The sequence below is a fragment of the Scyliorhinus canicula genome, chromosome 18 (assembly GCF_902713615.1).
Source record: "Scyliorhinus canicula chromosome 18, sScyCan1.1, whole genome shotgun sequence".
NCBI lineage: Eukaryota > Metazoa > Chordata > Chondrichthyes > Carcharhiniformes > Scyliorhinidae > Scyliorhinus > Scyliorhinus canicula.
Genome location: NC_052163.1, coordinates 115,540,088 through 115,612,176, shown reverse-complemented (window position 1 = coordinate 115,612,176; position 72,089 = coordinate 115,540,088).

Genomic DNA, 72,089 nt, shown 5'->3' with positions numbered 1-72,089 from the left:
GATAACGCTCCTGGTAAATTTTACTGTTAAAGATAAGTAGTTATTATTGAGCTGTTCTTTTAACTTGCTGACAAGGCTGGAACTTATTGCTCCCTCCATTAGCCTGAGAGGTGGTGGGGGATCATTTCAGATGCTGTTTGTAGTGACGGTGTTATTCTTTGCCGCAGTATTTTAGTTATTCTTTTACGGGATGTGGCTGTTACTGGGCCAACAATTCTTGCCCATCCCTAATTGCCCTTTGGAAGATGGTGGTGAGCTGCTCTCTTGAACCCCTACAGACCCTGTGGCTGCGGTACATCCACAGTGCTGTTATGGACGGAGTTCCATGATTTTGACCCAGCGACAGTGAAGGAACGGCTATATATTTCCAAGTCAGGATAATGAGTGATTTGGAGGGGAACTTACAGGTGATGGTGTTCCCGGATATCTGTTGCTCTTGTCCTTTGGGTTTGTGGGGGTGAGACCCACGCACACACGGGGAAGATGTGCAAACTCCACATGGACAGTGAATGAGGGCCGGGATCGTACTTGGGTCCTCAGCGCCTGTGAGGCAGCAGTGCTAACCACTGCGCTACTGTGCCGCCCCTTGCCTGAGGAACCTTGGTGAGTTCCTGCAGTGCATCTTGCAGATGGTACACATGGCTGCCTCTGTTTGTCGGTGGTGGAGGGAATGAATTTTTGTCAATCAAGCAGCAAGCTTTATCCTGGATGGTTTCAAGCTTATTGAGTGTTGTTGAAGCTGCTTTCATCCAGGCAAGTGTAGAGTATTCCATCACACTCTTGACTTGCCCTTTGGAGATGATGGACAAGCTTTGAAGAGTCAAGAGATGACTTACTCCCTAGAGCAGGGGTGGGCAAACTTTTCCGTGCAAGGGCCGCATTCAGAAATTCACAATTCACAAAGGGCCGCATAGTATATTAAGTAAAATAATTACTTCACCCGATTATGATTCTGGGCGCCTCATATAGAACATAGAACAGTACAGCACAGAACAGGCCCTTCGGCCCTCGACGTTGTGCCAAGCAATGATCACCCTACTCAAGTCAACGTATCCACCCTATACCAGTAAGTAACCCAACAGCCCCCCCACCCATTAACCTTTAAACAAAAATTAAAAAAAAAAAAAATCTTTTTTTAAAAAAAAAATTTTTTTTTTTTTTTAATGACTTGGTGGGCCGCAGAAATACCTTTGGCAGGCCGCATGCGGCCCGCAGGCCGTAGTTTGCCCACCCCTGCCCTAGAGGGTTCCTCGCCTCTGACCTCTTTAACCACAGTATTTATATGTCTTTTCCAGTTCAGTTTCTGGACTGATAATTCCTCAGATAGTGGAGGATTCAGTGATGGTAGTGCCATTGAATGTCAAGGGGCTGTGGTTAGATTCTCTCTTGTAGGAGATGGTCATTGCCTGGCACGTGTGTGTGGAACCTGCCACTTGTCAGCCCAAACCTGGGTATTTTCCAGGTCTTGCTGCATTTGGACATGGACTGAATCAGTATCTGAGGATCTGATTCGGTTACGGGTATAGGGTGGATACGTGGGTTTGAGTAGGGTGATCATTGCTCGGCACAACATCGAGGGCCGAAGGGCCTGTTCTGTGCTGCACTGTTCTATGTTCTATGTTCTATGTTCTGTCCATGTTTGAACCAAGGCTGTATTGAGGTCAAGACTGAGTGACCCTGGCAGGAGCCAAACGGAGCCCCCGTGAGCAGGTCATCACTAAGCAACTGCTGCTTGATAGCAGTGTTGATGACCCAGAATAGACTGATAGGGTTGTAATTGGCTGGCTTGGATTTGTCTTGCCTTTTATTTACAGGACATACAGAGGCAATTTTCCACATTTCCGGGTAAATGCTAGTTTTGTAGCTGTCCTGGAAGAGCTTGGCTAGTGGCAGGTTATGGAGCACAAATCTTCAGCACTGTTGTCGGAATATTAGGGGCCACAGCATTTGCAGTATTCAGCCGTTTCCTCATATCATGTGGGATGAATCAAATTGGCTGAAGACAGTCATCTGTAATGTTGGGGACCTACGAAGAAGGTTGAGATGGATCATCCACTCGGCACAAGTGTTGTCAAATGAGCTCTGATGAGTGTCTGAGGTACATCTTGTAGATGGTACATACTGTGTTCACTGTGATGGTGGCAGTGATAGAGACAGTGGCTGTTGAAGATGGTGGATAGGGTGTCAATCATGCAGGCTGCTTTGTTCTTGATGGTGTTGAACATTTTTCTAATTCATTCAGGAGGTGTGGGCTTTGCTGGCTAGGCCAGAATTTATTGTCCATCCCTAATTGCCCTTAAAATGGTGACGATCAGCTGCCTTCTTGAACCGTTGCAGTCCATGTGGTGTAGCTACACCCATAGTGCTGTTAGGGAGGGAATTCCAGGATTTCGATCCAACGACAGTGAAGGAAAGGTTGATATATTTCCAATTCAGGATGGTGAGGGGCTTGGAGGTGGTGCTGTTTACATCTCTCTTCTGTCCTTGTTCTTCTAGATGATAAAGGTTATGGTTTGGTAGTTGCTGGCTGAAGAGTCTTAGTGAGTTCCTTCGGCGCATCTTATCAACAGTACACATGGCTGCCATAGTGTGTTGCTGGTGGAGGGAGTGAATGTTTCTGAATGGGGTGCCAATCCAGTGGGCTGCTTTGTCCTGAATTGTGTCAAATTTCTTGACTTGGTGAAGCTTTACTCATCCAGGCAAGTGTAGAGTATTCGGGTGGTACAGTAGAGGACTGAGCACACATCCTTGCAGGGCCCCGGTGTTGAGGACTATTGTGGAGGAGGTGCTGTTGCCTATCTGTTTTTTTATAAATTTAGAGTACCCAATTCATTTTTTCCAATTGAGGGGCAATTCAGCGTGGCCAATCCACCTACCCTGCACATCTTTAGGATTGTGGGGGCGAAACCCTCGCAAACACGGGAAGAATGTGCAAACTCCACACGGGCAGTGACCCAGAGCCGGGATTGAACCTGGGACCTCAGCGCCGTGAGGCAGCAGGGCTAACCCACTGTGCCACCCGTGCTGCCTGCTGCTGCCTATCCTGACAGGTTGCCGTCTGTTGGTGAGGAAATCGAGGATCCGGCTGCACAGGGAGGGGTTAAGTCCAAGATTGCAGAGTTTAGTTATTAGTCTTGTCGGGGTAATGGTGTTGATGGTGGAACTGTAGTCTTACATAGTCCTTGTTGTCATGGTGTTTGAGTGTTGATTGTAGAGCCTAGGAGATAGCATCTGTTGTGGACCAGTTGCGGTGAAAGGCAAACTGCAGTGGATCGAGCCCGTCTGGGAGGCTGGCAGTGATCCGTCGCATGACTAGGTGCTTGAAGCATTTCATGATAACAGACGTCAGGGCCACTGCTCGTAGTCGCTGAGACAGGCTACCTTGTTCTTCTTTGATACTGGTATTATGGTGGTCTTCCTGAAGGAGGTGGGGACCTCAGAGCGGAGGAGTGAGGTGGTGAAAATATCTGCGAATACACACGGCAGCTGGTCGAACAGGTTTGGATGGGCCTGGGAGGTGTGAAAAGCAGGGGGATGGGATCGACATTGGGAGAGGTGTTTTCGAGAGGAAGTGGATGGGGGGATTCTGGGGGGTTTGATGGCAACAAAGGGACGGGACGGGTCAGGACCAGTGGGCAAGGCCTGAAGATATGATGATGGCAGACAGGAGAGGTGGGAAAGGGCATTGAGAGACCCCCAGTCAGAATAGTAACATTGGAATGTGAGGGGTTGGGGGGGGGGGATAGACCTGAAGGTGAAAGGCCAAGTGAGGCTCAGGAAGGGTCGGGTGAGCCAGGCATTTCATTCGGCGTTCCATAGAAGGGCTCGGGGGTAGTGGTGTTGGTGAGCAAGAGAGTGAGGTTCCAGATGGAGATGGGGTTAGATATGTGATTGTAGCAGGGGCGTTGAAGGGGAAGTTGGTGGCACTGGCGAGTGTATATGGTGCTAACTAGATTGATGCAGGATGTGTGAGGAACGTGCTCAGTGCCATTCCTGACTTGGACTCACATGAGCTAATAGTGGGAGGGGATTGGAATATGTTGCAAGAGCCGAGGGTGGGCAGGTTGCAGCCGCGCTCGCTGGCGCAATCGGGGAGGGAGCGTGAGTATTCGTTCTTATCCCCAGTTCACAAAGTATATTCGAGGATAGACTTTTTCATGTTATGGAAGACGATATTGGCTGGGATTAGGGGATCAGAGTATTCGGCGATAGCAATTTCAGACCATGCATCGCACTGGGTGGATGTGGTCCTGGAGAGGGGGGTTAGCCTAGAGGCCGGGGTGGTGAATGGATGCGGGTTGCTGGGGGACCGAAGCTTCTGTGATAAGATTGGGAAGCTGATTGAGGAGTACGTAAGATTTAACTGTACAGGGGAAGTATCGCAGGCGGCGGTATGGGAGGCTCTGAAGGCAGTAGTGACTGGGGAGGTGATATCGTCTAAGACCAAGATGGATAAAGAAAGGGAGGAGCGTCAAAATTGGTAGAGATGTGGGAGGTGGACGGGAGGTACGCGGCGGATGCAGATCCGACCCTTCTGGACAGGAGGAAGGAGCTCCAGGCTAGTTTTGACCGGTTGTCTACGGGGAAGGCGGTGCGCCGACTGAGGCGGGTGAGGCGAGCGGTTTATGTTGGCTCGCCAGCTCTGGAGTGAGGCAGCGGCAAGGGAGATAGTCAGGTGTGGGATAGGATGGGGAAATTGGTGGTGGCTCTGGAGCAGATTAATAAGGTGTTTTGAGGAGTTTTATGAAAAGCTGTTTAGGCCGGAGCCACTGGGAGAGGAGCGAGGGATGAGGGAGTTCTTAGAAGGGTTGGAGTATCCGACGCTGGGTGAGGAAGATAGGGGCAGGTTAGAGGGGTCGGTGGGGGAACAAGAGGTGAAGCAGGCAATTGGGATTACGCAATCGGGGAAGGTGGCAGGGCCAGATGGGTTCTCAGTGAAGTATTATAAGAAGTTCAAAGACGAATTGGCGCCACTGATGGTGGGGATGTTTGAGGAGGCAATAGGGAGGGGGGTACTACCACAAACGATGGGACCAGCTTTGTTGTCCCAGTTGTTAAAGAAGGACAAGGACCTGATGGACTGTACATCGTATTGGCCCATATCCTTATTGAATGTGGATGCCAAGATACTGGCCAAGGTGCTGCCGGCTAGGCTGAAGGGGTGCCTCCCGAAGGTGACAGGGGAAGACAGACAGGTTTGTGAAAGGAACGCAGCTATTCTCGAATGTCAGAAGGTTAGTAAACTTGCTCATGATGCCGGCTGAGAGAAAGGAGACAGAGGTGATGGTGGCACTAGTTGCAGAAGACGTGCGACTGGGTAGAGTGGGAGTACTTGATGGTGGTTCTAGAGAGATTCGAGATTGGGCCAAGTTTTACGGAATGGGTACAGCTTTATAAAGGGAACCGATGGCGAGTGTCTGCACAAATAACTTGAGTTTGGGGTACTTTGCTCTGCACTGGGATACCAAGCAGGGGTGGCCTATGCCACCCCTGCTATTGTTTGCAGCAAACTACCCAGCCTTCAGAACAGCAACCACGACTGCACACAATCAGCCATGGCAACCTCTGCAAGACGTGCCAGATCATCGACATGGGTACCACCATTACACGTGAGGCTACCACCCACCAGCTACGCAGTACATACCCGTGCAACTCGGCCAACGTTGTCTACCTCATACGCTACAGGAAAGGATGTCTCGACACATGGTACATTGGCGAGACCATGCAGACGCTGCAACAACAGATGAACGGACATCGCGCGACAATCGCCATGCAGGAATGTTCCCTTCCAGTCGGGGAACACTTCAGGAGTCAAGGGCATTCAGCCTCTGATCTTCTCCAAGGCGGCCTTCAGGACGCGCGACAACGCAGAATGGCCGCGCAGAAACTGATAGTCAAGTTCCGCACACATGAGTACGGCCTTAACCGGGACCTTGGATTCATGTCGCATTACACTCACCCACCACCATCTGGCCTGGGCTTGCGAAATCCTACCAACTGTCCTGGCTTGAGACAATTCACACCTCTTTAACCTGTAATTATCCCTCTCTCCAGTTGCACCGTATGGACCTGTAAAGACTTAATTACCTGCAAAGACTCGCATTCGAAGTATCATCCTGCATCATTGACTTTGTATAGGTTTGTGGAACCCACCTCTTCACTCACCTAATGAAGGAGCTGCGCTCTGAAAGCTAGTGATTCGAAACAAACCTGGTGTTGCAAGGCTTCTTACTATAATCATTACTAACCACTGCACTGCCATACCAGCTCTCGCAAAGGGAATATTATCAGGCATGTTTCTAATGATTACTATATTATAAGGACAGCTCCAGACTAAATAGATTGAGAGTAATATTTCACCAATTTACTACCTTGTTTCAGCACAGTATTTTTGGGAATTACCCCCTTCCCTCTTGTTCCCCTCTGTCACCCTCTCCTGCCCCTCTGCCCTCTTGCATGTACAATGTTCCCAGTCTGACTCAGACTTCACTGTGTTAAACTTTCTCCTCATGTGGTTTGATGGCTAACACTGAGGCAGGAACCATTTCCACTTCCTTCACAGCACCAAAACTCACAAGGTGTTGATTATCTGACACTATGAGGTGTAAAGATGTATTTAAAAATTCAAATTGTAATCATTTGTCACTTTTTTATATTCCTGTGCAAATCACCTGAATGAATAACTGTCATCAGCAGCTTTCTCCCCGGAATCCAATTTGTCTTTGTGACACGAGACCTGTATCCCCGCTATCCCAGGTCTGGCCTTCGGCACCTCATGCACTATTTTACATTACTTTCTATTAATGGCCAACTAGACAAAGCCTAAATGTTTGTAAGGGAAACCCTTCATTGCAAATATACTATATTTTTAAATCTCCGATCTTATAGATTAATGATTAGCTATTGAGTTCCAGCTCATGACTTGCTAGAACGTTAATAGAAACTCGATTCTAATTTGTTGGGTAAAAGGAGAACAAGAACTTGCATTTATATGGAGCCTTTCACTTTTTTTAGGATGTGCTTTACAGCCAATGAAGTACATTTGAGATATGGGGCTGGATTCTTCCGCCCCGCCTGCCACAAGATCGCCACGGACGGGTGGCGGACAATGGAAAAGTCCATTCGCCTCGGGCGGGATTCTCCCGTCGCTCGGCGGGCGTGGTTGGAGATTCCCGCCCATAGTAACTATTGCAGTGTCGGAAACACAGCAGCCAATTTTTACACAGCAAACTCCCACCCAACAGTAATGACCAGATAATCTGATTTTAGGTATTGGTTGCAGAATAACTATAGACTTGGACACCAGGTAAAAACCACCCGACTACTTTCCTTAGAAAAATTATTGTCAGAGCTTTAACATCCACCTGAGAGGACAGACAGGGTTTTGATTTTGCACCTCATCTACAAGATGCAACTACTGACTGTGCAGCATTCCCTTAGTACTGGACTGGGTGCACCTTAGAATTTGTGGTCAAGTCTTTGGAGTGAGACAATTGTCTGAGCCATTATCAGTACGGATTTGCATCAAGCTGAGCATTATGGAAACATCAGCAGGTAGCTCCTCATGGTGTACAGGTCAATGGTGGGGCACAATTTTGAAGCATGGGATATAGTTTTGGTCATCTTGTCACAAAGAAGGAAATAGATGCATTGGAAAGGTTTCACAAGAAAGTGATAATAATAATATTTTATTGTCACAAGTATGAAGTTACTGTGAAAAGCCTCTAGTCGCCACATTCCAGCGCCTGTTTGGATAAGCTGGTATAGGAATTAAACCCACGCTGCTGGCCTTGTTCTACATTACAAACCAGCTGTCTAGCTAAACCATCCCTGTGTAGTTCCTGCCCTTGTTGTGCCTCGGTTATAAAGAAAGATTCAAGGGATTGAACCACAGGACATCCCGCCTTATAGAATCAAAGAATAATACTGCAGAGAAACATGCCACTCAGCCCTTCAAATCTGTGCCAGCTCTTTCAGAGAGCAGTTAAAACCATAGAAAGGTTACCGCACAGAAAGAGGCCCTTCAGCCCACCAAATCTGTGCCAGCTCTTTCAGAGAGCAATCCAGTTAGAACCATAGAAAGGTTACAGCAGAGAAAGAGGCCATTCAGCCCATCGTGTCTGCACCGGTCAAAAAGAAACTAGCGGCCCATTGCAATCCCAGCTTCCAGCACCTGGTCATAGTCTTGCAGGTTACAGCAATTTAGGTGCAGATCCAGGTACTTTTTAAATGAGTTTTTAAAAATAAATTTAGTGTACCCAATTAGTTTCTTTCCCAATTAAGGGGCAATTTAGCATGACCAATCCACCTAACCTGCACATCTTTGGGTTGTGGGGTTTAGGTTGTTGGCAGACATGGGGGAGAATGTGCAAACTCCACACGGACAGTGACCCAGGGCCAGGATTCGAACCCTGGGTTCTCAGCGCCACAGTTCCAGTGCTAACCACTGCGCCACATGCCGCCCTCCTTTTAAATGAGTTGAGAGTTTCTGATTCAACCACCAAACCAGGCAGCGAATTCCAAACCTCCACCACCCTCTGGGTGAAAACGCTTTTCCTCATGGACCCTCTACTCATTCTATCAATCACCTTAAATCAGTGCCCCCTGGTAAATGACCCCTCATTTAGGGTAACAATTCTTTCCTGCCTCCCCTGTCCAGGCCACTCATAATTTTGTACACCTCAATTAGGTCACCATTTATCCTTGTCTGTTTGAGGGACTACAACCCTAGCCTATCCAATCTCTCCTCATCCCTGCAATTTTTCAGCTTCGGCAACATTCTTGTAAATCCCCTCTGCACACCCTCCAGAGCAATTTTGCCCTTCCTGTTATGCTGACCAGAACTGCACACAAACCTCTAGTGGTGGCCTAACCAGTGTTTTATACAGTTCCATCACTACATCCCTGCTTTTGTATTCAATACTTTGCCCCAATAAAGGAAAATATTCCAAATGCTTTCTTAACCGCATTATCTACCTGCCCTGCCACCGTTACTCATTCCCCATAACACTGAAATATTTTCTCAGCATTCCATTTCTATTTGAGGACAATGATTAAAACTGTACCCCTCATCTCATCAGGCAGCACATTCCAAACCCTTACCATTTGTTATGTAGAAAATTCATGTGTGGTCCGTCTGCCAATCACCTTAAATCTGGTTATTGACCAGTTTGCCATCGGAAAGTTTCTTCTTATTTACTTCTTTCAGTTGAGACATTGAACTGAGGCTCCTTCTGCCACCTGGGGTTGAATGTAAAAGATCCCATTGACACTATTTCAAAGAAGAGCAGTGGGTTTATCTCCAATATCCTGGCCAATACTTATCATTCAAAGAACAACAAAGAACAAAGAAAAGTACAGCACAGGAACAGGCCCTTCGGCCCTCCAAGCCCATGCCGACCATGCTGCCCGATTAAACTACAATCTTCTACACTTCCTGGGTCCGTATCCCTCTATTCCCTTCTTTATCATGTATTTATCAAGATGCCCCTTAAATGTCACTATCGTCCCTACTTCCACCACTTCCTCCAGCAGCGAGTTCCAGGCACCCATTACCCTCTGTGTAAAATACTTGCCTTGTGCATCTACTCTAAACCTTGCCCCTTCCACCTTAAACCTATGCCCCCTAATAATTGACCCCTCTACCCTGGGGAAAAGCCTCTGACGATCCACTCTGTCTATGCCCCTCATAATTTTGTGGACCTCTATCAGGTCGCCCCTCAACCTCTGTCGTTCCAGTGAGAAAAAACTGAGTTTATTCAACTGCTCCTCATAGCTAATGCCCTCCATTCCAGGCAACATCCTGGTAAATCTCTTCTGCACCCTCTCTAAATCCTCCACGTCCTTCTAGTAGTGTGGCGACCAGAATTGAACACTATACTCCAAGTGTGGCCTAACTAAGGTTCTATACAGCTGCAACATGACTTGCCAAATCTTATACTCAATGCCCCGAACAATGAAGGCAAGCATGACGTATGCCTTCTTGAACACCTTCTCCTCCTGTGTTGCCCCTTTCAGTGACCTGTGGGCCTGTACACCTAGATCTCTCCGACTTTCAATACTCTTGAGGGTTGTACCATTCACTGTATATTCCCTACCTGCATTAGACCTTCCAAAATGCATTACTCACATTTGTCCGGATTAAACTCCATCTGCCATCTCTCCACCCAAGTCTCCAAATGATCTAAATCCTGCTGTATCCTCTGACAGTCCTCATCGCTATCCACAATTCCACCAACCTTTGGGTCGTCTGCAAACTTACTAGTCAGACCAGTTACATTTTCCTCCAAATCATTTATATATACTACGAACAGCAAAGGTCCCAGCCCTGATCCCTGCGGAACACCACTAGTCACAGCCCTCCAATTAGAAAAGCACCCTTCCATTGCTGCTCTCTGCCTTCTATGACCTAGCCAGTTCTGTATCCACCTTGCCAGCTCACCCCTGATTCCGTGTGACTTCACCCTTTGTGCCATTCTACCATGAGGGACCTTGTCAAAGTCCTTACTGAAGTCCGTATAGACAACATCCACTGCCCTACCTGCCTCAATCATCTTTGTGACCTCTTCGAAAAACTCTATCAAGTTAGTGAGACACAACCTCCCCTTCACAAAACCATGCTGCCTCTCACGAATACGTCCATTTGCTTCCAAATGGGAGTAGATCCTGTCTCAAAGTATTCTCTCCTGTAATTCCCTGGATTGTCCTTGCTACCCTTCTTAAACAAAGGAACAACATTGGCTATTCTCCAGTCCTCTGGGACATCACCTGAAGACAGTGAGGATCCAAAGATTTTTGTCAAGGCCTCAGCAATTTCCTCTCTAGCCTCCTTCAGTATTCTGGGGCAGATCCCATCAGGCCCTGGGGACTTATCTACCTTAATATTTTTCAAGACGCCCAACAACTCGTCTTTTTGGATCTCAATGTGACCCAGGCTATCTACACACCCTTCTCCAGACTCAACATCCACCAATTCCTTCTCTTTGATGAATACTGATGCAAAGTATTCATTTAGTACCTCACCCATTTCCTCTGGCTCCACACAGAGATTCCCTTGCCTCTCCTTCAGTGGGCCAACCCTTTCCCTGGGTTTTTATGTGCGTGTAAAAAGCTTTAGGATTTTCCTTAACCCCATTTGCCAATGACTTTCCATGACCCATTCTAGCCCTCCTGACTCCTGGCTTAAGTTCCTTCCTACTTTCCTAATATTCCACACAGGCTTCGTCTGTTCCCAGCCTTCTAGCCCTGACAAATGCCTCCTTTTTCTTTTTGACGAGGCCTACAATATTTCTTGTTATCCAAGGTTCCTGAAATTTGCCGTATTTATCCTTCTTCCTCACAGGAACATGCCGGTCCTGAATTCCTTTCAACTGATACTTGAAAGCTTCCCACATGTCAGATGTTGATTTACCCTCAAACATCCGCCCCCAATCTAGGTTCTTAATTTCCCACCTAATATTGTTATAATTAGCCAATTTAGCGCATCCACCTTAGGACCACTCTTATCCTTGTTCACCAGCACTTTAAAACTTACTGAATTATGGTCACTGTTCCCAAAAGGCTCCCCGACTGAAACTTCTGCCACCTGGCCGGGCTCATTCCCCAATACCAGGTCCAGTACAGCCCCTTCCCTAGTTGGACTGTCTACATATTGTTTTAAGAAGCCCTCCTGGATGCTCCTTACAAACTCTGCCCCGTCTAAGCCCCTCGCACTAAGTGAGTCCCAGTCAGTATTGGGGAAGTTGAAGTCTCCCATCACAACAACCCTGTTGTTTTTACTCTTTTCCAAAATCTGTCTACCTATCTGCTCCTTTATCTCCCACTGGCTGTTGGGAGGCCTGTAGCAAACCCCCAACATTGTGACTGCACCCTTCTTGTTCCTGATTTCTACCCATATAGCCCCACTGTACTCTGAGGTGTCCTCCCGTAGTACAGCTGTGATATTGTCCCCAACCAGTAGCACAACCCCACCACCCCTTTTACATCCCCCTCTATCCCACCTGAAACATCTAAATCCTGGAATGTTCAGCTGCCAATCCTGTCCTTCCCTCAACCAGGTCTCTGAAATGGCAACAACATCATAGTTCCAAGTACTAATCCAAGCTCTAAGTTCATCTGCCCTACCCGTAATACTTCTTGCATTAAAACATATGCACTTCAATCAACATCACAAAAAACGATTATCCGATACAAGTTGTTAATTATGGGATCTTGCTGTGCACAAACTGGCTGCCGTGTTTCCTACATTACAACTTCAAAGAATACTTATAGCCTGTAAAACACATCCAGGTGCCTGCTGCTTGTGGGAAAAAATGCCACATAAATGGATGTCCATCTTTTTAAGACTTTAAATGCCTCTATATGCAAATAACCCCAGTTTCCTCAGTGTATCCATATAACTGGAATGCTTCATCCTGCATTACTTCACACTCCTCTGGATTGAACTCCATTTGCCACTGTTTTGCTCACCTGACTGGTGTTTGATATCTTAAAGGGATATGGGGAACAGTTAGGGAGGTGGGTTTTAGACCAGGAAGAGATCTGATTTAATGGTGGAGCAGACTCGAGGGGCTGAATTGTCTACTTCTTTTTTAAAAAATAATTTTTATTAAGATTTTCACAAAATATAAACAACAAAACAATATTAACAGTACAGTATAACCATTGTAAAAAAAAAACAGGAACACCACCCCCCCCCCACAAAAACAACTACTAACTCGAAAACAAAAACAAAAAAGCAATCAACAGAAAGGAAAGAGATAACACCCGCCACATCCAACAAACCCATGTACACACTTCTCCCTCCCACCCAACCCAATCCCCCCCCCCCACCTCTTCCCCCCCCCCCCCCCCCCCCCCCCACACCCACACCCGGGTTGCTGCTGCTGCCGGCCTACTCCCTACCATTCCGCCAGGAAGTCCAGGAAAGGCTGCCACTGCCTAAAGAACCCCTGTACTGATCCCCTCCGGGCAAATTTCACCTTCTCCAATTTGATGAACCCCACCATATCATTGATCCAGGCCTCCACACTTGGGGGCCTCGCATCCTTCCACTGAAGAAGAATCCTCCGCCGGGCTACTAGGGACGCAAAGGCCAGGAAACCGGCCTCTTTCGCCTCCTGCACTCCCGGCTCCACTGCAACCCCAAAAGTTGCGAGTCCCCAGCCTGGCTTGACCCTGGATCCCACCACCCTCGACACCGTCCTTGCTACCCCCTTCCAAAACTCCCCCAGCACTGGGCACGTCCAAAACATTTGGGCGTGGATCGCTGGGCTCCCCGAGCACCTACCACACCTGTCTTCGCCCCCGAAAAACCTACTCATCCTCGTCCCAGTCATGTGAGCCCTATGCAGCACCTTGAACAGTATGAGGCTAAGCCTCGCACATGAAGAGGAGGAATTCACTCTTTCCATGGCATTCGCCCACGTCCCCTCATCAATCTCCTCACCCAGCTCCTCTTCCCATTTACCCTTCAGCTCCTCCACCGAGGCCTCGTCTACCTCCTGCATTACCCGGTATATGTCCAAAATCCTCCCTCCTCCAACCCACACCCCTGAGAGCACCCTGTCCCATACCCCACGTGGGGGCAGCAAGGGGAACCCCTCCACCTGCCGCCTGGCAAACGCCCTAACCTGCATGCACCTAAACATGTTCCCCGGGGGGGAGCCCAAACTTCCCCTCTAACTCCCCCAAGCTCGCGAACCTCCCATCCACAAACAGGTCCCTCAACCTCCTAACATCTATCCTGTGCCAGCCCAGAAATCCGCCATCAATGCTCCCAGGAACCAACCGATGGTTGAATTGCCTACTTCTGCTTATAATTCCTATGTTCCTGTAATTGACAGCTTTCTTCTTTATTAACAAACATAGAGTCAAGTTCTGCATGGTCTGCAAACTTCTTATTCATCACCCGTCATCACTACAATAAGTCCAAATCATTGATTATATACCACAAAAAGCAAGGGAGCCAGCACTGAGCTCTGCGGGAACCCACTGGAAACAACCTTCCAGTCCCTAAAACACTCATTCACTATTACCCTGTGCTTCCTGCCTCTGAACCAATTTTTCTTTTTTTTTCTTCTTAAATTTAGAGTACCCAATTATTTTTTTTTTCCAATTAAGCAGCAATTTAGCATTGCCAATCCACCTACCCTGCACATATTTGGGTTGTGGGGGCGAAACCCACACAGACACGGGGAGAATGTGCAAACTCCACAGGGACAGTGACCCAGAGCCGGGATTGAACCTGGGACCTCGGCGCCGGGAGGCAGCAGTACTAACCACTGTGCCACCATGCTGCCCCCTCTGAACCCATTTTGAATCCAACATGCAACTTTACCTGAGATCCCATGACCAGTCCGCCATGTTGGATTCCGACTGGAGGGCAGGAGGAACATTTACACACAAAGTTGTGAGGCAATAAAATTTATTTCCGAGGTTAGTGGCCGAGGCAAATATAATGCTTTTTTCCTAAAATTTAGAGTATCCAATTCATTTTTTCCAATTAAGGGGCAATTTAGCGTGGCCATTCCACCTTGCCTGCACATCTTTGGGTTGTGGGGGCGAAACCAACGCAAACACGGGGAGAATGTGCAAACTCCACACTGACAGGAGCTGGGATCGAACCTGGGACCTCGGCGCCGTAAGGCAGCAGGGCTAGCCCACTGTGCCACCATGCTCCCCTGGCAACTGCAATGTTAACATTCAGGATTAGATTGACGAGATGGATAAAGTGAAGTGGGTTGACCGGATATTTGAATTAGGCAAGGCAAGATACACGATCCAATTGAACGATGGAACAGGTTTGAGGGGCTGAATGGCCTACTCCTCTTCCTTAATTATGGGTGCTGGGTGGATAAATGTGACTGAGAGATGGGAAATATTAAGGACCTGGGTTCGATTACCGCCTTGGGTCACTGTCTGTGTGGAGTCTGCACGTTCTCTCCATGCCTGCGTGGGTTTCCTCCGGGTGCTCCGGATTCCTCTCATAAGTTCCAAAAGAAGTGTTTGTTAGGTGAATTGGACATTCGGAATTCTCCCTCCGTGTACCCAAACAGGATCTGGAGTGTGGCGACTAGGAGGGCTTTTCACAGTAACTTGATTGCAGTGTTAATGTAAGGCTACTTGTGACACACTAATAAAGGTTATTCTAATTATTATTATTGGTAGAGCTGAATGATTGGGCTCAAATAAGATTGCAGGCATTTAAAAACAGACACGGTGGACCTCTAAACCTCTCATTTAAATACTTTAAGGTCAAAAAGGTGCGTCAAGAATATGGGACACATAGTTTCCTTAAAGCTCAATACCTTTCAGAAAGCTGATCAGATTTAGTATATGTAGTGTATGAAAAGACAGTGGAAGCAGTTTGATGAAAGGGATCTCAAACTGGCCCGTACGGGCTGAGTTCCACAAATCAGTAACCTGAACATGATAAAGAGACATGTTAGTGTAGACAGGAAGACAACTGCTTCCTCTAGCGACCGAATCCAGAATAAGGGAGGGAGGGGGGGGGGGGGGGAGGCCTTAAAACTTGAGCTAGGCCGTTTAGGGATGATATCAGGAAACATTTCTTCATGTACACGATTGTTGAAATCTGAAACGCACTTCTGCGGGTAGATGGGGATTGAGTGAAATGTTCGAGACCGAGATCGATAGATGTTTGTGAAGTAAGGGTATCAAGGGATACAGATAAAGGACAGGTAAATCGAGATGAGCTGCATATCTAATCGAATGGGTTCGAATGGATAATACCTGTTCCTCGTGATTGCAGACTTAATCTGGAGCCCTATATTGGCATCGATTCCTTAGCGTCTCCACCGCCAAATCCACCTAGAGCTCCGGAACTTCTCGCCTCTGTCCATGTGTTACTGACGCCTTCAGCTCGGCTTTTATTACCTCCAGATTATTCCAGGGTGGCCTCAATCCTCCATCCTCCAGATTTTTCAGCTCACTCCAAGCTCTGGGTCCAACTGGGTCCAGTGCTACATTGGCTCCTGGTTTGACAATACCTCAATCTTAACATTTTTGCACTGGTGTTCATGGACTCAGCTTGCCCTATCGTGTAACATTTTGTCCGGCCCTATATGTCTGCCCCGCCAATTAGGGCCATTTATTTTGTTACCCCAATACCTGTTCTTCGCCATTGGCGCTCCTTCCCCAACCTCCATCCCCTTTCTCACCTGTTTTAAGGCCTCTCCCAAGGTTTTGACCAAGCTGCTGTCTGGTGTTAGCTGGGTGTTCCATTTTTTTTGCTTCATTTCTCTTCTATGCCTCAGAATCCCTCCAGTGCAGAAGGAGGTCATTCGGCCCATCCAGACTGCACTGACCCACTGAATGAGCTTCCTACCCCGGTGTACTCACCCATCCAACCTGCCCTATCCCCGTAACCTAACCATCCATAGAATCCCGGCAGTGCAGAAGGGGGCCATTTGGCCCATCAAGTCTGCACGGACACTCCTGAAGAGCAATATTATTATTAATTACCTATGCCCAATCCTACCACCAAAACTGTATGCATGGTCAAACTAAGGGTAGGGGCAAATTCGGAGTCTAACCTTGATCCCTTGGGATCGGTTTCAGGATTAACCTTGTTCTGGATATAATCCATTGGAAACCTTCCCAAACCCAACTGAATGAACCTGGATAAACCATTGAGTTGGCTGAGATTGCGGCTGCAACCGACAGGTGTCGCTGTACCTCAACTTGATCGTCCCAGAATTACTGACACATCTTTAATTAACCAAATACAGCAGGAGTTTGCCTAACTCACATATGCAGATTTCTTTTAGATATGTTCTTGTTTAGCGGGTAATGTTACCCAAGTAAATTTTGAAAGTTAACATGAAATGCTGTGCCTTCTCAAGACAAGTCATAAATTCCGAGTGAATTTCCAGCCTGTAAACTATTAATTTGATTTTTTTTTTTAAGTGATCACTGTAACTTTTATTTTATTTTTTGCAACCTGGTGTGAATAGGGAATGGCAGAAATGTTCGTTCTATATAATATTTCCTGGGGGTCTTTTTTACAGAATTTATCCACCAACATCGATTCAACACTGCAGCGAAAAAAAATTTGCCCAGCCTTAGTGAGTAAAACTATTTATGTAGTAACTGCTGAAATGTTGAGACATATGATTTTTAAAAATTTTCAAACCTATTTTTCCCCTGCATTGTTTGGTTCATCTGATTTTTTTTCGCGCGAGCGGCGGTTTTAAATCTTTTAGTTTGGAGCTGAAAGTTTACTGGGGAGTTTTTTTTAAGAGTAGCTTTCTAACAAAGATAACGATTCTCGAGATTTAAGGGGACTGGATTCGGGTGGTGGAGAAACAGAACTCAACCTGAGAAAAGAAGAAATATTCCGCCGTTTTCCTACTTTAAACCCACCGTTTCTACAATTCAGATTCCTTGTTTGTTTTGCCGCTTTCATTTCCAGGAAACAGTTGCAAATGCCGCCAGCTACCCCACCTTAATCTCTCCCCCACTTTAGTAAAAAGAAAATGATCCAATCTGTCTCGATTTTGCATCGAATGTTTTTTTTCATATTGTTTGTTTCTTCAAGAAATTAATCCCTCATTCTAAAATTAATCCTGAAAATTATAAAGTGTAAGAATGGCAAATAATTAATAAATATGAAACTCACTTTAACTCTAATGCATTTTTTACTAAAGCTCAAATTATATATAAATCCTCCGATCATTATTCGATATCACCCATTAAACAGCCCTAACGTGAGAACTGGATGCCAACAGTGCCGGAATACACAATGTTTCCGAATTTTGAAAAGAAAGTGTCTTAAATCTGCTTGCAAGATTTTTTTTTAATTGTGTTGGGGAAATGCACCAGGATCGGTGTCCTGTCGCGCGACCGCTACCTGGAGTGCGGTTCCTGGAGATTACATGGACAATATGTCACTGCAAAAGTTAGGAGCCCTAATTCTGCTATCCTCCCCCGCCCTCCTCCCCTGAACACCCCCTCCAGACACAACAACTATGCAATCGTGGTGAAGTCTACCGAAGTAATATGTAACAGAGAATCGGTAGTACCTCCAGTGATCAGAACTTTTACGTCCATATATCAAATATGCCATCGATAAGATTTTAAACTGGGTATAATTTCGATGTTGGGCCGTTTCTCTTTAAGATGAGGTTTTGAGTGCGGTGCCTCGTTTTATGTCTTTTTTTGTCCCCTCCGTGTTGGCATTTTAATCGAAAGTTATAATTCGATTAAATCATTATTTTAAACGCGAATCTTCCCTGAAGAATGTTCTGTTGTGACAGTGCAAAGCTAATGTCAACATGTAAACACTAAAAGCTTTCTTATTTAATTGGGGAAAACAGCAACTGAATACAGAATGACAAATTCGGACCATCTTTAATGTGTCTCCTTCGAACTTGACAAAGGAGATGCAACGGCGGGATTGGAAACCAGTGCAGCGAATTTAAAAGTATATTTAATATAATTTGTTATACAGGATGGGGCTCCGATGTAATCGTTATTAATAACCTTTTTAAAAATATTCCGAAAAACAAATATGAGTTAAACAAATTAACGGAACTTCAAATCACCAGACTGAGCAATTTCTAACTGGAGAATTTATTAGATAAAAACAACTGGTTTTAGAAATAGGACTTTCATTCGATGCTGGGAGCAAATTTAAATCATAAAATAGCTACAAAGATTCATTAGCTTAAAAGAGCGACGTGGCGCGTTTATACGTATCTTCTGTAGCTGAAATCTGTACAAATTAACTTTATTATTCTGCTGGTTTAGCAGTTATTCGGATTTCAGTACCGGTGTGTTTGTGTACCGTCTGCACTTTTGATGTAGATATTTAGCAGGTCTGTTTTGTTTTTGGAAATAACATTTTAAGTCAGTGTTAGAGCGAGTGACAACACACCCAAACAAATAACAAGGGACATTTCACGCAGCCCACTTCTGAAGAACGATTCTCAACCCGGGGACTTCGCCCACTTCCCATTCACTCTCAAGGTCGGAACAACGGAGAGTAACACCGACACTCGGGCAGATTCTAGAGACATAGAGCGAAGAGTCACGTCCAGTGAGGCGACCAGGTAGAAATGCTGTTACTGCACATCCCCTGAAATACAATTTCCCAAGCCTATGCGCTCAGTGCTTGATGTGAATCAAATTGTATAACGTGTGATTGTAGGGGTTTATTTTTAGAATTAGCAGTGAGAAAATGACAGCTAATGTAGGCGATTGTATTTATAAAACATACCACACTGCCGCCTGCATATTATTACGGAGGTAATAAGTTACATCTTGACAGTGTAGGGCAGGCCGTGCGATATGTACCATATATAATGTATCAAATATGTCCGAGCTATAGGCTAGGGTTTTGGCTACAAATTGGTGTATTACATGAGAAGCAACTGAATAAATGCAGTGTGTGTATGTGTGTCCAAAGAGATGGAATCGCAAAGGTGATTCGCACTGGTGAGGAGTGACGGAGCGATATGCTTTGTACCATTTCCTTCGTTGAGGAAAAGTTATAACAATACCTCAAAGTTAAGCGGTGCCTACTGACCAGGACTCTCACCCCCAGGGACTGACCAAGATTGTGCAGGCACTCCCCCCCACCCCCCGAGGCCTCTCGGACCAATTGATTTGACCTCGTCCTTTTACAACCATTTAACATCAAGACATTAAACAAGAAACGGGGCAAGTTAGACGGAGGGGAGGGGAAAGGGGGCAACTCCAGTTACAGATGTGAATGGGAGGTCAAAGGACACAGGATCACAGCGCAGGCAGAGTAGGTCAATAGCAGCACACTTTGGTTTCTTTGTCCAATCATTTGGGAATGTTTATTTGAACAAGAAACACAAAAGTAGCAGGCACGTTTTAAATACTGAAGTTCATGTAAAAAAGACAATTCTTGAATACTGTGATTCCACAACAACAGGAATATCTGCATGCGCTAGGCACAACGTACCAGAGGCTATTCCCATTTTAAAAAAATCAAACTATCTGCTAAACCATGAATGGCCCAAATAATCGTCGTTGCATTTTGATGTCAATTATAATTGGCAAACCCAGAAATATGGAATAGTGCGGGCTTCTCATCGGAGATAAGAGAACCAGGCCAGTTATGTTACTGTACACAGTCAGATAATATTGGAATTTTATTTCGTAAGCGAAGAACAAATATACTTCCCCCCACCCCCCTCCCACCCCAACACAGATTTACCCATACACGATCGGCGTTCCTTAAAATAAATCACAAGGGAAGAGTGAAATGGACAGAAACGCATTTAATGTTCAAACCATCCATCTGTGTTGCCCCCCTCGTGAGTTTGACTGGAGGGGCCATTGTACAAAGTTTCCGACCGGCCCACACTTTGGGCATTCTAAATGTGCATCAAATACATGTGTCCAAGGGCAGCACGGTGGCTGCAGTGGGTTAGTCCTGCAGCCTCAGGGCACTAAGGTCCCAGGTTCGATCCCGGCCCTGGGTCACTGTCCGTGTGGAGTTTGCACATTCTCCCTGTGTTTGCGGTGGGGGTTTCGCCCCCACAACCTAAAGATGTGCAGGGTAGGTGGATTGGCCACGCTAAATTTCCCCTTAATTGGAAAAAATGAATTGGGTACTCGAAATTAAAAAAAAATACATGTGCTAATGTTGCAGCGTTTATATGGATGTTTCAACTCAAGTCTTCAGATTCTGGTTATATCTGCCCTCTTAAAGCGAAAAGATAGGGCAACAAAGTAGATGAAGGAGAGATTATTTTCATCAACAACACCCCCCCCCCCCCCCCACCCCACACACACACACACTCTCTCTCAAATGCCGGTTCTTTCTTGTAAAATTGCAACCTCAAAAAATTTTCTTTTCTGCCCCGTATGTCATGTATAATTAACACATGAAAACTATTTGTTCCGGAATATATTATACAGAGAGAATTCGCCGACATTTTTCTTGCTATCTCCGAGTTAGATAATTCTGGAATTTGGTGGGAGAAAGCACATTATAAAAAAGATGGAAAATTCCAAGCATCTATTTGACGTTTTAAATTAATTTCTGATCATTTCCTTGTATCGTTTCGCCTGTGCGTGTTTGCAATCAAATAAAAATTGTAGATCGGCTTGCGAATGTATTATTGCTGTTCCTGCGAAATTTGAGTTGCAAGGAAGTAAAATAAATAGAGACGAAATCCTATAGAAATGTAGAGATATTTCAGGAGGTACCTATCCCATACACACGTCCTTCATAATACTGTCCATGTTCTCTTGTCTCCCGCCGAAATCTGTTTTAAATATATTTTTATAAATCATGTATAAATTTAAATTATTGCACAGAATTTTGCTTTCTTTTTTTTAAAGAAAAGGACTTAATTATGGTTTTAATTTAAGATTGCAGAACCGAATGTAGTCGGGGGTATTTGTTCGGTAGCTTCATCTTATTTTGGGTTTGTCTTTCAAGCTGCAAAGATGCTGCGCTCTCCTTCCAAAAGAGACCTTCGTCAAGCATCTATCATTTCAAGGTCACTTTACTTTTCAGCATTTAAATGCTTTTGCTGCATATCTTGTCTGCAGCTTATTTCCCCCCGTCTTAAAAACAGACTGTGCCCCCCAAACATTGGGTCCAACTGCCTATCACAGGAAGCAAGTGGTAAAAGGAGCTTGTTTTTAACGGAGGGGTGGGGGGAATAACTTGAATGAAAATGCACTCTTCTCTCATCATGTCACCTTTAAATCACAATATTTAGCTCCAGGGAAAATATCAGGACAACAAATAAATAACGTAAATTCTGCTAAGGATCTCTGCAGTGGGGGAGGTTGTTTGCAATACTCGGTGCCCAGATTAAGCAGCATTTGCATCTTATTTGATGCACTATTTAATTTATACCTGACCCCCAATCTCCATCAGTACATCAGTACGGTTAGAGAAGTGTGCTCTGCATCAAGGTGAGTAGAGATGGGCATTGTCGCATTAGCCCTCTTGTAAGTACTTTGCTCTGTGTGTTACACAAGATGGGAGTTGATTTTAATTTCCTCCCCCACCCCCCGCCTCCCTCCCAGACATTGCATTCATAATTATTTTGCATAATTATTAGGCAATTCCAAGAACTTCAGATCAATCCAAGGTGTGGGGGTGGGGGGGGGGGGGAGGGGGGTGCAAAAGGAACGGAGGGGGGGGGGGGAGAGTTCACTGAAGAGAAGGTGGAATTTTCACAACGAACCTATTCCATTGATAAACCATGTGCGATATTTTAATTTAGCATTGGCTGCACTGGCACGTGTAAGCGTCACTTCTTCAATTCGCTCTTTCCTAACTGAAGCCGTTCACTGGGTTTTGCCGTGTGTATTTCTCAATTAAACATTCCTCCAATGTAACCGGTCTGCTTCATATCTCCCCTCCCCGAAAAAAAAACATTAACGACCACCAGATATTAACACAGTAAAATTGTGAATCCGTTTCAACCACTTCGCGCGCTGACGCAAACGCGTAATGATAAACGTGGCGGATTTTTTTTGGGGGGGGGGGACGACTACCCTCCCTCCATTCCCCCCCCCCCCCCCCCTTCCTCCATTCCCCGCAATGGGTTATTTCATAATTTTTGAATCAAAACGGCTTGCGAGAGGGAGAGAGCAGCGTTCACTGCCCTGAGAGCGGGGCTCTGTGCATGCCACAATGTGCATGGCTTGTTCTTTTGGAAATTGCATGGAAGTCAAATCCAGGATTCCCGGGAAATATGGGAGACGTCTCCACTTAACCTCACGTCGGGCAACGTGACCCAGAGCTGGGCTCCCTCACTGCCGTGTTTGGAGCACCTCAGTCAGATCTGAGCGGCGTTTTCGCGCGCAGTTTACCGGAGCTTTTCTGCTGGAATGCCTGAATCCAATCGCAATCCTGTCCTTTTCAACCCCTCTTTTTTTTTTAAACAGGAGCCAGACAGAGAGGGAGAGGGGGGGGGGGGGGGAGGAGGGGGGGGGGGGGGGGAGACAGAAAGACAAATAAACATTATATATATATATGTGTGTGTATCTTGAGGCTGGCTGGGAAATTAACAAAAAGCGGGTTTGCATCCTTTGGAAACCCGGGTCACTGTGTGAGCTGGAGGAGGCGGAGGGGGAGGGGGTTAATTTGCAGTCTCTGTAGGTCTGCTCTGTGTTCTTTTTTTTAATAAATAACTTGGCACCAGGATAATTCCTAGTTAGGGGGGGGGGGGGGGGGCAGGTAAATTCAGAATAGCAAAGGTGCTTTAGACGGTGGCCGAGAAAGAGTAAATGAAATAGGAATAGGGAGAGAGGGATGAGAGAGAGAGAGAGATGCCTTCAGATGTTCAGCCATGTGCCATGTGCAGCCATTGCTTCATTAATGAACTGCCAAAAGTTGGGATTAATATACAAGAGCAGATTATTCCGAAAGGAGTGAAACTCTCAGCAGTAACCCTCATTCTCAAATCTCGAAGGGGAATATGTACTGCGCGGCGCACTTCCTTTCAAAGCCGGCTCCTTTCCTGCTTTGGGAGGACATGTTGGCCCATATATATATTTTTTTCTCTCTCTGTCTTGGCGGATTGAGTGGGGTGTACAAGACGTGAAGGGGAGTGGAGGGGGGGTGGGGGGGGGGGGGTTGGTAGGAGGTGGTGGTGGTGGCGTGTGGGAGTGGAGGGGGTGTTTGAGAACAGATCCCGCAGAGATTGAACAATGGCTATCAGTTCAGCTGCACAATGAATTGCTGGCTGACTGCTTGGGTTTCTGAACACGTCCACCTCAGGCTGGGCCAGTTTGGATTCCAGTGCGGACTCCCAGACACCCGGCACGAGTTCTGTGAGAAAATTAGTGGGAAATCAGAGCTGGTGGGGGTTGGAGAGGGGAGGGGGTGTTGGAGGGAAGTTAAGGGAAAGAGTTGAGTCCCTTGTCTACTTACCCCCCCCCCCCCCCCCCCCACTCCCGTCCCCGGCCCTCCACAATTTCAGTGTCAAGTCGAGCAAACGTAATACTTTGGGAGTCAAAAAGAACTTAAACAAGATAGCCAATGAAGGATTTCCAATTTTAATTTTAAACGTAAACTTGATGCAATTGCTGACTGGGCAGTGGACGAGAACTAATGGATGCAAATCCATTCTTCCGAAACCATGTAAGTAATGCAAGAGTTTCCTTTATAAAGTCTCGTCTTCTTCAAGTGAGAATCAGGCGGGGTTGAGGACGCAACATGCCTGACATCTTACTGCTAATTATTTGAGGGGTGTTCATTTCTGAGCACGGAGGGATGAGAGAGAAAAAGCATATATTTTTTTAAATATTAAAAGTTTATTAAATTGCTAGCTAATTGCCCACTACCCTGCCTTTTTAACCTGACACTGTCAGTGGATCTTATCCAGCCCTTCCTAGAGAGATCGATATATGAAACATTTTTTAAAAATGTATTTCTACTCAGGCGTTACGGCTCGAAATGGTCCTAAAGTCTGTGTCACTGACGAACCCAGTTGTCTTAATAATCAGCAGGTTCATGGGAAAATCTCACTGAGGGCCTTGCTCTGGCTAGCGTGACACCAGGACCCGTTGTCTGGCCAGATTCTATTCTGAAAGACGCATTATTATGATAATATCTTCCTCTGTGCTGTTGAACTTGATTTTGACTTCCTCTATTGCCTGCGATTTTTTGCGGTCACTTGTTTCTTAAGAAGAGAGAGAGAGAGAAAAGACAAAACAAAATCCCCTCTTCTCCTGGGAGTAGCGTGTGAAATTAAAATATTCTGAATCAGTCCTGTCTTTTTATAATCAAGGGTGCGTGTGTATGTGGAGGGGGGTGGGGGTGGGGGGGGGGGGGGGTGGAGAGGAGAAGGGGAGTTCTGGGTTGGATAAGATTTGAAAAGGCACATCATTGATGGCAGTTCTGTTTTGAGGAGGTACATTCAGATAATCGAGTAAGGGGAACGTCATATTTTTAACTGTCAGTGTGTGTTATCCAGCGATATCTAGTGTGTGTGTGTGTTTGAGAGAGTCTGTAAGGTCTGATAAAGTGACACTGCATTTGGTCAGTGTTTCAGTTGCTTGAATTCCATCACCGCCGTCACATTCTGACTTGCAAGATTTCTCCCCCAACCAAAACACCCGCCAGCTTCCTCCCAGAATGGGATTCTTCGTTACATTCTGCCCAGAAGGTAAGGAAGTGCAATGGCTTTCAGGGATCCTTGATGCACAGATCTGACTGCGGCTATTGCAAATGTGCATAGGTGTGAAATAATAAATGGAATAATAAGGTTCGCGTGTCCTGAGAGTGCCTTTCAACGGTTGCACCTTAGCGTTGGACATATTTCGGGGCTGTCAGACCTGTGGTAGTTGTATTAACTCTCAACCTTCTTAACTGGGCTTGCTACTTAAGCTTGATCTTGTGCAAAACTGTTTACAGTGGATAAATATCAGTGCATCTATCCAACGTTTACCTTTAAATATATATAATGTGTGTATAATATATATGTTATATTTACACGCGTGGGCCTGTGTAAACCTCTTTGGCAATGCTGCAGAACAGAATATTGCTATTGAAACTCCAGGATCCTCCGTTGCAGCGCTCACTGTTGTGGGACATGTGAGGGCCTACAGTGTGTTTATTGCTAAAATTCAATCAATTCTCAAACGCTGTAAAACTTGTTAGGAATTGCGACTTCTCCCTCGATGGCCTCTGTGGGTTTTTTTTTATAGGAATTATAATATTGTGCCCCCCCCCCCCCCCCATCTGTCTGATGTCCATCCGCATCCCGCCCCCATCCCGGGGTGTATCAAACTGCATTTTAGTTAATCAGAAACCTTTCCTTTTGCCTGAGGATGGAAGAGATTGAGCCAGGTCTGATTCTCGATTTCGTGCAGATTTTAAGTGCCAATAAAGGTGTTGGGTTTGGCTTGGCAAAAATTAGGGTCCATCCTTTAAGAGCATATATTTTATATATATATATCGTTTTTTTACGGAGGGTGATAGAGAACCGTCTCATTCTATAAAGCAATAAGAAGCAAGATTTTTTTATTTGTGTGCGTGCGGGGGGGGGGGGGGGTGTTCGTGTGTGTCGGCCTGTGTGTGTTGTGTGGGTGTGTGTGTGGGGGGTGTGTGGGGGGTGTTGTGTGCTGTGTTTGTGTGTGTCTGTGTGTAGGGGGTGTTGTGTGATATGTTTGTGTGGTGTGTGTGTGTGTGTGGGGGGGGGGGGGGGGTGGGTGATGTGTGTCGGTGTGTGTTTTTCGATGATACAGAGATGTGTTCTATTGCTATCTTGTTAAACTGGGACCGCCAGGCCGAGAATCAGTCGTCCTGTTGCATTTTATAATTTACTGTAACTCATTATAAACTCAAACATACGATACACATGCAACACTCGTGTATTTAATACAACTCGGACGTTAGTAAAGAATGTTGCATGCAGCCCTTCTGATGACTATTGTCCAGTTTACATGCCCCTAAATTGCTTCAGTCGGTTCCATTGCGTATTTAAGAATCATCCCCTTTGTAATTGTCCTGCACTATGCCAGGAAAGGTTGATTCAAGGTGTCCCAGTAAAATTCAATTCTGTCCCAAAGTGGGAGAAATTTAACGATATTTGAAAATTACATTTGCCTTGTTTGGGACACCTGGCGATTGGCAGGGAGTCTTCCCGGCGGTGACTCTCTTTGCTTGGCCCCTGCTCACTACCACATTCCTGGCCTGGTGCACAGAACATCAGCCGAACCCCCCCCCCCCCCCCAAAAAAAAACGGAAATCTGTTCTCTCAAAACCTCGCGCAGATTCTGAAAGTTCAGAGTGAAAACAGACAGAGGAGGGACTTACCAGAGACACCTGTCACCTTACAATTCAACGCCCAGAATTATATAAAATTAAGATTCCACAGAAACTGAATTACAGTTGAAATGAATTTATAATAAATCCCTCTTTCGCTTTATTGGCGATGGGGGGGGGGGGGGGGGGGTTGGAAGAGATTTGGAGGGTGGTGTCTGGAATGTGATTATTAAAACTCAGAGTGGAATGTTCCATGCTTTCACTAACGATGATCTAATTCGTGTCTTAAAGTAACATTAATTTTCGACTAATCCTGTATGCATCCCTCTGTCAATAATTTAAGGTTATCAGTGGATGTACCTTTAATCGCAGGGTATCCTTATCAAACGCAGAAGGTTCCCTCCCTTCCCATTGGCGAGTTGCTGATAGTTACAAATTAAACTTGACCGTGAATCGCCCCCCACCCCCACACACACATATACACACACACCTACAAATACACACACATATAGAAACACACACATATTCACACACACATATATGAACACACCTACAAATACACACACATATATAGAAACACACACATATGCACACACATATACATACACATACACATATACACACACACGCACACACACATACATACACATACATACACGAGAGTTCGACCAAATGGGACATCCGGTGCGCAGATGAAAGGTGAAAAAACATCATTTTAAAACATTTTAATGCAACGTATGTGCGAAGTGTCAATATCATCATAGAGATGGATATTAAGCACTAACTATGATCTTAACTCACTCCCATCACCTTCCAGTTCAACCGTTTTTTTTTAAATGAGGGTGAACGTGATGCGTTTGTTTGAGTAAAGGGGGTTCCTGTGCATTTTTCTTCAAAAGACACAAAGGGATAAATTAATTTCTCATAGGGCATCGAAAAAGCGTAACAACGCGGTCATTTAAAAAGCCACTTTATATATTTATTGTACCATTCTAGTGGTGAGTTTTATAAGTCTAGCAGTCACCTGTACAATACTCTCGTTTGTATTACAGGGAGGGAAATTAAGATCCCCCCCCCCCCCCCCCAAACCTGGATACCTTTTAAGTCTGCGAAGTCTTATTTGTGCTGTTCAAAAATGTACAAGAGAAATTGTTCGTAACTTGATGTGATAATAGTTAACCAGGCTGGTACGTGTGTGTAAGTGTGTGTGTGAGAGAGAGCATGTTTGTGTAAGTGTGTGCAAGTGTGTGCGTGTGCGTATAAGTGTGTGAGAGAGTGTATGTGTGTAAGTGTGTGAGAGTGTATGTGTGTAAGTGTGTGAAATAGTATGTGTGTGTATGTAAGTGTGTGTGCGAGTGAGACTATAAATATCTGTGTGTGTGTGTGTAAGAATCTCTGTGTCTGTGTAAGTATGTGTGTGTAAGTATCTGTGTTTGTGAGTGAGAGTGTTTGTGTAAGTGTGTGTGAGTGAGTGAGAGTGTTTGTGTCACTGTGATATTTACAATTTCTGGTTTTATTATGCACTGTTGGTGTACAGTAGAGAAAGTGTTTCTAGTTGACATTATTTATACATTAAATAGATATTTTATAAATCATCCATTTTCTATGTTTAAGTTAAATTACAGCAAGGACGTAATTGTTCTTTTAAACGTTATCTGCAGGTTCTAGATATTTCTTAAGGAGAAAATATTATCATTCGTGGTGCATATTTAAACTAGATTTGAGTGGAGAAGTTTGAAATCTAACCTTCGACATTGAGTGTTGATTATAAAATATATGTTATGTAAGTGAGTTTCTATATAAAACTATGCTTTGTGTATGTATGTGCACAGATAGAGATTTAGCTGTCGATAGATGTATGAATCCGGGTGTAATCGGATGGGTTATCAGGATACGTTCTCTATAGCCAATGTGCGATATCATTGCTAACCTGCTCTAGATTTGGATATAATGGGATTTCCAGCTTGTAACAGCTTGATTTCCTTAAAGGGGTCGCGAGGTCTTTCGGCTTGTATTTAAAATGCAATGGGGGGGGGGGGGGGGGGGTTTGAAAAAAAACTTTCGATTCTAACGTATTCGAGGGTTGAATAAAGTCATTTATTATTGAGAAGTACATGCCATATATCCCATTCTGGCCCAAGTTTTTCAGAACGTGGAACTGCGGTACATAAAACAGGACCTGCAATACTTGACTTGCAAGTCATAATGTCCATTTAAAAAGTTCACTGCTCTGTGTCACAAAAATATAGTCTCCCTTCATCACCCCCCCCCCCCCCCCCCCCCCCCCCCGTGCCCTGCGGAAAGCAGGGAGGGCATCCGAATTATTTCAGAGTGGATTCACACCCTGAGAGGAATCCACTTTAATTTGCGCGCTGAGGAGAGTTGAATCTTCAGATGGGTGGACTGGCTGGAGACATGGTCCCTTTAATTAGTGACATCCTTCTGTCCAATTTGATCCTGCCCTTTTAATCAGATCCAGAAATTCCACCGTCCTTGGAGAGAATCCCGGGGAGGAAGCAGAGAGTTCCTTGGGCCGCCCGGGAACACAGGCAGAGTCAGCCTGTCATCCGACAGGGGGAGAGGAACCCATTGATTGGATTCAGTTTTACCGCTTTAGTTAAACCCTCGCCGTTCGAGGCAGGGAGCTCGGTGATAAGGAGACGTGGTCCCCATGGAACGGGGTTTTGGTTAAGATTGTTTTAAGATAAAGTTCCGCGTAAAATAAGGCAGACAAAAGCCAGCGCCGTTAATGATCTGAATTAACCTTAGTGCTGGTTTGCGTTTGTCAGAAGCACTTGCATTTGACCTCTTTATCCCATCTACCGGAAGCACGAGCAATTTGGAATCAATGGACAACTCTCCAATAACAAACACAGCAATTTGTGCGCAAGAAGATGCCAGAAACGGCAAATGACCAATGCAGAATTAATCTGGGGGTTTCTGAGTGTCATGTTGGTTGGTGCTTGATTGGAATAAGGTCCCACAGGCTGTACGTCACTGGCCCATCCTCAGCATCCACTCCTCAATATCCCTACCACGGAATCTCAGCGAAGGAGGCGAGCCTCCGCCTTCAAACCAAAGCTGCAACGATTAGGAGAGAAGATTAGGCAATCCAAGTCCTAAATATCAAGATCGTCAATAATAAATTCAATTCAGGAGAAGCTTCCTCAGCCAGAGACTGGTGAATGTGGAACTGGTCCCATTGAGGTGAATAGGGTAGATGCATTTTTAGGAAAAGCTACAAAACACACAGGAAGGATAAAGGAATAGAGGGATTTGTTGATGGGCTGGGGTGAAGTAAACTGGCTGGAGGTAAATGTCAAGCTTCAACAGCAGCACAAACCAGTTTCATAGAATTTACAGTGCAGAAGGAGGCCATTCGGCCCATCGAGTCTGCACCGGCTCTTGGAATGAGGGAGGAGAGGACTCTCCTTGATGTTTGGAGAAAGAATGTGTTGAAGTAGGAAAGGTGTCCTTTGAATTAAGTGATCTACAGGGAGTCCTGGGGAAAGGTAGGGAGGCTTGAAATGATGGAACAAGATGGACAAACCTAGCTTGAGAGGGTACAAGATGGAGCCACTGAGATATATATGTCTGCTGTGCTCCACTACAGACCACGGCTGTCTTATATCACACTCCCTGTCTAGGACTGGTAACTAACTGTCCTGCGTGAATCCTTCACGTCAATTGAGATCCGCTCACCTGGAGGCTTTTTGTTAATATACAAAATCCTGGAGCAGTTGGGCTGTCTGAGAACTTTTAAACCACCGGCTTCATGCAGCACTGGAGTCATTCTGTACCCGGCCAAAGTTCATGTGGTGCGTTCGAGGGCCTTTGGCTCCCCGGAAAGTAAAACAATCTGGCTAGGCAGCCAAGTTCATGTAATAGATTTGAATACGTTTTCGCTGATGTTGGTAGCTCCTCAACTGTTGAAACAGCCGTTGTGCATTTCAAATTCTAGTTTCCATGCAATTCTGACACGTTAAAAAATGATTGGAGGAAAAACAATGGATGGAATTGTCATTGTACTCTGGGGTGGTGGTGGTGGAGGGAGCCTTTCGTTGGGTTAGTCAGAAAGTCAGTACACATTGGACACACTGAAGGGCATAGTGGTGGTCTACCATGGAAAGGTAACCGATATTTTCCAGCCATTTGGAGGAGTGTAAATGTGATTTGGGTGTCCCATTGGACAAGGTGTACATTAACAAGGTCGAGGTGATTTGTGTAAAAGTGTTTGAATAGAAATTATTGAAATAAACAAAAACATTGAAAGACTTCCACTTACAAGGCTCTTTTCAGCACGCTAGACAGCCCAAAAGCGCTTTGCAACCTTTGCAATTAGGCATGGGCGCAATGTAGGAATGGTAGCAACCAACTTGTGCACAGTACAATCCCACAAACAGCAATGCAATCAGATAATCTGTTGTTATGATATAGGGCGGGGTATAAACATTGGCCCAGGTCACTGGGGAGAGTTCTGTGGTGATTGCCCCTTTAAGAGCCACATAGCCCAAAAGGGTCATCTGGTTTGGGTGACCAATTGGGACCCAGGGTGGGTTATCGCCCCCAGGGGGTGGAGTCTTCTTAGGCAGGAGGCGCGCAGGGAGCTCGGTGCCGCCATGAGGATGCTGAACAATCCTTATTCAGAAATCCTCTATCTGTTCATGAACGAAGCGTCTGCAAATTCGTCTTTAGAAGCTTCTTTATGGTCTTCTTTAACTAAATAGGGACTGGGTTTAACATTGCATCCGAAATGCGACAACTCCGACACTGCAGGACTCTCTCAGTCAGCCTGGAGTTTGTGTTCAAGTCTCTGGGAGTGGGACTTGAAGCCACGATCTTCTGATGCCGAGGCCAGAGAAATTCCTCTGAACACTGAGGGAAGCTGAAGGGGCCATTGTACTGGACAGCGCCAAATGGGTGATAATAAAACAACAACAACTTGCATTTGTATGCCACCTTTTCAGTCGTCAAACGTGGTCGGGGGCTTTGAAGCTGAATTCTCAAAAATGTGACGCTGATCCACAAAAATGAGATTTTAGGGCAGGTGGTCAAGTATTTAGTCAAAGGGGTGAGTTTCAAGGCGGGATAATACGGGAAGAGGTGATGGTGGAGAGGTTTGGACAGGGAATTCCAACGTGTAGCGCCAGGTCAGCTGACAGAGCCATAGGATCCCCACAGTGCAGAAGGAAGCCATTCGGCCCATCGTGTCTGCACGACCGTTTGGATTAGAGTTATTTTTCAGAGCCAATCGGCCCATTGAGTCCACGCCAGATCCTGAAATAAGATCAGAAATGAATAATGCCGGGAAGGATGCCAGAGTGCCAAGTGTATATCACTTGCCTCCATTGAGATTTTGGTCCGCTCCACTGGGAGGAGGGAGTTGCTCCTAGTCTGTCCCTACCAAATGTTACTTGATGTCAACAACAACAATGTGCATTTACATGGCGCCTTTAAGATAGTAAATGTCCCGCAATTGAAACGCACAAAGGAAATTCGGGGTCGACGCCAGAATATCGCTTAAAGAGGTAGAATAATGGAATGTCTTAAACATGTAACGGTTAAGCGAGGAAGCTGCAGAGCTGAGGGCCTCGGGAGTTGAAGTGGTAACCTCCATCGGCGGAGGGAATGACAATTGGAGAGTTGGGAAGGAGTGGAGATGGGATAGATGAATTCAGATATTTCTCACCGACCCCTGGCCATCGTGAAATCACCCTGCCTTGGTTTGAAATAGATAGGCCTGTGGTTAAATAACCATTTTTGTAATTTTTGCCCAGATGGTCTAGAACAGGGGTGGGCAAACTACGGCCCGCGGGCCGCATGCGGCCCGCCAAAGGTATTTCTGCGGCCCACCAAGTCATTAAAAAAAAAAAAAAAATTTTTTTTAAAAATTTTTTTTTTTTTTTTAAATTTTTTTTTAAGGTTAATAGGGGGGGGGGGCTGTTGGGTTACTTACTGGTATAGGGTGGATACGTTGACTTGAGTAGGGTGATCATTGCTCGGCACAACGTCGAGGGCCGAAGGGCCTGTTCTGTGCTGTACTGTTCTATGTTCTATATGAGGCGCCCAGAATCATAACCCGGTGAAGTAATTATTTTACTTAATATACTATGCGGCCCTTTGTGAATTGTGAATTTCTGAATGTGGCCCTTGCACGGAAAAGTTTGCCCACCCCTGGTCTAGAATCACACTTAATTGAAATTCCCGACGACCAGTGGATTTCAAATCCTCCTTGCGATTTCAGGTGGCAGTGTGCCAAACTCTCCTGTTTCTGGGGGACCTGGCTTGAGTCCAGAGCTGATGCTAGCGTGGCCCCGGTCACACCGCCTTCAATGGGAGCTTGAGGCCAAGTACTAACAATAGTCTCCAACACTATATAGTCTCGAGCAGCAGAGTGACAGTGAAGTTTGGATGGGTGTGATCACCCAGGGTTCGAGTACAAAGGGGGACCCGCTGGGGTAGGGCGTTTTCCTTGCTGTTGTTTTTATTTATCCTCGCCTGGTGACCCGTCTTTCGAGTCAGAGGTTAAACGGGTGCCCTCTCAGGTGGGCAAGTTGGAGCCACATCCATATCCCTACGAGGTGGGAAGTTCACCAATGCACATCCCTCCATCAATACCACTCCAACTGATTACCTGCTCATGGATTGCACAATGCTGTGTGTGGGATCTTGCTGTGCCCAATCTGGCTGCTGTGACTACACTTCAAACGTACTTCATTGGCTGTAAATTGGTTTTTTTTGGTGTGTGGGGGGGGGGGGGGGGGGGTCCCGGGTTTATGACAGGCGCCATAGGAATGAAAGCCTGTCTCTATGTTTATCCCGAATCTTCCATTCGTGGTTTGGTGGGTTTGTTCCTCCCAATTCTAAACAATCCCATTTTTACACAGTGTGAAACCATCCAATCAAATCAAACTCCGGAGCCTCGTCCACGAAATAATTGGGAACACAGGAAATGGCCCTACTCCATCAGAGGGATCAAATGATTATAGATAGAGAGAGCCCAGCTTCTCTTCAATGAATGGACAGATACTGGGAACGGGTCATGAGAGGAACTTGGCTCAATGCTTGGAATCGCCTCTCTGATGGAATCAATGGACCCCAAAGTCCTTAGGCTGCATTCGGATAGGGCAGGGCTGGGGTTGGACGATTTATCTGATGATTTTCCCCATGACCTCGTCCAGGTCTGAAACCACCACTGCAGCAACCCATTGAACCCGAACCAAATCAGTTCCGGGCTACCCGGGCCCACCGGAGTCTCTCTCTTGTCCTGGGCAGGGTCCCAATTTTCCACCAGCAGCTTACCCGCTGACTCGTCTCAGTTGGCACCTGTGGGATCCCGTGGGAACATCGACAGTGACCTTGGTCAGCGTGGCAGCAGAAACGGTCACCCATTGGCTGGGAACAGCGTCCGGAGGGTCTGAATTTGGGCGCTACGCCAATGCAGTGATTCGTTTTTAAACCAGGCAAAGGGTGGGTTTGAGACACCGAAACCAATCGAGAAACACACTGAGTTGGTCTTACTCTCTTACAGATTCTCAAGGCCCGGAGCATTCGGAAGGAAAGATTCGCCGTCTGTACGTGAATCTTATCAGGTAGCTTTTAAACTATGTATCGTCAATATACATTTTTGACCAATTGGGTGAATGACTTTTTCTACGTCAGTCCAATAACAGTGTCGAAAAAGGGAGATCTGTAGATCTGTTCTATATTGTGAGCGATTAAAACTATCTTTAAATCTTCAAGATCACACAGCCTGTGTGCACCCAGTTTCCCTCTTTACCAAAGGCGCTCCCTCTCAAACTGCCCCATTCCCCTTGAGGGGGGGAAAAGGAGAGTGGGATGAATTGGATAGTCTTTTCCAAGAGCTGTCACAGGCACGATGGGCCGAACGGGCTCCTGTGCTGATTTATTCCATGACTCTGCAATAATGGGGGGGGGGGGGGGGCTCACCGCCTGATTAGAGAAAGGAGAATCTTTCACAGAGATGTGTATGTGCAGCAGTGAAATCTGAATGTTTTGAGACTAGACTTTGTAACTCCGCTTTTGCAACTTGCCCCCCACACCTGAGTTTGCAGCTCACTTTCCTTTCGCCCTCAGTGAGGTCCTAATGTCTGACCCCGTCCCCAAACTCCCCGAATTGCCTCCGGCGTTTAACCCGAGGCGGAAGGTAGGGGCGGGGGTCCCGACTAAAGGTTCTGCATCGGCACTGGGCCTGACATCTGCCAAACTAGCAGCGAGACTCCGGCAGCTGGACTACAGTGAAATGCAGCGAAAGGACATCTGCACAATGACCCCCCCCCCCCCCCCCCCCCCCACCCTCCCCCCTCCAATTCCAATAGATGCCTGGTTGCAAAACTGGTGCAGATTCACACATCGGACACCCGGTGAATCATTTGCATCGAAAGGGGTCGAGGTTTCCGAAAGCGGGAGACGAGGAAAAGCAAAGCGGCGAATGGGCGGGGCAGCGGCGGGAATGGAAAATCCGGAATGGTCTCCTCTTAGGGGGGTTTTCACCAATGCTTTCAGCTTCAATTGTGGCTGGACAAAATTGCGGAAGAGGAAGAGCTCGCGGCATTAAATAAAACACATAGTTTGATCTCCAATTGAAGTGAGTAAGTAGGAATCTACCCCTGATGTGGGTGCAGGCACTGGTTTTTCGGTAAGAACTGGGACAAGTGCCCTTGTTGTTGAATGCCTGCTGACTTGCAATTCGGTTTAATCCATTGATTCTCTGCTTGTGAAATGAAATGAAAATAGCTTATCGTCACGAGTAGGCTTCAAATGAAGTTACTGTGAAAAGCCCCTCGTCGCCACATTCCGGCGCCTGTTCGGGGAGGCTGTTACGGGAATCGAACCGTGCTGCTGGCCTGCCTTGGTCTGCTTTCAAAGCCAGCGATGTGACCCGAGCCTGTGCACAGCCCGGGCTGGGGTTGAGGGGAGGGGGGGGGGGGGGGTGACAGAGAGAGACTGGGGAAAAGGGAATGTCTATATGGAGTTTGCGCTTGGCGACCTTTACCCGATCTGTATTGATACTCCAAATACATTGGTCGACTCTTATAGAAACGGGTATCACCTAACATGGAAGACGTGAATCAATAAATGTGTACGGTATAAATAGCTTCCCCACATATAGAGTGCCCGTGCCCGTGTGATGTTTTAAATACACAAACGTAATAATGTGTACAGACTGAATGTATAACACGTAAGCAGATAAATACCATATTGTTACAGGAGCAGGTTAGAAGGCTGAGAATTCTGCATCGAGTAACTCACCTCCTGAACCCCCCCCCCCCCCCCCCCCACCCCCCAAAGCCTGTCCACCATCTACAAGGCACAAGTCAGGAGTGTGATGGAATACTCCCCACTTGCCTGGATGAGTGCTGCTCCAACAACACTCAAGGTCAATGCCATCCAGGAGAAAACAGACCTGCTTTATTGGCACCCCATCCAAAACTGTCAACTTTCACTCCCTCCATCACTGCCACTGTGGCTGCCACTAAGATGCACTAAGCAACTCACCAAGTCCCCTGTGACAGCACCTTCCAAATCCACGACCTCTACCAATTGGGTGGTCAAGTGCACTAGACTAGACACATGGGGACACTATCAACTGCAAGTTCCCCTCCAGGTCACACCCCATCCAACCTTGGGACCATATCACCATCCCTTCATTGTTGATAAAACAAAATCCCGGATCTCCATACCCACACCATATACAATGGTTCAAAAAGGAAACTTTGCACCGCCTTCTCAAGGACAATTAGCCTTGCCAACAACATCCACATCCCATTAACAAATATTCCTACATTCCAATAAACGAATATATGCAGCATACAAAGCTTCCCACATTCACCAGCACTTATTGCCCGTCCCTAATTGCCCTTGAGAAAGTGAGAGTGAAGTGAGGGGAGAAAGACCCCTCCCACCCAGCTTACTCACTCTTCCAACTTCTTCCATCGGGCAGGAGATACAGAAGTCTGAGAACACGCACAAACAGACTCAAAAACAGCTTATTCTGTGCTGTTACCAGACTCATAAATTACCCTCTTATTGACTGACCTCATTAACACTACACCCTGTATGCTTCATCCGATGCCGGTGCTAATGTAGTTATATTGTATACCTTATGTTGCCCTATTGTGTATTTTCTTTTATTCCCTTTTCTTCCCATGTACTTAATGATCTGTTGAGCTGCTCGCAGAAAAATACTTTTCACTGTACTTAGGTACAATTGACAATAAACAAATCCAATCCAATGAAGCGTCCTCTGTAACACAAATGAGTGACTTGTTGGTCCGTGCCAGGAGGCAGTTACAATTCATCACGTTACCGTGGGTCTGAGGACAGACTGGGAAGGGGTGACAGATTTCCTTGCCTAACAGACAATAGATGTTTATGACAATCTGACACTTCCACGGTCCCTCCCACTGATACTAGCCCCTTATATCATTATGTACACGAAATGGCATATGTGTACCCAGGGAGGTATATGGGGAGGGACACAAATCCTTTTGCATTGTTATAATATACTTTGCAAACAATTACTTTATTTTACAAAACCTGAGATACCCGGGAGATGAAGAGCAGAATGAATAGGTACAGGAGTAGGTCAGACGGCCGCTCGAGGCTTGTTCCACTATGCAATAAGATCATGACTGATCAACTCTATCTCCAGCACCCCCTCCTCCTCCTCGTTTCCCAGCACCATCTCCATGTCCAAGATCTAAGCGGGAGGACGACACCAAGATTGGAATTTTTAAAAAAACATTAAACAAAGCCAGATAAGTAAAGTGGTGATTGTGTGGGGTCAGATTTGGATGTTTCTTTCAGGGAACTGTAGGTTATAAGATGCAGATGAGTGATTGGGGAGGGTTCCCTAGTCTTGGGAGTGAATGAGTTAGTGCAGGAGAGGGTGGAATGACTCCAGGTCTCAGTAACAGTGGCTGTGCAAAGGGGCGGTGGCCAGGGGCTGGTGAGTCAATCGCCTCGTTCTTGCAGGCTCCCTGCTCACTGTTTAATGCTCTTTGATTTCTTCTTTTCCCTGCATCTGGGCTGAATTTCCGCCCAGTCTGTGTCGCATCCCCCACGCCCACACCCGTCACAATTCTGTCTTAGGGTGTCACTTAAGGTACGATTTCCCCCCCCCCCCCCCCCCCCAAATAAACAGAGGCAATCTTTATTTCCGAGTATGGGGACAATGCAGAATCGAGTTCAAACTGAATTCTCAGCAGGAGCTGAAAAGGCCGGATGGTTTGAATTACAACGATTGAAATTACCCCATTCTGTGTCTTCTGCTAATCTAAATAAGATGCCGAGAACGTTAAGAAATGTGAGCAAAGTTCCCCTAGCGCGGTGGGAATATTAAACGTTGGCAATTTAGTTGGATATTAAAGGAGGAACCTGCGTTTATTAAAAGATCGATCTTGACACTTAAGCATTTGCCGAATTGAGACTTTATTCTGGAGAAACTAAAAAGGGCGGGGCAAGGGTGTAAAGGGCGATTTTCTCTTTTCCGATGGTTTCTCGGGTCGATAGTCTAAAAAATATCCCGATTTTAATCTAGTTTCAAATCGTCCATGGACATCAGTTGTCTGGTGGATGCTAAAAAAAACAATTGGAATTCCTTTTTGGGGGGGGGGGGGCGAGCTGAACCTGTATAATAAGATAAATAGTTCTCAGGTATTCAAAGAATGCTGTGTCTGTTCACATCTCCACAGAGTGGCTCTCTTTATTTAACTGCACCTTTCTATCTCTATCGGTTCTCTGGTTAACCATCTTGTTCTCTACACATTTATATTCCCTTTCCCTTTCTGGCTATCTATCACTTTATCTGTCTATTTACTGTCGTGCTATTTCCTCTCTAGTTATACCTGCATGTGTTTGCCTAGCCACCTCTCCTCTGAATGTATTTCTCTTCTCCCTACCTTCTCTGACTGACTATCTATCTATCTATCTATCTATCTATCTATCTATCTATCTATCTATCTATCTATCTATCTATCTATCTATCTATCTATCTATCTATCTATCTATCTATCTATCTATCTACCTATCTATCTATCTATCTATCTATCAGTCTGTCTATCTATCTATCTATCTGTCTGTCTGTCTGTCTACCTCGCTATGCATTTCCCCATTCTAACTGGACGGTTATTTACCTTCTGTGTGTACGCCTGTGATACTGTACATGTCTCCCCACCTCTCGCTATCGTCAAGCTAAGGCGTTGTTTTATATGTAGACCTGTCTGTGCAGTTTAAGATTTATTGGGAAGATTCTTTATTTGGTCTCGAATATATGATGTATTGTATCATACAATCAAGCTGTGGTCCTATGATGAGATAAGATCTATCCGCCGGCTCCATTGCATTTGTATATTATAGATTTATATATTGAAAATAGTTTTACACGCGAACTCAGATTTGAATCCATGAAAGAATATTGTGAGATATTGTGTTGTGGTACATCAGTGCTTAGAGAGAGAGATTGGTGATAAACCAGTGGGGGTGGGTAATTGAAGAGATGGCTAAAATGGAACATGAGTAACGAATGCACTGGCAAGCAGGGTCCCTCCCGCAACCCCAACAAGTCAGGGACCCTCCCGCAACCCCAACAAGGGACGCCAATCTTCTTTTTCCAATCTTCAGGCTCTTAAAATGTAAGCCTGGCGTCAAATAATTAATCATTTCCTCATCTACCTGTCTCCTCTCCCACTCTTCCAATCTTGGTAGTGTCCCTACATTTTGGTTATTCAAATGAAAAAGAAAATCAAGAAGTGATTTGCTGGTTTGGAAATCGCCATCTCAGGCCAGCTGTCCACTGCCACTAAACTGCATATTTGCAAGATCAGAGCTGACAAAGGAAACGTCCCGTAAGTATCGGCACGAGGATTAACCACCCCATTTGTTTGTGGACACAATGTTAAACTTTCAACAACAAAAAAATACATTTGGTAACCAGGAAGTGATTTGTTCCTCGTGGGAGTTTTTTAATGTAGGTGGGCAAAGACAGAAGAGGGAAAAGAATGTCCGATAGCCAAAGGTTAATGCCTCGTTGTAGTAAGTTGTACTTTGCATATTGGAGAGTGATAGTTACAAACTCTTCGTGTGTGAATCGGAATACACCGTTACACATATATGTTATTAAGCATCTGATGTATTTTATCTATAAAATATTGCGTGTGGTCTTTAATACAGAATATAGAGACAGATAGTTGACCAGATGGACAGAGAAAAAGGTCAGATGCTCAATATGTCACCACTTATTTTAAAGCGTTGAGCCTTCAGTAAATTGTCCAGTGTAACTTCATCTCAAATAGGGATTACAGCATTTAAAAAACAGGTGTGGTCGGATTTGACTACCTCATGTAAGTTGCAGGGAGGGGGGAAACCCAAATTTAAACATCCCTTTTGGTTTGCCATTGAATCGCAACTGTGTGGATTGGTTGCCAAGTCTCTATGGTTACTAAAATGAATATTTCTACATGTCCTGTGCCGTGTAAGAGGCGCACAGAGGCGGTGTGTACGGCGAACGATTCAAGGTTACTGCTGCGGGGGTTAGACAGCAATGAGCTTTGGTGTATCCGCAGCCCATCCACTGCGTAAATGGATTGTCTATATGTAAGAATTTGTATCTGATGTTATATTAAACGCCGAACCTGTCTGCAGCGCCGAGCGTCACATTTTCGATACATGATAGGTTTAGAGACAGGGGAGGAAGTGGAAACGACGTAAATTGAGTTCAGAGTCAAGCACTGTACAGGAGAGTGAATGTTATTTTTAAAGGATATTTTAGGTAAAGATCCGGCTTCAGAGTAAAGAGTGGATTATTTTATTTTATTTTTAGAAGTTCTATTTCTAAGCAAGCACATTGATTTGGACAGATTGATGGTGTTGCATTAAGAGCACACCCATGTAAACGTTCAGGTATATCTGCAAACAGGTGCACCCACTGCAAACCTGCAAAATATCACAGTCATATACAGGCACTCCATCACAGCACAGATACACACAAACCTATCGAATCATATCACACAAACACACGTAAGCACATGCACACCGGATCACCACATACATAAATATATAGAATCACAACACATACATATCCATGACCACAACATGCGCACACCTACAAACAGAATCATAATCCACTCTCAGATACACATACAGATCACAAAGCACACAAGATTCCAACCAGTACATTGAACCTTAATCATAAAAACACAACACAATAAACCACATAGACACCTACCCACACAAACTCACACATGCACAGTTACACAGTTTTGCATTAACATGCACGGCGTCTCTCACACACAACCACATCTCTCTCCCAAGTTCTCCTCTCCACACACACACATGCACATATACAATATATATTGCATAGTCACCAGCACAATTCTCGCCTTCTGTCCCTTTCTCATAAGAATTTTCGTCTTGCTTGGTTTTCTGTTTTTCTGTTAAACGATTATCAAAGACAGCGCTAAGAGGATACAAGATGGTAAGGTAGCACAATCCTCTAAGCAGTAAGAAGTAATCTTTCAGTAGCTATGTGTGGCTGACAAAATAAGGAGGCCTCTAGCTATAAAATATTGAGCGATCTGTGCAAACGAAGAATTTATATATATATCAGGAATTGCTGTAAAACACAGCAAGTAAATGAGCATCTGCGAGAGAAAGACTTTCACGCGTTCACATTTTGGATCTTTCATCAATTCTTTTTTCGAATTTAATTTTGTTCTACTAATGTCGCTAGCTTTTTTTTTAATTTGCATCTGAAATAATTTTATCCACGCGTGTGATTTATGTTAATGGGAACAACACTTGCTTTGAAAATTGTAAGAACAGTTGAATGTTAGTAAGGGGGGGGTTAAATACTCCAGCCTGTGGGGAAGAGAGTCTGACAATTTCCATGTTGCACAATGAAATGCCCATTCAGTGCCCGCTGCTGTGTGTGTGTCAGTGCAATGCAATTGGACGGGATAATTAAAACAAAACATGTACAAATGGCTCCAGTGCTCCCTATTAGATCCCCCCCCCCCCCCCACTCAAATAAGAAACAATTCGAGAATTAAAGAGCAAACCAAGTAAAACGTGTGAAAAGAAGGCAAACTAACCTTCCTCCCTCGCTCTTCATTACATTTATTTTTTCATCTTTCTATCTATCCTATTTATAAATACTCACACTGTATATCCACATTTACACTAATCTTCCATTTACGCAAACCGACTCTGGGCTAAATCTGCTCATTCTAAACCTTCTGCCTTTTTTTTGTCTGGGTGCATGTCTTTGCATTGACTGGATGTGGCTGGATGTACACTCATGTGCCCTTTTCACAGACCCCCCATATGCCACCGTGCACACTCCAGTGACACATTCTATCCCCCGCCGCCCCCCCCCCCCCCCCCCCCCACGCCGAGTTGTACATGGAGGGAGTCCTCAACACCAACACAACACAACACAGTCACAATCACAAGTTAGCACATAGAATTTATATTGTTCGTAAAAAAATTCTTAACACAGGGCAGTTTCCAGCCGGCAATACCCGCTGATACAACATTTCAACGTGAACGTCTTTCCAGGTGACTAGAAAATACAGTTCAATGGGAACCCGGCGTCCCATCAAACAATAGAGCGTAGGACACCCACTTGAGGTATGCTTACTTTTTGATCTCAAATTCTAGAAAAGTGCTGAGTTGAGTCTGTGGGTGCATGCCTGGCGTTTAAGAAAAGTTAAATTAAATACCCCCCAAAAACTCCCAACAACGAACCTCCCCTGTCGGATATCAGGCTGTAACTGGGATATATGTGCACTGCAGGAAAGCAATGTAAGGCAGGAGACCTGTACAACATGGGTTAGAGTGGCTCCAATGCCAGGTAACAATTCAGTATTCATCCAAAAGCTGATGTCAGGTAAAACTGAATCACGTAGCAACCGTTTAAAAAGTATTCCGAAGTAGTTTATTTATGGGGGGGGGGGGGGTTCTTAACTGTTGCAAATTCACTAGAGGAAATCCTGTAACAATTATTTCCTTACATCCTGCAGAGCTAGAGGTTGCAAACATAGGGATCTCTTCTGCGTAGTCAGAACGCCGTTAAATGCAATATAAAAATAAATTGTATCGTGATAGAAGTGACATATATAGACAGTTATAAATGGAAAGATGGAGAGAGAGATCCAACAGTTTAAATGCAACATATGATTAAGATCCGAATGTAAGATATTACATTACTGTGGATTAATGTTTCCCTCTCCCATATAACCCAACAGTCATGTAGCAGTTTAAATATAACCGTGCTTATATGGAAAAGAACTGCTTTTAAACTGTTGCAACGATGATAGACAGACAGATATATAGAAGTGTAGATAGTTTGATGGACCGCCATTGCCGGTGATGACACCTATTGTAAAGCAGGTGAATTCAAAACCTTCAAAGTCTACACTGTAGTGTGGCGCCAACATTTACTGGTTGCAGGAAGAGTTTCGGAATCAAAATTCAACTCATCGTACAAAAAAAATCACATCCTAAATAACTTTTTTCTGAAATTCTGTGCGTTAAAAAAATTCCGCCAATGTTAATTTCCTGTGTGTTTACATGAGATGCACAATGAGGCTATTATATAGAAAGTATATATATATATATATATATATATAAAGTAAATGTAAAATAAAGTGTCACAGTTAAATGGATTTACTTTCTGTGAAACTCTACTCAGAGAACCTTTAACACTATTTTATTTACTGAACCGGTAGAAGTCCAAGGTTGACAAAATGGCAGAAATCACATCTTAAAAGCCGCAGAGTAAAGATTAGGGGTAATGGGCCTCACTTGGTGTTACCTAAGTTCCCAATGCAAAATAGTGAAGTTACTGAACGTGAGACAACGTAAGGGTGCGTTATGAGGTTTGGAAGGCAAGCGAAAAGGACAGGTGACCTATCAAAATTTGTAACTATTACATGCAGCAGGGGATAACCTCACCGTGTCTCTGTCACAACCCCTGACCCTTCAGTTTGCATCCCTTGTCCATCCAAGAACTGTCTTTCTGCCCATCAATGGGCTGCAACATGTTCACATTCACCTACCTGTCCAAGAATCTATCTGTCTACGAATCTCTATAACTATAGGTTTCTTTATCCATCCATGAATCCATTAAAAAATCTAGCAATGACCCAATCGTCCTCCTCGAGCAGGGACGTCTTTATATTTGTCTGTATTTTAGCTGAAACGTGGATTGCAAATAATATTTCAGTCATACCGTGCTAATACTTAAATTTGACATGTGAATTTTCCAGAAATTATGTTTTCAGAAGAAATTAACTTTTAAATATTAAAGACGAGTCTTTCTCCCTCTTGTTTTTTTTTAAACTTCCTTCATATTATTTTTATTTCTGTCCTTAGGTTATCTTCCCTTCTTTGTATCCCGCCTTTATTTCTTTCCTTCCTTTTCTCTCTGTCCGATTCCCTTTCACCATGAATTTCTGGTAGCAGTTTAACCTTCCTTCGCTCTGGATCAAACATTGAACGTTCTTTCTTTAAATCAAATGGAAATAGTTTAAAGTGCCGCTGATTGGTGTGTTTATGTTATAGCTCAGTGTACATAGTGCATACAGCTGGGGCAATGACATCGAATGGATACTGACGTCCCAAAAACTCCTGCTGAAATTCTTCACCAGGTTCAACTCTAGTGCAGGAACACGCGAATTATTTTGCCGGCTTGTATGGCATCAAAAATACAAGATACACTCCCAGGAATTCAGCGCAGTCTATTGCAAAGGCCCTAACAACATTGTATTGGTTACTGGTGATAGAACAATGAACGGCAAATTTCATTCTATCTATCCATCCATCCATTCTTCTATCTTAGCTGCAAACGGAGATGGAGTAATTTCTGCTATTACTCTCTCAATAGTGTCCGTTCTCGTTGGGTTATTATTCCTTTTTTTAAAATCCAGGCTCTAATCACTGAGATGAGAACCGACTCTAAATCCTCTGCTTGTTGATGTTAGGGTCTCCAAATTGTACATACCTGAGGAAAGTTTGAGGCGGGGAAGTAGGAAGATCTGGGGAGTTGGAGGGGGCTTAGAATACAATTTTGGCAAAACCTCGCATTTGAAAGGGCCGCAGTTGGCGCTTCCTGAGTGCTGTACTTTGTGACAATACCTCTGTTAAATGTATTTGTGATCTTTTCCAAAATAATGTTCTTAGCACGCATTATAAAACAGAAGTGGCAGTATGTATGCGTGTGTGTTTTAAACCTGTTGGAAATGTTTGGAATGTGACCTTGTGCAACCTAAACACAGGTACATTCGCTCGCACAGGGGCTAGATTGGACACCTTCCCGGTGACAATATCATTAACCTGAATTTTCTTTTTGCTGTTAAAATGATAGGAATGCAAGATTGCTGCTAAGAGCTGGATCACGATAAGAGCCAGATTTAATTCCTTTTGTCTCGGCTAAATGTGTGGTTCTAATTATATAGAAACGATCATGGGGAAATGCTCCTTTAGCCAGGTAAACGGCTCGCTGTCGTAACATTAAAACGGCAAGAGGGGATGTGAAGGGGCTGGAATACAGAGAGATCTAACACTGGAGGACTGGGAAGAGAAGGCACCGTGTAGGCCTAGGCGAGCCGTGACATTCTCAATGCAGTGCAGTCCACAGAGAATCTATCGCTTCGCGAGGGATAAAGAGATGAAGGTTGAGGCCTGGAAGAAGCAATCGTATTTTGTCTGTATATGTTGGGCAATTGGGTAAAATAAAAGGCTGTCGTTCGTCGCGATAAGCGTTCGAGAACCCTTGCCCATCAGCTCAGCACTAACCTTCCATCCAGCCCTGAGAATTGTTAAATCTGGAGCAAAATGAACGAGGTGATGTGATATTTCTGCACACATTCCTCAATTCTGGAGTGCTGATTTTGCCTTCCGTGTCCCTGAAGGGTACGTCGATGTGAATCTTTATTTTGTCTGCTGGGTGACCCTTATGGACCAGGCGTGCAGTCAATAACTGGAATGTGTGCTCAATACACCACGTTGTCGTCCCTAAAGAATATTATTAGAAATCACCCCCTCCTTAAAGCAGCCCAGTAAAATCGAGACGCAGTTCCGTTAAAACGTAGAAAAGATCATTGCTCCAGCGAAATACGAAAAAAAATCTTAATGCAAAGTCCTTAAATAGGACAATGCAAGAAATTCAAATAGATGATTCCTCTGTCTCCGCTTTTTTTATTCCACGTGTTACCCGTTCTCAGTCTTTCTACAGTAACTGTATCTGTATCTAACTGTGCTGTATCTATTTTCTTCTCGCTAATTCATATATTTCCTTTCACGTCCATTTCATTCATCAACCCCCCCCCCAATAAAAATATAATCTGGTTGCACCTCTCCCGCGACAGGGATTGAGGTAGAATCGTGATGGAACGAATGTGTCCTGGATGTATCTACCTGACTTGGAGTCAGTCTGTCCTTCCAGCTCTAAAACAAACCTTAAATGTATAAATCGCAATCATTTTAAAGTTTACAGGCTCAACTTTATTTTTTTTTAAGGTGTTTTTTGAATGATTGTGTCTGGCTGAATTTGTCAATGTGGCACAGTGCTGTGCTAGAATTATGGTGTTAATCTGCATGGACCATCGTTTAGATATTAATGTTACTGCAGTTTGCCAAATACGTACCAGTACTGTAGTTACATAGAATTACAATTTTATGTGTTTGAAATGTATAAAGGGCTCTGTTACATTCAGAGGGGACGGATGCACATCTAACCGTTGCAACCTTGTACCGACAGAATGGAAATAAGATAGAATGATGCATTTATATATATTTCGTGCTTTGTAGGACAAAGACAGGTTGCAATGACGAATATACTAGGGGACGAGGGATATTGTATCTTTAAACAGTAGAGACTGTAATAACACAAGTACAGTATGGGCCGGCAGGCTTAGAATATGGCTGTGAATTTGCAGCGATGCATAAACCTGAATACAGGAAAGAAAGTGCAGAATAAAGCACATTTCGAAAAGAGAGAGACGTGCCATTGACGATGTCTGGAACATACCGTTTAATACATACTTCCTACATGTGCGCGTTAAAATTTAGCATTGATGCTTTAATTTTTATATGGAATAAATACTATGTAGAGAAGACAGATATATGTAGTGTGGCTGTATAAGAGGGATATGAATCATTCTAAAGTATACACATATAATCATTGTGTACCTAGCGATAGTTACAGATATATGGATAGATGAACTAAGGTGAAATATTAGGTTCTATTCTGTATGTAGAAACGGGCGAGATGGAACAGATGCCCTTAAATTTCTAAATCTTGCAGATTGAGGGATATCAAGAGAACACAGTATTGGACCCAGTACCCATTCACTGGGCGCTCCGCCCCCATTAGCAGGAGCTCCTCGCTCTCTCCCTGGGAAAGATCCGACTCTTCAGCACGATCCGTGCTAACATTACTGGAGCTTTTAGTGATGTGTATATTTGTGGTTCTGTATAATCCGTTTATTTCAGCGTATTGGACTCTGATGTTCTCTAGATTTACACGGGGGAGTGCTATACCCGGTTGTGCAAAGCAAATTAATTGTATCTTGAAAAACAAACCCAATGTGCAGACTCGGTTGTTAGTGGAGGACTGGACCTTTAAACGTTGAGGCTATCTCGAGGCTGCTAAGAGAGATACGGTCACTTGAACCTGGGGCACTTGGTGGTCGCAGTATTTGGGGTCTCAGAATAAAAGCTATTCCACGCTCGGTGAATCCATCGCCAATCCAGGCACATTTCACTCAAACTGTCAAATATACTCAGAATCTAACCCACCTCCAAATCCCAATCAACCAACATTTGCACGTTTACCAATGATCCCCTCCCCCCCCCCCCTCCATCCCGCCCCACCTCACACTCACACTCACTCACACTCACACACATCTCACACTTAGCACTGTGGTAAAGCAGTTGTCGATTGAGACGGTGTGAGCACACCATACTCCAGGTATGCAAAGAAGCCCCTCAGAGTCTACCCGCCCTTGCCTGTATCATGTACATTAATTCAGGGTGACTTGTACAACGCAGGCTGGACATGGTTTTCGATGTAATGCGGCTGCGTCGCCAACTCCTCGTCAGTGATCACCCACCGCCCCTCAAACCTCCTCCCCCCCCCCCCCCCCCCATCACACACACACACCCTCAAACAGTGACTGGCAAACCAGTTTTCCGTATTGAATTTTACCACGTGTACTTCAGGAGTGTCCAACATAAAATCTGAATGTATTATGGAGAAAATCTCTGCTGCATTATTATTCTAGGCCGTATAGACCACGCATATAACAGAGCTTTATTGCAATAATGCACATAAAGATGTGTGTGTGTGTGTGTGCATTTGTATGTGTTTGTATGTATGTGTCAATATGCATGTTTGTATTTGTCAGTAAGTGTGTATGCACAGGTAGAGGGTGGAAGAGAGATGATCTTTCCAATATTCTGTACAAACACCTCAGGGTAGACGTTGGTACCAGGTGGCGGTACAAAACGGGCTTTATGGGGTTGGCCTCCCGTTTTACACAGACAGGGGCCTGGCATTCAGCCACACTGCGGTCAGTTAAAGATCAGGCGCTGCATATATCAGGCAGCCGATTCGATATGGTCCGCTTGGTGCCACCGCCCGGGATGAACTTCCATCTCACCCATGTACAACATACGTGGAGTGCATTCTTGTATACACAGAGAGGGGTATTAATAAGGTTTGAGACATTCATCTGGCATTTGGAAAAGTATAGCTGAAAGTATGAATTTAGTTAAAGGTAAACCATGTCTGACTAACTTGATCGAGTTCTTCGCTGAAGTAATGGAGGGGTCAGATGGGGAGAGCGGGGTTGATGATAAAAAATGCCACGTAATAGTCTTGTTTTAAAACCCATGGGATTAAAGGGGCAGTGAGCGGTTGGCTAAGAGACTGAGGGCGGAATGGTGGTGACGGTTGCTTTGCAGACTCCAGGAGGTATGTGTGGGGAGGGGGAAGTTGGTCGTGTATATCACTGTATTTACAGTGACATATCCCAGGGATTAGTATTAGAAACACTTCCCTTTTTGATCAAAAGTAGTAACTTGGGCAAACAGGGCATGAAGTCAAAGTTTACAATTGTCGAGAAACTTGGAAATATAATAAACAATAAGAAGGATAGAAGCAGACTTTAGGAAGACGTGGACTAACTGATGAGATGGGCTGACTCGACACAGAGAAGTGTGAGGTGTTACATTTCAGCAGGAAGAATAAGGCCTGGTCTAAAATAATAAAAGCAAACTACCGCGGATGCTGGAATCTGAAACAAAAGGGAAAATGCTGGAAAATCTCAGCAAGTCTGGCAGCATCTGTAGGGAGAGAAAAGAGCTAACGTTTCGAGTCCGATGACTCTTTGCCAAATGGTTTAATTTTAAAAGGGGGTGTAGAAACATGGAGACCTGGGGGGTAGATATACACAGATCTTTGAAGGCGGCAGGAGAAGTTGAGAAAGCTGTTAAAAAGTGTACTCATTTCATTAGTAGAGAAATAGAGTATAACGACAAAGAAGTTATGTTAACCTTTCTAAAACTCTGGTTAAGACTCAACAGGAGTATTTTTAAAAATAAATTCAGAGTACCCAATTATTTTTTTCTAATTAAGGTGCAATTTAACATGGCCAATCCACCTAGCCTGCACATCTTTAGGTTGTGGGGGTGAGACCCACACAGACACAGGGAGAATGTGCAAACTCCACACGGACAGTGACCCAGAGCCGGGATCAAACCCGGGTGGCAACTGTGCTAACCACAGTGAGGTAACTGTGCTAACCACTGGACCACTGTGCCGCTCCACAGGAGCATTTTGTTCAATTCTGCACGCTTTACTTAGGAGGGATATCAAGGCCTTGGAACAAGTGCGGAGGACGTTGACCAGAATGGTACCAGACACGAGGGATCTCGGTTATGTGGCGAGATTTTTTTTTTTTTTTTTTTTAAATTTAGATTACCCAATTATTTTTTCCAATTAAGGGGCAATTTAGCGTGGCCAATCCACCTACTCTGCACAGTTTTGGGTTGTGGGGGCGAAACCCACGCAGACACGGGGAGAATGTGCAAACTCCACACAGACAGTGACCCAGAGCCGGGATCGAACCTGGGACCTCAGCGCCGTGAGGCGGTTGTGCTAACCACTAGGCCACCGTGCTGCCCTTTATGTGGCGAGATTTGATCTGGGATTGTTTTCCTTAGAGCAGAGAAGGTTAAGAAAAGATTTGTTGGAGGTGTGCAAAGCCTTCAAGGGTTTTTCGAGAGTAAATAAGAAAAACTATTTGCAGTGGCAGAAGGAACAGTAACCACAGGACATCAATCTGAGGCACGGGCAAAAGAACCAGAAGCGATATGAGGAAACCATTTTTGACAAAAGTTGTTATGATGTGAAATACCCTGTTTGTAAACCAGGGTAACAGATTCAATAGTGACTTTCAAAATAGAATTGAATGAATACTTGAAGGAGAAGAATTAAGGGACAGTAAAGAATCAGCAGGGGATTAGTAGGATAACTCTACAAATGAGCTGACCCAGGTACAATGGACTGTTGGGCTCATTGTGGATAGCACAATCGCTTCACAGCTCCAGGGTCCCAGGTTCAATTCCGGCTTGGGTCACTGTCTGTGCGGAGTCTGCACATCCTCCCCGTGTGTGCGTGGGTTTCCTCCGGGTGCTCCGGTTTCCTCCCACAGTCCAAAGATGTGCCGGTTAGGTGGATTGGCCATGATAAATTGCCCTTAGTGTCAAAAATTGCCCTTAGTGTTGGGTGGGGTTACTGGGTTATGGGGTTACTGGGTTATGGGGATAGGGTGGAGGTGTTAACCTTGGGTAGGGTGCTCATTCCAGGAGCCGGTGCAGACTCGATGGGCTGAATGGCCTCCTTCTGCACTGTAAATTCTATCCTACGATTCTATCATTCTCAGTGTTAAGCAAGAGTGTTGAAGAACATACAACTCGGGTGGGTTTATGGAGTTAAGATACAAATCAGCCATGATCTAACTGAATGACAAATAGGCTCGAGCTACTGAATGGACTATTCCTAGTGTTAATGTTCATTTGAATGTTGCAAACATTTCTGCAAGGATGCATCATTGCGGCAAGATACACAGGGAGAGGTTTATTCATGAATACATGAGCTACGCCAAGGGACTGGAAAAAAGGGAATACGATGCTATTTCATAAAAGGGTCAGGTGAATAACCCAGGAAACTATAGATCTGTACGACTGGCAATAGAATTGGATGAAATAGCAGAAAGAATTCTAAAAGAGGGAACAGAAAGTCATAGATAGAGGAAAAAGAAACATAGTACATTAAGCAAATCTTTCTATGTACAGCATATCTTGTTTGATAACTCTACTAGCATTCCTTGAGAATATAATGGTTAGTTGACAAGATAAACTCAGTAGACAAAATAAGGATAGACTTTCACAAAACCTTTATCACCTCAAAGAGTTCTCTAACGGTTAAGAAGTCTTAGAACTGCAGGGAAGTTTTTGGAATGGAAAAATTGATCAATTGAATCAAAGAATGTAAAGGGGGGAGCAAAACTATGTGGTGAGAGGGAACTACAGAACTAGTCACGGTCAATAAATGTATTGATAATGGATGGCCAATAAACTCTTCTAGGCCAACCTGGGAGGGATCATAAATAATAGGGGAAAGACATGGTAACAGAAGGTTATGGACAGGTTGGGAGACTGGACTCTAAAGTGGGGGATGCTACTTATTTTTTTTTCTTCTTTTTAAAATAAATTTAGTGTACCCAATTCATTTTTTCCAATGAAGGGGCAATTTAACATGTTCAATCCACCTACCTTGCACATCTTTGGGTTGTGGGGGTGAAACCCACGCAAACACGGGGAGAATGTGCAAACTCCACACACACAGTGACCCAGAGCCGGGATCGAACCTGAACCTCGGCGCCGTGAGACTGCAGTGCTAACCACTGTGCCACCGTGCTGCCCAGGGATGCTACTTAGTACAGAGAAACACAATTCTCAAACCACCAAAAAGAAGCAAGGGTGTACAGAAGGAATAAAAACAGAAAATGCTGGAAAGGCTCAGCAATTCTGGCAACATCCGTGGAGAAATAGAGGTAACGTTTCAAGTCCGTATGACTTCTTCAGAGCTCGAAACGGTAACTCTGTTCCGCTCTCCAGACCCGCTGGGCTTTTGCAACATTTCCTAATTTTTTTTTAGATTTCCAGCATCCATTGTATTTTGCTTTTATTTGAATGCACAGAAGGAACTCGGGCACGACTGGATGGGTTATACTCTCCCCTTCTGAGTCTTAAGATTGTGGGTTGGTATCTCACTCCAGGGATTAGGGCACATGAACGAGCTAACATTTCTCAGGCAGTACTGAGGGTAATGGGAAATGGTATGCAAGGGAATCTGGGGTGGTTCAGATTTGCCTCTTTATTTGTCTTGGACGTTTTATATTGCCTGAGGGATAGTGTGTTAGGTATCAGGAAATTACTATTGGTTTGTACAGTGCCCTGACCCGTCACAACCTGGAGTATTTTGGACAACTCTGAGCACCATACCTCAAGTGAGAAAATCCAAAATGGTGATGCTCAATTGACAAATGGGGTTGCACACCTGTGTTACAATTTATTTGGAGAAAAGGTGCCTTAGGTACAATCATCTCGAGCCCCGTGTTGGCATCGAATCTCAGGAAGGGTATATTGGCCTTGGGGGATCTGGAATAGAGATTCACCAGAATAACACCAAAGTTTACATATTAAGGACAGATTGCATTAATCTGACCTCTACTGAGGAGCAATCTGCTTGAGCTGTTTAAAATGTTAAAAGGATTCAAAAGGGTGGCACGGTGGCACCGTGGTTAGCACTGCTACCTCACAGCGCCGGGAACCTGGGTTCGATTCCCGCCTTGAGTGACTGTGTGGAATGTGCAGGTTAGGTGGATTGGCCATGCTAAATTGCCCCTTAGTGTCCAAAGATTGTTAGGTGGGGTTACGGGTTCGGTCTGGGGAGTGGGCCTAGGTTGAGTGCTCTTTCAGAGCAGAAACAATGGGCCAAAATGCCTCCTTCTGCACTGTAGGGATTCCATGGAATAAGGTAGTTTAAAAAAAAAAAATTTAGAGTACCCCATTCATTTTTTCCAATTAAGGGGCAATTTAGTGTGTTCAATCTACCTACCTTGCACATCTTTGGGTTGTGGGGTTGAAACCCACGCAAACAGGGGGAGAATGTGCAAACTCCACATGGACAGTGACCCAGGGCCGGGATCGAACCTGGGACCTCAGCGCCGTGAGACTGCAGTGCTACCACTGCGCCACCGTGCTGCCCTGGAATAAGGTAGTTAGGGACAAATGACTTCCAGTGGTGTGGTAATCAAAGGGACATAGTTCTAAATTTAGAGCGAGGTTATTTAGAAACACCTTTTCACAATGAAAATCCGACATTCTTATCACCAAAAGACAATGGATTCTAGAGCACAATCAGAGCTTTCAAGGCTGAAATTGATAGATTTTTATTGGGTCAGGCTCAAAGGTTGTGGAGTAAAGGTGGTTAAATAGAATCAGAAATAGATCAGCCATGAACTGATTGAATGACAGAGCAGGAGCTGAATGGCCTTCTCCTGTTCCCATGTGCTGAAAATGCCATAAAGTGCAAAGAAACTGATCCCAAAATGATAAATATTGATTCAGCTCTCAGGTCAAGGGATAATTCTTGCCAGAAAATGACAAATACTCAGTCAGAGTAATACAGAAATTAGTAAATATCAAGATGGTGCAGACAAACATTTAGCATGTGTGGCTATTCAAGGATGTCAAGTGTAGAATACAATAGAAATCCTGTTATCTTTGGCATTGACTCAATTGCTGATGTGCCATTTTTGGGCCTCTGCAGATATTTCCTCCCACAGGGGAGTTAGTTCATTTATCGAATGATGTGTCATAGTTAACCCAAGGTCTCTGGCAAATTAGTTGATTGTCTTATGGACTCAGGAAGGAATCAGTTGTTATTGGAATTGGGCTTAGGTTTTTTCCCTTTGTTTCATCTCCCTGAAGACTCCCTGGCCATTGCTAACATATATATGCCAAAAGGGCAAAGTCAAACCTTCAGGCCCACCGTATCCAGGTAACCATGCAACTAACAGACACCATTGACCTCCCCACTAACTACATTGTCTCCTGGGGGAAACAAAAAAAACAATGTTCCTTTCTAAAGGATCATGATGGCTCTTTATCCATTACCTGTTCCAGCTCCAGAAGGTTATCACTATCTGTGAAAAGAAATACTCCATGACAACTAACCTAACTCTCTGATTACAGATTTCTGCACAACTGCTCTCTAGCCCTACCATCTCCATCCATATCAAATCATCTGTGCACAGTTTTGGCCTCCTTGCCCAAGGAATATAATTGCCTTACAGAGGAAGGAACAAAGGTTCATTAGATTGATTCCTGGGACGAGAGGGCTTTCTTATTTGGAGTAATTGAGTTGAATGGGTTGATATTCCCTGGAATTTAGAAGAACAAGAGGTGATCTAATTGAAATGCATAAAATTCTTAGGGGACAGGTTGAGACAGTGTTTCCCCAAGCTGGAGAGCCGAGAACGGCCATTGGATACGCAGTCAGCCATTTAAGTCTGAGTGAAGAGAAATTTCTTCATGCAGAAATGTTGAAACCTTTGGTACTCTCAAAATCAAGGAGCAGTGAATGTTCAGTTGTTGAGCACATTGTGCATAATTCATGTTAACATTTTAGAGGAAATGGTTAGTTCTGGGGGCGGCACAGTGGTTACCACTGTTGCTTCACAGCGCCAGGTTCGATTCCCGGCTTGGGTCACTGTCTGTGCGGAGTCTGCATGTTCTCCCCATGTCTGGGTGGGTTTCCTCCGGGTGCTCCGGTTTCCTCCCACAAATGCCGAAAGACGTGCTGTTAGGTGAATTGGACATTCTGAATTCTCCCTCTGTGTACCCGAACAGGCGCCGGAGTGTGGCGACTCGGGCCTTTTCACAGTAACTTCATTGCAGTGTTAATGTAAGCCTGCTTGTGATAATAATAAATATTATTATTATAAATTATTGTTGTGACAGTTTGGCTTTAAAAATTTCTTGAACAGCCAGAATAAAATGGCAATTTAGAAGGTTATGCTCCCCATATTTGCTTAATGGAAGAATAGAAGAGAAGGAGCCATAAACAGTAGATGAGCTTACGTAGCTAGAGAACTGGAATAATGTGGCAGAATTCTCTGGCCTGCCAGCCGCATGTTCATTGGCAGCTGGAGGCAGCGCACTGTTTGTTGGTGGCCCGGATTCTCTGCTCCTGCTGCTGTCAATGGAAATTCCCATCGAAGCCACCCCATGCTGCCAGGAAAACACAGGCCGGGATGCGCCATCAGCGGCGTCAGAGAATCCCAGCTCCTGCAAATGGCCAAAGAATTCCGGCTGTGATGTCTACACTGTTTTCAAAAAAGTGTAAGACTCTGTGATTTCTTCAGGGAGATTTTTTTTAATAAACATTTTATTGAGGTATTTATGTTTTTACAACAACCAAATAAACAATGTACATGAATTTATAAACATAGAGCAAAAGCCGTCTTCCTCCCTTACAAGTCCCACCTTTATTAACCCCCTACTCTAAACTAAGCACCCCCCCCCCCCTCTCCTTGCTGACGGTTAATTTTCCACAAAGAAGTCGATGAATAGCTGCCACCTCCGGGCGAACCCTAACATTGACCCTCTCAAGGCCAACTTGATTTTCTCCGGACAGGTCTCCGACTTCGGGGGCTTTGAGTCCCTCCAATATAATAGTATCCGTCTCCGGGCTACCAGGGAAGCAAAGGCCAGAATGTCTGCCTCTTTCTCCTCCTAGATTCCCGGATCTCCCGACACTCCGAAAATCGCCACCTCTGGATTCGGTGCCACCCTTGTTTTCAACACCATGGAAATGGCATCCGCAAACCGCTGCCAGAATCCCCTCAGCTTTGGGCATGTCCAGAACATGTGGAAATGGTTCGCTGGCCCTCCCACACACACATTGCACACCTGTCTTCAACACCAAAGAACCTGCTCATCCAGGCCACTGTCATGTGAGCCCGGTGAACAACCTTAAACTGTATCAGGCTGAGCCTGGCACATGTTGTGGACGCATTTACTCTACTCAATGCGTCCACCCAGAGACCATCCTCTATCTCTTCTCCCAACTCCTCTTCCCACTTGCGCTTCAACTCCTCAGTCTGCATGTCCTCTGACCCCATGAGTTCCTTGTAAATGTCAGAAACCCTCCCTTCTCCCACCCACACTCTGGAAACTACCCTGTCCTGTATCCCCCTTGGTGGTAGGAGCGGGAAGGTTGAGACCTGCCTGCATAGGAAGTCCCGCACATACAGGTACCTAAATTAATTTCCCCTCACCAATCCAAATTCTCCTCCAGCTCCCTCAGGCTAGGAAAGCTCCCCTCTATATACATATCCCCCCTCCTCTCAATCCCTGCTCTCTGCCATCTCCAAAACCCATCCCCGTCCATCCTTCCCGGGGCAAACCGGTGTTTATTAGATTGGAGACCACACCGATGCTCCATCCGCTCCCACTTGCCTCCTCCATTGCCCCCAGACTCTCAGGGATGCCACCACAAATGGGCTGGTGGAATACCGTGCCAGCGGGAATGGCAGAGGTGCTATTATCAACGCCCCTAAGCTGGTGCCCTTACCTCCATACGCTCCCATACCGACCCTCCCCCCACCACCCACCTCCTGATCATAGCTATATTCGCCGCCCAATAGTAATTACTGAAGTTCGACAGGATCAGACCGCCCTCCCCCCGGCTCCACTCAAGGATCCCTTTTTTTACTTGCGGGGTCTTGCCCACCCATACAAAGCCAGTGATTACCTTATTGACCCGTTTAAAACGTACCGCGGAATAAAGATGGGGAGACACTGAAACAAAAACAGGAATCTCAGGAGGACCGTCATTTTCACTGTCTGCACCCTCCCAGCCAGTGACAACAGGAGTGTGTCCCACCTCTGAAAATCATCGTCCATTTGGTCTACTAGTTAGCTTGTGCAGCCGTTGCTATTCCTGCGCCACCTGGATGCATAGGTACCAAAAGCTTCCCCCACTACTCTAAACGGCAGTTTCCCCAGTCGCCCCTCGTGCCCCCTTGCCTGGATCACAAACATCTCACTTTTCCCCATATTTAGTTTATACCCCAAAAACCGGCCAAATTCTCCCAGAATCCTCATGATTTCTGTCATTCCCTCTGCTGAGTCCGATACATACAGGAGCAGGTCGTCTGCGTAAAGTGAGACTCTGTGTTCCCGTCCCCCCCGGGCCAGCCCCTTGAGGCTCTCAGTGCAAATTGCCAGCGGCTCTATGGCTAACACGAACAACAGCGAGGAGAGGGGGCATCCCTGTTTTGTCCCCCGATGCAGCCTGAAATAGTATGATGTTGTCCTATTCGCTTGTACGCTCGCAACAGGAGCCTGATACAACAACCTGACCCAGTCAATAAAGCCCCGCCCAAATCCAAACCATCCCAGTACCTCCCACAGATATTCCCATTCTACCCATTCAAAAGCCTTCTCTGCGTCCATTGCGACCACGACCTCCACCTCCCTACCTTCCGGGAGCATCATGATCACAACCTTCTCACATTGGCCACCAACTGCCTTCCCTTAACAAACCCCGTCTGGTCCTCCCCAATAACGTCCGGAACACAGTCCTCAATCCGAGAGGACAAGATTTTGGCCAGCATTTTGGCATCCACATTCAATAGAGATATCGGCCTATAGGACCCACACAGTTCCGGGTCCTTGCCCTGCTTCAGAATCAGCGAAATTGTGGCCTGTGACATCTTCGGGGGCAGCACCCCTCTTTCCCATGCCTCATTGAATGTCCTCATTAACAGCAGCCTCAATATCCCAGAGAATGTTTTATAGAACTCCACTGAGTACTCGTCCGGCCCTGGGGGTATACCCGACTGCATGGCCTTCAGACCCTCCGCTATCTCTTCCAACCCGATCAGGGCCCCCAGCCCTTCTACCAACCACCCGTCCACCTTCAGGAAATTCAGCCTCCCTATGGAAGTGCCTCATCCCCTCCGACCCCGCTGGGGGTTCCGACCCATACAGCCTACTGTAAAACTCCTTGAACATCTTATTCACCCCTGCTCAGTCTCTAACCAGGCTCCCACCCCATCCTTTACTTTCCCTATCTCCCTGGCTGCCTCCCTCTTTCTAAGCTGCTGTGCAAGCATTCTGCTGGCCTTCTCTCCATGTTCATAGATCACCCCCCTCGTGTTCCTCAACAGCTCTACTGTCCTCCCTGAAGTTAAGAAGCCATACTCCACCTGTAGCCTCCGTCGTTCCCTTAAAAGCCCTGCATCTGTGGACTCCGCATACCTCCTGTTGACCTGCAATATCTCCTTTATCAGTTGGTCCGTCTCTGCTCTGTTTACGTTCTCCCTGTGGGCCCGTATTGAGATCAGCTCCCCTCTAACCACCACCTTCAATGCCTCCCAGACCATCCCTGCTGAAACTTCACCTGTGTCGTTGACTTCCAGGTAGTTCTGAATACGTTTCCTCAGCCGCCCGCACACATCTTCATCAGCTAAAAGTCCCACATCCAGGCGGGCACTGGCTACTCTCCCTGCTAACCTGTAGCTCAACCCAGTGCGGGGCATGATCTGAGATTGTGATTGCCAAATACCTTGTGTCCACCACCCACGTCAGTAGAGCCCTGTTCAAAATAAGAAAACTTTATGCATGTGTGTGTAGAAGGAAAACTCCTTTACTCTCGGCTGCCCAAATCTCCATGGATCCACCCCCCCCCCCCCCCCCCCTCGCAATTTGCTCCATGAACCCTTTTAGTTCCTTTGCCATTGCTAGCACCCTGCCGTTTTTGAGCTTGACCAGCCTAAGCCAGGGTCAATAACTGTGTTGAAGTCCCCTCCCATGACCAACTTATCCGAATCCAGGTCCGGGAACTTCCCCAGCATCCTCTTTATAAACTCCACATTATCCCAATTTGGCGCATACATATTTACTAATACCACCTGCACCCACTCCAGTTTCCCACTGACCATAATGTACCGGCCTCCCATATCCGTAACTATTCTTCCCGCCTCTAACACCACCCGCTTATTAATCAGGATTGCGACCCCTCTAGTCTTCGAGTCCAGCCCCGAGTGAAAAACCTGTCCGACACGTCCTTTCCTTAATCTGATCTGATCAGCTACTCTAAGGTGCATCTCCTGTAGCATTACCATGTCCGCCTTCAGTCTCCTCAGATGCGCGAACACGCGTGTCCTCTTGACTATTTAGTCCTCTTGCATTCCAGGTGATCAGCCTGGTTGGGGGGGCTCATTGCCCCCCCCTCCCTTCACCGATCAGCCATCACCTTTCTTGGGTCAGTCTCCAGCCCGTGCCCCACACCTCCACCGGCCTGCCTCCAGGCAGCCTCCGCCCCTGACCTCCTTTCTGTCCCTCAGCAACAGTCCCTCCCTCGTCAGCAGAACATCTTCCCCCCCTCCCCCCCTAGTAACAGCACAATGTAAACCAACCCTTTTGACAAGCATAACATCTGCTCACTCCCCACTGCTCTTCCGTGAGCTAGCCCACCAGCTAGCTTGGTGACCTCCCACCCATGGCGCCAGACATTCTCCCACCTAATGTTCCCTCCCCAACCTCCCCCCGCTCATACACACATACTCAAACGAAAAACCAGTCCCAACACAATTGCCCGAGAAAAAAACCCGATAAACAAAGAAGAGATCAAACAAAAGATCCAGCATCTAAAAAACACCCCTCCATCCCCCATCAGTTCTAATGTAAACTTTAATCCACTCAGCTCTGCAACTGGCCCCAAATCAATACAGAAGGCATTACAAATATCGTCCGTAAAACGAAAAACAAGAAACTTTTTTAACATGAACGTTGCAGCATAGTTCAAAGTCCTCAGTCCGCCACCAGTCCTTTCCTTTTCACAAAGTCCATCGCTTACTCGGGCGACTCGAAATAAAAATGTTGCTCCTCATACGTGACCCAGAGACAGGCCGGATACAGCAGGCCTAACTTCACCTTTTTCTTAAAAAGGGTTGACTTTATCTGATTGAACCCCTCTCTTCTCCTGGCCATCTCTGCACTCAGGTCCTGATAGATCCGCAGGATACTGTTCTCCCATTTACAACTCCATGTCTGCCTGGCCCACTGTAAAATAAGCTCCTTGTCCAAGTACCTGTGGAATCTCACCACCATTGCCCTCGGGGGGTCTCCCACTCGCGGCTTTCTCATGAGCGCTCTGTGAGCTCTGTCCACCTCCAAGGGTAGGGAAAACGTCCCATCCCCCAGCAACTTCTCGAACATGCCCGCTATGTATGCCCCAGTGTTCGCTCCTTCGGACCCTTCCGGGAGACCGACGATTCTCAGGTTCTGCCGGAGGGATCTATTCTCTAGGTCCTCCACCTTTTCAGGAGCCTTTTCTGCTGGTCTCTCAGCATCCCCACCTCCAACTCCACCGCAGTTTGATTTTCCTCCTGCTCAGCCAGCACCTTCTCTTCTTTCTGGATCGCCCGATCATGGGCATCCAATCTGAGCTCCAGCCGCGCAATTGATTCTTTAATTGGGTCCAAGCATTTCTGCTTCTGCTTGGCGAAGCCCTCCTGGATAAATTGCATCAGCTGCTCCGTTGACAGCTGGGTCAACAAGCCAGGACTCCGGTCATCCGCCATGCTTTCCCCCGCTACAGCTTCAGCACAAGCCTTCTCTGTTTGTTTGTTTCTTACTTTGCGGACACTTCTAGTCCACCTCTCCATGCACCGATGTGGGAGTCCAATCAACAATTGCCTCTACCATCAATTTTCCAAATCAAGTCCGGTAAAAAATCGGGGGAAAAGGTCCAAATGTCCGAACCGAGCGGGAGCCACCAAATGTGCGACCTTCTCCTTCATAGCCGCTACCGGAAGTCGTTCAGGGAGATTTAAAGCATTCAGTCAGCCATTTGAGACCAAGTCATCATGGAGATGGGTGGAGCTTAGGAAGGTTCTCTGGTTTCAATTCATCTGTATGTTTGCAGGGGATGAGGTTTCATACCGAAAAAGTGCCGCTGGTAGTAGACTCCAGGCAGTTAGGGCTTGGATAAGCCCTGGGAGCTGTTCGGCTGAGGGCTACAGTTTGAACCTTGTGTGGTTTGCAGCTCACAGAGACGCCTCGGGTGCTGTTAGCAAGCTAGGTAGCTAGTGTTCAGAGATGTCCTGGTGGGCCCGAGAGGCTGTGGAATACCTTTTTTTCCATGCCAGACAGTTAGAGTTCAGAGAAACCCTGAGAGTCATTTATAGCTCCCTACAGCCAGGAGACTGTAATTTGGATGAAGCCCAGGAGTAGTATCCGCTTAGTGAAGCTAGTGGTGTGTAAAAAAGATGCAAGGGTGCCAGGAATAAGAGGCATGAGTGCAGCTTTGTGAATCACATGGAATGCAGTGCCAGGAGGAAAGATTGAATCTTTGGGAGGTGAGCAGTCACTGAAGCAATCAGGGTTGGAGCACTTTTGAGGGGATTCAGAGGCACGGGGCGGGATTCTCTGTTCCACAGCGGGCCAATGGGGTTTTCGATTGTGGCCACCCCAGGCCGTCGGAAAACCCGGCAGCGTGGGTGCACTGCCAGAAAAGTAGAGGATCCCACTGGTGGAGAATCCCGCAGCAGGTCTTCAAAAGTGAAGAATTGAAATCCCCAAGCCTGGTGGCGCAGTGGTTAGCATTGCTGCCTCATGGCGCCGAGGTCCCAGGTTCGATCCCAGCTCTGGGTCACTGTCCGTGTGGAGTTTGCACATTATCCCCGTGTTTGTGTGGGTTTCACCCCCACAACCCAAAGATGTGCAATGTAGGTGGATTGGCCACACTAAATTGCCCCTTAACTGGAAAAAAATGAATTGAGTATTCTAAATTTATTTAAAAAAAATTGATATCCCCTGTGAGGAAGACAGATTTTTAGTGAGATTTTGTGACTCATGGTAACTGACAGCTGGGTGGATTGCTGGGAAATCCATGGAATGTACCTTGGTCGCATCTGCCATTTAATGAGCCGTGTGGTGGGTTCAACAAGTTTACCTGTTAATTCATTTTTATCTCATGTCAATTCTGAATGTTAGGATATAAGACAGACATTGCAAATTGTTTTACTTTCCTTTCTTTGTATTGTAAAACTTATTTTGTTTGTTTAGAACCTGTGGGATATTGTGGCGAACTGGGATTTCAAACTTTGTCTGGATTGTAATAATATTCAAGATTTAGATCGATAGACTTTTGAACATTAAGTGAAACAAAGGATCGGTATAGATCAGGAAAGTGGAATTGAGCTGGAAGACCAGTCATGACCTTATTGAATAGCGGAACAGGTTTGAGGGACTATATCACCTACTTCTGCTCCCATTTCCTATTTTCCTCATCCATCTAACCAATTGAATATTGTTTCAGAAACTTCAAACCTATCCAGGTGAAACTGATCTTTGCTAATCGAGACTTGGAGTGAATTGGCAATATTGGCATTGTGGCCAGTTTTGTTCCTCAGTGAAGTAACTGGAAAGGGAAATGAGAAATAGTATAAAACAAGCAGTCACTTCACTACCATTCTATTTTGGGTTAGTGGTGAATTTCCCCCAAATGCTCTCCAAAGTCTGCAATTTGTCAAAGGTTATTTTCTTTTAGTTAGTCATGGTATGTGGGCATCCTTTGGTCAACCAGCATTTATTGCCAATCCATAATTGCCCTTGCCAAGTTGGTGCTGATAACTTGCCTTCTTGATCACTGAATGGCTTGCTAGTTAAAAGTCAGACATGTAACGGTGCATCTGGAGTTACGTGTAGGCCAGACCAGGTCAGGACAGCAGATTTCCATCCCTAATGGGATTAATGAATCATGAAAGAGAAACAGAAACTCAGCACGTCTGGCAGCATCTGTAGAGAGAGAAACAGAGTTAATGTTACAAATCCATGTGACCCTTCTACAGGCATAGAAATGTAATACATTATACAGTTGGAGAAGAGGGTGGGCCAGAATGGAAGATCAGGGATTGGTCGGAGCTAAGGAGAGATTGATAAAGATGTCATAGATAAAGGGGATGTAATGGTGGCATCAGGGACTGAAGAAGAGATAATAGTGGCATAAAGGTAAGACAGCAGAATGTGTTAATAGAACAACGGTCAGTACTCATAATTAAGATTCCTAAAAGACTTGAAAGGTTAAGCTCTCACCCTAATCACCTGCCTCTCCACTTTCTCTCAGTTCTTCATCATATGCAGGGAATGAAACCCAACCAATACTCCGAGCTGGGACATATCTGCACCTTATACAACCTAAGTGTAGTACGTTTTTTATACTCGAAGATCCTAGCGATACAACCTTGTGAACCTTTAAGAGTCATTGAGCATATTACTTTCCATTGTTCTCCTTTTAAAGGCCCACTATCCATTGTGGGAATGATTGTGAGCCATGGGACCACACAACATTAAGACATCCCCCAGTACTGAACTGCACTGAGAAGTGTCAGACTAGGTTTTAAGCTTTAGTCTGTGGAGTTGGGTATGGACACACAGCCTTCTGACAAAGAGGTAAGAGTGCTACCCACTGAGCCAAAGTTGAGTTCCTTCTGTACACGGTTTTCCATTCCCCGCCTTGAGGATTACATTGCTCCACATTCAGCGGCATCTCCCAATTCAGAGGGCCCAATCTTCCAAACGCTCCATATCCTTCTGCTCGCATTTGCTTTATCCCTATTATTTATGCCCTCATCACCAAGCTTGGGAATTTGGGAAGCTGATCTTTGTTTCAGGAAGGAGGAAAGAGTTTCAAGAGATATATATATATTGCTGCTCCTCACTGCTGTCCTTTTTTTTTTAATAAATTTAGATTAGCCAATTATTTTTTCCAATTAAGGGGCAATTTAGCGTGGCCAATCCACCTACTCTGCACATTTTTGGGTTGTGGGGGCGAAACCCACGCAGACACGGGGAGAACATGCAAACTCCACACGGACAGTGACCCAGAGCCGGGAACGAACCTGGGACCTCAGCGCCGTGAGGCGGTTGTGCTAACCACTACGCCACTCCTCACTGCTGTCCTGTGGCCTCTGCTACAATGAACTTAGAACATAGAACATAGAACAGTACAGCACAGAACAGGCCCTTCGGCCCTCGATGTTGTGCCGAGCCATGATCACCCTACTCAAACCCACGTATCCACTCTATACCCGTAACCCAACAACCCCCCCGTAACCTTACTTTTTAGGACACTACGGGCAATTTAGCATGGCCAATCCACCTAACCCGCACATCTTTGGACTGTGGGAGGAAACCGGAGCACCCGGAGGAAACCCACGCACACACAGGGAGGACGTGCAGACTCCACACAGACAGTGACCCAGCCGGGAATCGAACCTGGGACCCTGGAGCTGTGAAGCATTTATGCTAACCACCATGCTACCGTGCTCCCCGAAACTTGTGTGAGGATAATGAGCAACAACAAAATTGAGCTGTTGCAAGAAGTGTGGAATGTGCTCACGGTCAAATATTCTGCTGGCAATAACAAGTTTTAAAAAAATAGCCACTGGCGCAGTGTTTAGCACTGCTTCCTCATAGCACTGAGGACCCAGATTCGATCCCAGATCCCGGGTCACTGTCCACGTGGAGTTTGCATATTCTCCCCGTGTCTGCGTGGGTCTCCCCGCCAACCAAAGATGTGCAGGGTAGGTGGATTGGCCACGCTAAATTGCCCCTTAATTGGAATTTTTTTTTCCAATGGTCACATGGACAAGGCATTGTCAGGTGATACTGCTGCATTACAAATGGCAACAACTTTAGGAGAACAGGAGAGAAACGGTTAAGAAGATCAAAATGCAGAGAGAAACTGTGCATTCCCATTGCCACATTCATGTCACAAGCAGACAGCGATAATCTGCTTTGATCTGATTTCATTTGGGCTACATGTTTAACATTGAGATGGTTAGCTTACATTAATATTGTACCTTTAACAGAAACAACATTCCAAGGTTGTTTGCATTGGTGATATACAGGGCGATGGATACCATAAATATGCAAGGTGGAAGTAAGACAAAACCTTAGTCAAAAAGCTGGACTTTGAACAGCAAGTATGTTAGCAAAGGAGGAGAGAGAAGAAAACCCCCACAACCCAAAAGATGCACAGGTTAAGTGGATTGGCCATGCTAAATTGCCCCGTAATTGGATTTTCTTTTTTAAAAAAGGAGTGTGTGGTTGGCACTGTCCACTTTCTTAGAATATGGAAAAATATATTTTTTTAATTCTCCAGAATGGGTTTTGTGTCTCTTGCGATGACAAGCTTTGGAGTCAGATTGTTGATGTTGATTCCAAAGATACACTGCCACTTGCTGTGCGCAAACCTAAATTGTGCATGCACTGAAATGGCATCTAATTGGCAGCCATGATTGCTCAGTCTCATTGCAAGCAACCAAATTTTATTTTCTTTATTTCAAGCTTGGCAATTACTCCAAAAAGCAATCCTTAATGGTTTTCTTCATGCCCTCCCATTTCACCCAATGTATGATAGACTAAACAATCTCCTTCAGCACCATATGATATAATGATTATAATTGTCCTAGGGAATGTCTTAGTTGAAGTGCATTAGGGGTACAGGAAAATTTACAATGAAGCATTGAAAGAAGGAAATACTTTGTATAGCACCTTTCACAACCTCAAGCTGATGAAGAGTTTGTAATACAGGGAAGCACTGCAATCTTAACGTTTGTCACACCTCTGAGCAAGTGAGTGGTAAATATAGGTATAATACTTCAGTGCCCCAAAACCTCCCCAAAACCCAAGGTTTTGCAAGTTTACCTTTGTGACCACAGTAATCTTTCTCAGAATAGATGACAAGAGGTAAGAATTCTTCAACTCCATATGAAAACGTTTCCAATTCTGTTAAAAAAAACAGATGTATTTGTTTCACACGGAACTGGATTAAAATTTTAACCTGCCCCATCTCATAATAAATAAGTTATTTAACTTATTGTTTCATTGTTGTTTAAAATTAGATTCATAGACTCTGTTGTGAGTCACTCCCAGTGTGTAAGCTGGACCTTTCATGTTGGCAAAGACAATACTATAGAGGTATGAGCATTCTGTTACCCTCTTGACCATTATATCATTATCAAGGATCTGTGTTGCACTGTAAAGAATTGATGTATAAAAACTTAGGTATACATAACACCTTATCAAAGCTTCAGGACATCCCAAAGCATCACGCATCTAATCAATGGTATTTTGAAGTGTAGTCACTGTTGTTTTGTAGGCTACAACTGCAGACAATTTGTCCATTGCAAGTTCTCATAAACTGATCACATGAACAACTGTTTTTAACGGAGAAGAGTGTTGTCCAGTAGAATGCCTTTCTCTTCTTTTTTAAAAAGTATTTTTATTAAGGTTTTTCATAATAGAACAGTAGTAACCATAATAACAAAACAAACTGGAGTGAACATTAACAGAGTGCAAAAAGAGAATATATAATAACAATTAAATAGACATTACCCCACGCGACCCAGTCTTCCCACACCATCCCAATGAAGCACTCACCACCCCCCTCCCCCCCACCCCAATGCCTTTCTCTTCTTTTAATAGTGTCAAGAGATCTTTTACTTCCACCCAAACAGGAAGATGGTGTATCCAACAATGCAGCACATCCTCAGTACTGCACTCAACATAGATTTTGTTTTCCCAATTAAGGGGCAATTTAGCGTGGCCAATCCACCTACTCTGCACATCTTGTGGGTTGCGGGGGTGAGACCCATGCAAACACGGGGAGAATGTGCAAACTCCACATGGATAGTGACCCAGAGCCGGGTTCGAACCCAGATTCCCAGTGCTGTGTGGCAACAGTGCCAGCCACTGTGCTACCGTGCCGACCGTTGCACTCAACATAGATGGCGTGTTCAAGTAACGGAATTTGAAATCCTGTGTGGAATTCAAGCCAATTCTTTCCTGCATGTATCTGTGCATATTACTGTATGAGAACTTGGGTGCGATTCACTGCCCCGCCGCCCCCGTTTTCTGATGCAACACCCCCAGCCGGCAGCAGGATCCTCCATCCCGGCAGCCGGCCAGTGTGGTTTCCCATTGTGGACACCCCCACGCCGCCGGGAATCCATGAGCTTGAGTGCTCATTCGGCGAAACAGAAGATCCCGCCAATGGAGAATCCTGCCCATGTGACTGAATGCGTGTTAATTCATGTGGACTCTTGAGTATACATTTGATTTTATTTGGACATGTGTCAGAGAGTAATGCTTATTTGTATATTTTTGTAGAATAAATGTGTATGCTTCTGTATGCACATGTAATAATGTAAGTGATTTTTTTTTTTATAAATTAGAGTACCCAATTCGTTTTTCCAATTAAGGGGAAATTTAGCATGTTCAATCCACCTAGCTTGCACATTTTTTGGGTTGTGGGGGCGAAACCCACGCAAACACAGGGAGAATGTGCAAACACCACACGGACAGTGACCCACAGCCGGGATTGAACCTGGGACCTCTGCGCCGTGAGGCTGCCGTGCTAACCCACTGCGCCACCATGCTGCCCTATGCAAGTGATTTTTATGCCTTTCTTTGACGGAATACCTGGAAAATACTGACTTCTCGGGTCCGCTTGTTTATGTTCACATATGCCTCAGCACCTACTGTCTTAATTTCCTGAAATCTATGCTATTTCATCAAGTGTCTTAAAAATCTTACTTTAACCCTACTTTGTCACTTTGTAAATAGGTCAACATTTTCATTGTAATAAATCTTGTCCAACCAAGGTTCCATATAAATATGGCATTACCACAAAGGGGAAAGGTAGGACTCACAAAACCAGAATTCTCTGGATGACAAAAGACAAACGAGCTCGAGAGTAAGATGAGACAGAAAAAGGGTTCGTATGACAGATGTCAAGTTGATAAGACAAGTGCGAACCATGCTGAATATAGAAAGTACAGAGGGGAAGTGATAAAAGAAATCAGAGCAGCAAAAAGTATGTCTTTGAAGAGATTGGCAGCTAATGTAAAAGGGAATCTAAAAGTCATCTATCAGTGTGGAAATGGTAAAAGGGTGGTGAAATGGGGAGTGAGGTCAACTGGCAATCAAGGTGGCGTTTTCCGCATGGAGGCAGAGGGACAGGCTGAGATACTAAATTAGCACTTTGCATTTGTCTTCACCAAGGACGATGCTGCCAAAGTCATAGTGAAAGAGAATGTAGTTGAGATGCTGGGTGGGGGAAATTGATAACGAGCTGGTATTAGAAAGTCTGTCTGTACTTAAAGTTGATATGTCACCAAGCTCGGTTGCCCCATTTCCAATAACGTCAAAAGTACTTAATTACTCAAAGCATCTTGAGATATCCAGTCATTGTGAAAGGCACAATATAAATCCAACTCTTCTTTTTTTTGCTTGAAATACGTGCATGTTTATGGTGAAATAACAGTGATGAGTGAGACTGATAGAATCAATTTTCCGAAGAGCTGGCATAGGCACAACAGATCAGATGGTCTTCTATTCTATGCTATTTTATTCAGCGATTCTCTGCTTTAAAATGACGTCACTCATTTTGAAATACAGAATGACACCTCTAGCATTTGATAAAAGCAACAGCCATTCCCCAAAAAGCGTTTGCCAAACATTTTCTTGGACAGAATACGCCTTTAAACAATCTTCATTTTCCACGTGGAAAGCAAGCTCTTTGTGAAGTGACTTACATCACTGTTACTTCAACCTGTCATTATACAGTGACTTAAAAGACTTCAGTGTTCAGCTGATCCAACGCACTTCAAAATAACATTTGATTCATTTCCTAAACTGCTTAATTGCTGTGGTTTAAACAATGAGGAACAGTTCAGTTGTCTGATACCCAGGTGTGTGGATAATCCTTGGCCTGGGACCAGTTCTGAGACAAGGCACCCTCTTATCAAACTGTTCCCATTTTAAGAATGAGAGACCCATCCCATTTAAACCAGGGCTCAGCCTCAACTCTGCTGACTTCCCAGCCCTGAGTCGCTGGTCCATCCGTTCTACTCTCTGATGTGCATGCAGGACTGGAACCGATGTCCTGGGGGGGTGTTTGCTAGAGCTGTTGGGAAGGGTTTAAACTAATGTGGCAGGGGGATGGGAACCGATGCAGGAAGTTGGAAGGTAGTAAAATAGGGACAGAAACAAAAGGCAGTAAGGGGGAAAGTGTAAGGCAGAGAAGCCATAGTCAAAAATCAAAAAGGGCGACAGCACAAGGTACAGTGACTGAGGGGAGCTCAGTGAATAGACGCAGTAATACTAAAAGGAATGAAACGGGAAGTAAAAACGTAAATGGAAAGCGATGCGGCAGGTTGTTACATGAAGATATGGGTTCAACGACAAGGAAAATTAGGAAAAAAGTTAAGAGGAAATATAACTTAGGAGAGGTTACTGATCGAGGTGTTAAGATTCAAAACAGAGATACAAAAGCCAACATAAGTGTACTTTATCTGAATTCTCACAGTATTTGGAATAAGGTAAATGAGTTGATGGCGCAAATCATCGTGAATGACTATGATTTAGTGGCCACTACTGAAACATGGTTAAAGGATGGTCAAGACTGGGAGTTAAATATCCAAGGGTATCAAACTATTCGGAAGGACAGAGTGGATGGTAAGGGAGGTGGTGTAGCTCTGTTATTTAAGGATGCCATCCGGACAATAGAAAGGGATGACATCGGTGCTATGGAGGATAAGGTTGAATCCATTTGGGTGGAAATCAGGAATAGTAAGGCGAAAAAGTCACTGATAGGAATAGTCTATAGGCCACCAAATAGTAACATTATGATGGGGCAGGCAATAAACAAAGAAATAATTGATGCATGTAGAAATGGTACAACAGTTATCATGGAGATTTTAATCTACATGTCGATTGGTTTAACCAGGTTGGTCAAGGCAGCCTTGAGGAGGAGTTTATAGAATGTATCCGCGATAGTTTCCTGGAACAGTATGTAATGGAAGCTACGAGGGAACAAGCAGTCCTAGATCTGGTACTGTGTAATGAGACAGGTTTGATTAATGATCTCATAGTTCGGGATCCTCTCGGAAGGAGCGATCACAATATGGTGGAATTTAAAATACAGATGGAGGGTGAGAAGGTAAAATCAAACACTAGTTTTTGTGCTTAAACAAAGGAGATTACAATGGGATGAGAGAAGAGCTAGCCAAGGTAGACTGGGAGCAAAGACTTTATGGTGAAACTATTGAGAAAGAGTGGAGAACCTTCCAAGTGATTTTTCACATTGCTCAGCAAAGGTTTATACCAACAAAAAGGAAGGACTGTAGAAAGAGGGAAAATCGACCATGGATATCTAAGGAAATGAGGGAGAGTATCAAATTGAAGGAAAAAGCATACAAAGTGGCAAAGATTAGTGGGAGACTAGAGGACTGGGAAATCTTTAGTGGGCAATAGAAAGCTACTAAAAAAGCTATAAAGAACAGTAAGATAGATTATGAGAGTAAACTTGCTCAGAATATAAAAGCAGATAGTAAAAGTTTCTACAAATATATAAATCCAAAAAGAGTGGCTAAGGTAAATATTGGTCCTTTAGAGGATGAGAAGGGAGATTTAATAATGGGAGACGAGGAAGCGGCTGAGGAGCTGAACAGATTTTTTGGGCCGGTCTTCACAGTGGAAGACACAAATAACATGCCAGTAACTGATAGAAATGAGGCTATGACAGGTGAGAACCTTGAGATGATTGCTATCATGAAGGAGGTAGTGATGGGCAAGCTAATGGTGCTAAAGGTAGACAAGTCTCCTGGCCCTGAAGGAATGCATCCCAGAGTGCTAAAGGAGATGGCTAGGGAAATTGCAAATGCACTAATGATAATTTACCAAAATTCACTAGAGCCTGGGGTGGTCCCAGCGGATTGGAAATTGGCAAACGTGTCACCACTGTTTAAAAAAGGAGGTAGACAGAAAGCGTGTAATTATAGGCCAATGAGCTTAACTTCGGTAGTAGGGAAGACACTGGAATCTATCATCAAGGAAGAAATAGCGAGGCATCTGGATGGAAATTGTCCCATTGGGCAGACACAGCATGGGTTCATAAAGGGCAGGCCGTGCCTAACAAATTTAGTGGAATTTTTTGAGGATATTACCAGTGCGGTAGATAATGGGGAGCCAATGGATGTGGTATATCTGGATTTCCAGAAAGCCTTTGACAAGGTGCCACACAAAAGGTTGCTGCATAAGATAAAGATGCATGGCATTAAGGGTAAAGTAGTAGCATGGATAAAGGATTGGTTAATTAATAGAAAGCAAAGAGTGGGGATTAATGGGTGTTTCTCTGGTTGGCAATGAGTAGCTAGTGGTGTCCCTCAGGGATCAATGTTGGGCCCACAATTGTTCGCAATTTACATGGATGATTTGGAGTTGGGAACCAAGTGCAATGTGTCCAAGTTCACAGATGACACTAAGATGAGTGGTAAAGCAAAAGTGCAGAGGATACCGGAAATCTGCAGAGGGATTTGGATAGGTTAAGTGAATGGGCTAGGGTCTGGCAGATGGAATACAATGTTGACAAATATGAGGTTATCCATTTTGGTCGGAATAACAGCAAAAGGGATTATTATTTAAATGATAAAATATTTTTTTTTTTTTTTAATAAATTTAGATTACCCAATTATTTTTTCCAATTAAGGGGCAATTTAGCGTGGCCAATCCACCTACTCTGCACATTTTTGGGTTGTGGGGGCGAAACCCACGCAGACACGGGGAGAATGTGCAAACTCCACACAGACAGTGACCCAGAGCCGGGATCGAACCTGGGACCTCAGCGCCGTGAGGCGGTTGTGCTAACCACTTGGCCACCGTGCTGCCCTAAATGATAAAATATTAAAACATGCTGCTGTGTAGAGAGACCTGGGTGTGCTCGTGCATGAGTCGCAAAAAGTTGGTTTACAGGTGCAACAGGTGATTAAGAAGGCAAATGGAATTTTGTCCTTCATTGCTGGAGGAATGGAGTTTAAGACTAGGGAGGTTATGCTGCAATTGTATAAGGTGTTTGTGAGGCCGTACCTGGAGTATTGTGTTCAGTTTTGGTCTCCTTACCTGAGAAAGGACGTACTGGCGCTGGAGCATGTGCAGAGGAGATTCACTAGGTTAATCCCAGAGTTGAAGGGGTTGGATTATGAGGAGAGGATGAGTAGACTGGGACTGTACTTGTTGGAATTTAGAAGGATGGGGGGATCTTATAGAAATATAAAATTATGAAGGGAATAGATAGGATAGATGCAAGCAGGTTGTTTCCACTGGCGGGTGAAAGCAG